Source organism: Homo sapiens, chromosome 12, assembly GCF_000001405.40.
Source record: "Homo sapiens chromosome 12, GRCh38.p14 Primary Assembly".
NCBI lineage: Eukaryota > Metazoa > Chordata > Mammalia > Primates > Hominidae > Homo > Homo sapiens.
The window spans coordinates 47,337,216-47,409,304 of record NC_000012.12 but is presented as its reverse complement, the minus strand read 5'-3'; the positions used below and the strand labels follow the sequence as shown (position 1 = coordinate 47,409,304).

The window sequence follows — 72,089 nt, the reverse complement described above, 5'->3', positions numbered from 1 at the left end:
AAGAATGACTCTATGCCATTGCCCTATTTTATCTTCTTAATAGCACCCATCATAATCTGGAATTAACTTACCTGTTAATGTGTTTACCTGTTTATTGCCTTTCCCTTCCACCCCGACACCAACAGAATGTAAATTCCTAACGTGACAGTTTTGCCTATCCTATACACCGAAGTGTCTAAAACATTGTAGGTACTAAAAAATCATTTAGAGAAGGAATGAATGAATGTACTTGTTCATTTAGACAGATAAGCCTGAGAGAGGCAGGTGTGGTATATGAGAGGGTGACGAAGTAGAAACTAATAAAATATTTGCTAATATTTTTCTAGTTGTACCTGGGGCCAAAGAGACTGTATGATTTTCTGCACACTCCTCACCCACCCCCATATTACATACAGGTGCAATGTGATTACAGTGAACTTGAAGTCCACCCTGGGGTGTGAGGATATATGTGTATATGTATACACTATATATCACCTCAAACTGTGATGAAATGTGGGGAGGGAAGACATTTGAGGCTGGACAGATCTGGGTCCAAATTCCTCTTCTGGCTTTTGCCTGACATATGATTTTGAGCAAGTTATTTTAAAACCTCAACCCTGACAGCATGACTCTCTCATGTGTGTTTTCTATGAGGCAGTTACTCTGCTCTGTGCTTCTCTTCCCAATGTGAGAAGAAAATGGCCTGCCCTGGTGACTGGGAAGGGTGATATGGCAATTATAGGGATGGGGGGCAGCTGTAAGATGGTGCACTTGTGTTTGGCACCAGCTAAATTGCCCAGCTCTGTCCTACCTGCTGCACCTTGAGCCACTGCACATCCACAAAAGCATCCTAGAGAGGGCACTGCAGAGCCACAGAACCTGTGGGTTTCACTTCCTGAAAAAACAAAACCAGGAAACGATAACAAATACCTTGAGTGCTCACTATGTGCCAGGGATTGTTCTAACCATTACTCATATTGACCAACTCAATTATTTATCCTAAGGACCTACTTTACAGGTGAGGAAACTAGTTACATACAGGGCACATGGGTAATGAGTAGCAGTGCCAGGAGTCGAACCTAAGTAGTTTCATTCCAGAGCCTGAGCTCTTGACACTCCCTGTGGCATGACAGGTGGTTCAAAATGCTGGTAAAATGAGTCTGTATCCATGGCTGTGGTCTCAGTGGTGAAGTAGTGTCCCTTGCACTCCCACAGGGCCCTTTCTTGGACCAGGCTTCTAGCCAATCATACCTGTGTCCTATGGCTTAATGTCGCATGGCCTAGTGGCTGCAGAATGGCCTCAGTCTGTGACACATTGAGTTTATATTCTTCTTTCAGATAAGAGAAAAATCTCATGGCCTCTAGTGACTGGTATGTGTCCCAGTTCTTTTCCCTCCTCCTCTGCATGATGGCAGGGGCACGGTCTTCCTCAGAACACCTGTGCTGACATCATATACCAGCATTTTTTCAGTTGCTGTCTTATTTTATCTCCTATGTAAGCTGCATTCCTGCTGCACACACACAGTGTCTAGCATATAGTGGGTGTGCAATGCACACTAAATGAATAGGAAAAAGGATAATTTCAGATAGTGATGAAGAACCATTATAGAAATCGAACTCCTGCCTTCTGCAAGTCCAGGATCTGTGCCAAGTGAAAGAGCTGACGTTACGCCATTGGCACAAACAGAGAACCATATTAAAGTGCAATGGCAAATTTAAACATTAAAGCATGAGAAGTATTTTTGTTACTGCACCTTGCCAAATGGAACTGAAGCAGATTTTGATATAAAAATTGACAGGAAGCAAAAGTGGAATGGATAAAAATAGAAAAGAAATTACCAAGCCTTGAAAGGAAGTACACAAGATGAAAATGGAATTAAATCCACCTTGACTGGAGGAGATTATATTTTAAAAAATGAATAAATTGACAGCAAATTAACATGTAGTACATCTACAATCTGCCTTTAAGGAATAACAAAAGATATTTTTATTATCTCAATGCAGAAATTTTGGTTGATTTTTTTTTTCCATTACTTCCTGAAATGAGAGGTTTAGTTTTATATAGAACTAAGTGTTATGCTTTGCCCAACTGCTTGGGTGCACACGGAGGAGTCTGTATTGTGTTTCTCTCTGGATGCAAGTATTTTCTTGGATGGAATTTTCTGTGAACTTGAGATTGTGTGATTGCCTAGAGATTGGGGCATGTCTCTCTCTCTCTCTCTCTCTCTCTCTGTGTGTGTGTGTGTGTGTGTGTGTGTGTGTGTGTGTGTGTGTGTTGGGGGGTGGGTATTTGAGGGCATGCAAGATGAAACATTCCAGAGTTGAAATCCTTAGGAGAAGTCCAATATGGCAAAAGCGGAGCCCAACTAGAAAACTGAAGCCCTGAAGACTCTTTCCTGAAGCTTTGTGTCACAGTTACATGACCCTGGGTAAATCACATTTTCTCTGGGTCTCAGTTTCACTATTTATAAAATAGAGATAATAATTTCTACTTTTCCTACCCGTTAATGAGGATCTAATTTGATAATGGACCTGAAAGTACTTTGAAGACATTTGCTATGATCCTAATGCAAGGAATTATTGTTATAATTTTTTTTCTAAGCAATGAGGTTATTGTTGTGTAACTCTAAGATTGCGAGGGGATTTCTTTGAAAAGCAGAGGAGAAGCAGTATATGATAATTCCTTATGTTTATATAGTTGTTCGTCATTTTTAAGATCCACAATCTATATTCACTACCAGATTTGTCCAATAATCCTGCAAGATAGGCAGCTCTTTGGGCAGATGGAGAAAGACTGAAGGAATTGCACAGGGTGTCCCAGCTCTTGCATGGAGGAGCCAGCACTAGAACCCACACAATCCACAGTGGCCCAAAAAGTCACCATGCTGGAGTTGCCTGCATTCTTCACAGGTGTGTGTGTGTGTGTGTGTGTAAATAACATCTGATTAATAAGAACACACAAGAAATTGAAGTCTTTGTCTCAAGCTTTCCTCTCCAAATCTTGCTCTTATGGACATAATATGCCATTTGGTTTGAGCCTTGGAGGCAGTTGTTAATAAATATGTGCTGTACAGATCCCGGTGCTGGCTGCTACAGAGACACTGGTGAAGAGGGCATTGATTTGGTCTTTGGGAAACTTCTGGTCTACAGGATAAGACAGACATGTAAACAGGGAAGGGCATCGTGTGATGAATATTATGCCTGAGGTGAGATGACTCTGTGAGGCATCCAAGAGAGGCCCTGCTACTACTCTTTGTGGGCTCGAGGAGGCCTCCAGAAAGAAGAGGTGTCTAAGGTGAGACATGAGGATGAGCAGGAGTTAAGAGGGTCAAGGAGGAAAATGTATCAGGCAGAGGCAGTGGCAGTTTCGAAAGCCTGGAAGGGAAAAAAGCAGAATATTTGGGAGACAAAGTGTTTCCAAAAGGCTGAGGCACAGAGTGTCTACATACTGTGATGGAAATATTGGGGTGATGGGCCAGGCGCGGTGGCTCACACCTGTAATCCCAGCACTTTGGGAGGCCGAGAAGGGCGGATCACGAGGTCAGGAGATCGAGACCATCCTGGCTAACACGGGGAATCCCCGTCTCTACTAAAAATACCAAAAAAAAAATTAGCCGGGCATGGTGGCGGGCGCCTGTAGTCCCAGCTACTCAGGAGGCTGAGGCAGGAGAATGGCGTGAACCCGGGATGCGGAGCTGAGCTGAGATCGCGCCACTGCACTCCAGCCTGGGGGACAGAGCGAGACTCCGCCTCAAAAAAAAAAAAAAAGAAAAAAGAAAATGGGGTGATGAAAATGTTCTCACACTGGCGTGTGGTGATATGGGCACAACTCTACATTTACTTAAAAACAGCACAACTCTACATTTACCTAAAAAAATCATAGAATGTGGCCGGGTGTGGTGGCTCAAGCCTGTAATCCCAGCACGTTGGGAGGCCGAGGCGTGCGGATCACAAGGTCAGGAAATCGAGACCATCCTGGCTAACACGCTGAAACCCAGTCTCTACTAAAAATCCAAAAAAAAAAAAAAAAAAAAAAAAATATATATATATATATATATATATATATATATATATATATATATATATATATATATATAAAATTAGCCGGGCGTGGTGGTGGGTACCTGTAGTCCCAGCTACTCGGGAGGCTGAGGCAGGAGAACGGCATGAACCTGGGAGGCGGAGCTTGCAGTGAGCCGAGATGGCGCCACTGCACTCCAGCCTGGGCGACAGGGCGAGACTCCGTCTAAAAAAAAAAAAAAATCATAGAATGTGAATTACCTCAATAAAGGTAATCTATGAAGGAGCGGGTAATAGGAGCAGAGTAGCCGCTGGTGAGAAATGAGACCAATGACACAAGCTGGGGTCTTGGGGAACCTCGATCGGTTTTATCAGAAGAGTGGCATGGTCAGATTTATCCTAAAGAAGGAGTACTCTGGAAGTGCATGGAGAAAGAAGAGAAGAAATTCAGTTAGCAGATAAGGAGGCCAGTGGTCCATGCAAAAAAGAATGATGGGTCTGGACTTGGGTGATGGCAGTGGAATGGGGAGGTGAAGGAGAGTGAGAAGCAAAGGATGGCACCAGGACCTTCCATCCATGCATGTGGAACAGTTGCATATTTGAAAACACCTCAACAATTGATTGACTTTTTTCATCAAACATGATAATTACATGAAGCTACATTTCCCTGGAGGCTGCTTTATTTTTCTCCCATCTAAACCAGGGAGCAGAGACACATGGATGGGGCTGTGACTGCCTTTGTTTCCTCTCTTTGCCCCTTGAGGAGATGAATTTACTCCTATGTTCCTTTTTCCACCTTTCGGCCACTGTATTTCTCCTCTCTTACAGTCCTCCAGTTCTTAAGCTGTAGTAACTTAAGTCAAAGCATTATTGATTAATTATGTTCCCACTTTAAATATGATTTGTGCTAAAAAAAAAAACTGAAAAGGAATGAAAACACATGTCCATGCAAAGACTTGTCCATGAATGTTCATGGAGCAGTATTATTCAGAACTAGAAACTACCCAAATGTCCATCGACAAGTGAATGGATAAATAAAATATGGTATGTTCATTCAATAAAAAGGAAAAACTCCCAATACATGCTATGACATAGACACATCTTCAAAACAGTATGTTAAGTGAAAGACATCAGATGTAAAATACCACACATTGCATGATTCTATGTACATGAAATGTCCAGAAAAGCGAAGTCTATAAAGACAGAAAGTAAGTCAGTGGTTGCCTGGGGTTGGAGGTGAGAATGGCACTAGACTACAAATGGACATGAGGGGTGTATTGGGGTGATGAAATTGTTTGAACACTGGCATGTGGTGATATATACATAGCTCTAAATTTACTAAAAATAAAGTCATGGAATGGAAATTACTTTAATAAAGCTGTGAAAGAAGGAAAGAAAGAAAAGAAAGAAGGAAAGAAAAAGAAAGAAAAAAAGAAAGAAAGAAAGAGAAAGAAAGGAAGGAAGGAAGAAAGGGGAGAGAGAAGAAAAGAGAGAGAGAGAAGAATTCTGAAGGAAAGGATGATAGTATAGACGTGCATTTGAAAGGGCCAGTTATTGCTGGGCAGTGTCAGAGAGGAGGGGCTGGAGCCTACAATATCACTTTCTCATAGGCATGAAGAAGCCAGGGGTCTAGGCTAGCTTCAAAGCACTTTGAGGAACAAGGTCAGTTTCTCAGGGTATGTCAAGTTCTGAGCCAGACTTGAAGTTGGAGGGCCATGGGATAGATGGCTTGTCCTATCGACTGTGGTCAGTGGATGTCTCTGAAATAGCAGGCAGGCAAGCTAGGGGTCCAACTGTGTATCACAAGGTGCCCCACTCTGGACTGGACTCAGGAGGATTGTCTAGTCCTCAGGGATGGATACTGTCAAAAACAAGGCACAGCTCTGGCCTCAGGTTTCCTTTAAAGAGAAGACCAGACTCTGAGCTGAAGAAGAGTTACCAAGACAGAAACCCAGCTATAAGAATTGGAACCTCAGGGAGCACTGAACTCAGAGAGGTCATCAGAACAGGCTTCTAGAATCAGGGCATCCATGAATCCTCATCAGCCCTGGGCCTAGGTAGAGGGGTGTGTCTGGGCATGGAGATGGCAGGTGGCAATGATTAGAATCAGGATGCAAAGGTTGAGTCTTATATTAGTAATCACACTGGGCCCAGACTGAGGCTGGTGCACTTCATGCTCTGCCTGGGTTCTGGACAAAATTAGGAGTTCTAAATGCCCACATTTCTCCCACACCTGCCATGTGTAATTCAAAATATAAACAACATGAAGCTCTATAATAACTGTATGAAAGACCAACAAAAATCTTATTTGTTCTCATGATGACCTCATCAGAGCTTTAAAAAATATATATCGGGAAAGTTCTAACTTCCCCTTAACCCACGTTCTTTATCTCCTTCCCTGTTATGTGTTATCACCTTCTTACATACCATATAAGGTGTTTTAAATTTTGTTTATTGTCTGTCTTCCCTTATTAAAATCTAAGGGTATAAATTCTCTGCTGTGTCTCTAGCAACTAGAACCATGCCTGACAGTAATGCTCCAAATGAATCAAGCATAAATTCTTTCCCTCCTTTATTTCTCTGCTCTGTAGATGTTCTAAGTGTCACTAGGCTGCTGGTTGGGTGATCTAGCACAGCCTCAGCCTCAGGTCTCAGTGGGTTCCAGGGACAGGTGGTAGGTCCCACATTTGCCAGGAATGGAGATCTGATGGGTACTGATTGGGGATTTGAGGGATGCTGTGTGGGCAAGGACCAAGACTGAGTCTGACAAAACTCATGGTGGGATTTCCATATCTGAGACAGGATGGTAGTGGACACTTTAAATTGGGCCTTTTCTAATTGTACCCTGAAGTCAACTGCTTCTGTCCTTTTCAAGTTGTACCCTGAAGTCAACTGCTTAGTGTGCCTGCTAGCATCAGGGCCAGCAAACCTGGTTTCATTTTTTTTTATTAATTTCAACTTTTATTTTAGATTCAAGGGGGAAATGTGCAGATTTGTTACATGGGTATATTGCACAATGCTAAGGTTTGGGGTATGATTGATCCTGTCACACAGGTACTGAGCATAGTACCAATAGTTATTGAATCCTTGCCCCACTCCCTTCCTCCTCACTCTAGTAGTCCCCAGTATCTATTGCTGTCATATTTACGTCCCTGAGTACCCAATGCTTATTTAGCTCACACTTGTGGGAATTTGTGATATTTGTTGTTTTTATTCCTGTGTTAATTTGCTTAGGATAATGGCCTCCAGCTATGTCTATGTTGCTGCAAAGGACATTCAGTCTTTTTATGGCTGTATAGTATACCATGGTGTATGTGTACCACATTTTTATTATCCAGTACACCATTGCTGGGCACCTAGGTTGATTCCATGTCTTTACTATTGTGAATAATGCTGTGATGAACATATGAATGCATGTGTCTTTTTGGTAGAATGATTTATTTTTCTTTGGGGATATACCCAATAATGGGATTGCTAGGTCAAATGGTAATTCACTTTTAAGTTCTTTGAAAGACCACCAAACTGCTTTCCACCGTGGCTGAATTAATTTACATTCCTACCAACAGAGTGTGAGCATTCCCTTATTTTCTCAGCCTCGCTGACATTTGTTGTTTTTGACTTTTTACTAACAGCCACTCTGACTGGTGTGAGATGGTATCGTATTATGGCTTTAATTCGCATTTATCTAATGATTAGTGATGTTGTATCAGTCCATTTTCATACTGCTATAAACAACTGCCTAAGACTGGGTAATTTATAAAGGAAAGAGGTTTAATTGACTCACAGTTCAGCATGGCTGGGGATGCCCCAGGAAACTTACAATCATGATGGAAGGCAAAGGGGAAGCAAGGCATCTTCTTCAAAAGGCAGTAGAAAGGAGAAGTGCTGAGTGAAGGGGGAGGAGCCCTTTATAAAGCCATCAGATTTCATGAGAACTCACTGTCACGAGAACAGCATGGGGGAAACCACCCCCATGATTCAATTATCTCCACGTGTTCTCTCCCTTGACGTGTGGGGATTATAGGGATTACAATTCAAGATGAGATTTGGGTAGGGACACAAAGCCCAACCATATCAGATGTGGACCATTTTTTCATGCTTGTTGGCCACTTGTATGTCTTCCTTTGAGAAGTGTCTGTTCATGTCTTTCTGAATGGGGTTATTTGGTTTTTGTTTGTTCAATTGTTTAAGTTCCTTATAGATTCTGGATATTAGACCTTTGTCAAATGCATAGTTTGCAAATATTTTCTCCCATCCTGTAGGTTGTCTGTTTACTCTGTTGATAGTTTCTTTTGCTCTGCAGAAGGTCTTTAGTTTAATTGGGTTCCACTTGTCAATTTTTGTTTTTGTTGCAATTGGTTTTGAGGACATAGTCATAAATTCTTTCCAAGGCCAATGTTCAGAATGATATTTCCTAGGTCTTTTTCTAGAATCCTTATAGTTTGAAGTCTTATATTTAAATCTTTAATCAATCTTGAGTTAATTTTTGTATATGGTGAGAGGTAGGAGTCCAGTTTCATTCTTCTGCATATGGCTAGCCAGCTATCCAAGCACCATTTACTGAATAGGAAGTCTTTTACCCGTTGCTTATTTTTGTCAGCTTTGTCAAAGAACAGATGGCTGTAGATGGTGGCTTTATTTCTGAGTTCCCTAATCTTTTTCATTGATTTATGCATCTGTTTTTGTACCAATACCATGCTGTTTTAGTTACTGTTGCCTAACCTTGTAGTATAGTTTGAAATCAGGTAATATGATATCTCTGGCTTTATTAGTTTTGCTTTGCTTTGGCCAGTCAGGCTTTTTGGGGATTCCATATGAATTTTAGAACAGCTTTTTTCTACTTCTGTGAGTAATGACCTTGGTAGTTTGATAGAAATAGCATTGAATCTGTAGATTGCTTTGGGCAGTGTGGCTACTTTAATAGCCACGAGCAAGGAATGAGTAAGAAATGTTTCTCATTTGTTTGTGTCAACTATGATTTATTTTAGTAGCATTTTGTACTTCTCCTTGTAGAACTCTTTCACTTCTTTGGTTAGATGTATTCCTAGGTATTTTAGGGTTTTTTTTTTGGCTACTGTAAATGAAATTACATTCTCAATTTGTCTCTCAGTTTGAATATTATTGGTGTATAGAAATGCTACCAATTTTGTACATTGATTTTGTATCCTGAAACTTTACTGAAGTTGTTTATAAGTTCCAGAGCCCTTTTGGCAGAATCTTTAGGGTTTTCTAGGTGTAGAATCATATCATCAGCAAAGAGAGATAGCTTGACTTCTTCTTTTACTATTTGGATGTCTTTTTTTTTTTTATCTTACCTGATTGTTCTGGCTAGCACTTCTGGTGCTATTTTGAATAGCAGTGAGGAGAGTAGGCATCTTTGTCATGTTCTTTTTCTCAAGGGAAATGCTTCCAGTTTTTTCCCATTCAGTATGATATTGACTGTGGGTTTGTGATAGATGGCTCTTATTATTTTGAGGCATGTTCCTTCAATGCCTAGTTTGTTAAGGGCTTTTACGATTAAAGGATGTTAGCTTTTATCAAAAGCTTTCTCCATGTCTATTGAGATGATCATACGGCTTTTGTTTTTAATTCTGTTTATATGGTGAATCACATTTATTGATTTGCACAGCTGAACCAACCTTGCATCCCACGAATGAAGCCTACTTGATCATTGTGAATTAGTTTTTTGATGTGCTGTTAGATTTGGTTTTGTTGGATTTGGTTAAAGTTATTTTTGTCTATGTTCATCAGGGACATTGGCCTGTAGTTTTCTTTTTTTCATTGTGTCTTTGCCAGGTTTTGGTATCAGGGTGATGACGGCTTCACAGAATGAGTTAGGGAGGCATCCTCCTCCTTGTTTTCTTGGAATAGTTTCAGTAGAATTGGTACCACCTCTTCTTTGTACATCTGGCAGAATTCACCCAACTGTGAATCCATCTGGTCTGGGGCTTTTTTTGTGACTGATTCAATTTTGGAACTTCACATTGATCTGTCCAGTGTTTCAACTTCTTCCTGATTCAATCTTGGGGCCTTGTGTGTTTCCAGAAATTAATCCATTTCCTCTAAATTTTCTAGTTTGTGTGCACAGAGGTGTTCATAATAGTCTCTGAGAGTCTTTTGTATTTCTCTGCGAAATACAATTTCTTGTCTTTTAGAATGCTGAAAATAGGCCACCAGCCTATCTTGGTTGGTAAGGTTTATACTGAGAAGTCTGCTGTTAGCATGATAGGGTTCCCTTTGTATGTGATCTGATCTCTGTCTTTAGCTGCCTTTAACATTTTTTTTTCTTTAATATTGACCTTGGACAGTGTAGTGACTTAATTTCTTTGTTATGTTCATTTTGAATAGTTTGTCACAGATGTTCTCTGGATTTCTTATATCCAGATGTCTACCTCTCTAGCAAGATTAGGAAAATTTTCTTGAATTATTTCCTCAAATATGTTTTCCAGGTTGTTTACTTTTTCTCTTGTCTCTCAGGAATGCCAACAATGCATAGGTTTGGTCACTTGACATAATTCTATATTTCTCAAAGACTATCTTTAAAAAATTCTTTTTAACAAAATTTTTGTGTAAGTGGGTTAGTTCAAAAGACCAGTCTTCAAACTCTGAAATTCTTTCTTCTGCTTGGTGCAGTCTATTGATAAAACTTTCAGTTGTATTTTGAAATTCCCTAAGTGAGTTTTTCAATTCCAGAAGCTCTGACTGATTTATTTTTAGGATGTTTTATCTCTTCTTTCATTTCCCAGATTACTTTAGAAGTTTCCTTGTGCTGATTTTTTTTTTTTTTTTTTTAGATGGAGTCTTTCTTTGTCACCCAGGCTGGAGTACAGTGGTGTGATCTTGGCTCACTGGTACCTCCGCTTCCCAGCTCAAGTGATTCTCCTGCCACAGCCTCCCAAGTAGCTGGGACTACACACGTGCGCCACCACACCCAGCTAATTTTTTGTATTTTTAGTAGAAACAGGGTTTCACCATGTTGGCCAGACTGGTCTTGAACTCCTGACCTCAAGTGATCCTGCTGCCTTGGCCTCTCAAAGTCTTGGGATTACAGGCATGAGCCACTGCACCTGGCCTGTGTTGATTTTCAACCTTGTCTTGGATCTTATTGAGCTTCCTTGCAATTCATGCTTTGAATTCTTTATCTGTAATTTCTGGGTTTCCATCTGGGTTAGGGACCATTGCTGGAGAGCTACTGTGATCTTTTGATGTTGTCACATTCAGATTTTTCATGGTTCCAGAATTCTTGCTCTGATTCCTTCTCATCTGGAAGTGCTGGCACTTCTAATTTTTGTAATTATTTTTGTGTGGGTAGGATTTTTGTTTTTATTTCTTTCCCTATAAAATTATTGCCTTTTCTTCTTTTTCTTTCCCTTCCCCTCTTCCTACACTCTCTAGATATTACACGGGGCTGTGCAGTTAAACAGACAAGCCAGTAGATGTCACTTATGTGTAAGAGCTGGTTGTGGCCAACATGGCTGGGTATATACCCGATCCTTGTTTACTGAGAGGAGCTCTTTGTTGCCTCAGGCAATGGGCTCATTTATGGAATGCACAGTGGTCTGAGCTCTCTTCTCAGCTCCAGGGAATGGAGGGGTGGGGCAAGATGGGTGGAGCCGAACTTGGAAGGCCCAGTTACACGTCCCCTGATGGCAAGCATAAGCACCAGTGCCAAAGGAGAATCCAGTGGGCTGCCACCAAGTTTCTAGAGGTGTGCCTAGGCATGGAGCTAGGAAACCTCCTCAGCCCCAAGTTCTCTGGATGGGGATGGGTGTCAGCCTAAACTCCTAATCCAGGAGAGTGGTGCTCCAGGGTCCTGAAGATCTCCCTGGCCATGAAGCAGAGAAAAAGTCCCCTGCACCAAGATCTCTGTACAGGAGGGGTGGGGTGACTTCAGCTGCTGAACCAAGCAAGAAGGTGATTTGAATGTCTGGAGATCTGCTTGCAGTGGAGGGGGCCCTACTGTACCACAGTCTATGCACAGGAAGGGTGGGGGTGGCTCAGGCTGCTGAACCAAGAGAGCAGGTGCTCCAAATGCCTGAAGATATGCCTAGGGGTGAAGCAGGGAGAGCCACCTGCACCAGGATCTCTGCACAGGAAGAAAGGGCCAATTAGACTTCTAGTCCATGCTAACAGGTGCTCCAAATGCCTGCAGAGTTGCCTACATGTGGAGCAGAGAGGGCCCTATGAAACTTGGTTTCATTTTGTCATTGGCAGCTGCTATGGTTTGGGTAGGATTTGTTTGTTCCCAGCAAAACTCATGTTGAAATTTGGTCCTTGTCTTGCGGGGTTGGGAAGTAAGCCTGTGGGAAGTACTTGGTCATGGAGGCAGAGCCCTCATGCATGGCTTGGTACCCTTTTGTTAGTTAGTAAATTCTTTGTCTGGCCAGACTAGGTTCATTGCTGAGAATGGATTTCTTCCCTTGAGAATAGGTTGTGGTAAAGCCAAGATGCCATTGGGCTCTGACTTTTCATAATTCCCCTTTGACCTTCTCTACCATGTTTGGACCTACCATGTGGCTCTCACCAGAGCAGATGCTAATGCTATGCTTCTTGTACTTCCCAGCCTGCAGAACCATGAGCTAAATGAACCCCTTTTCTTTGTAAATTACTGGGTCTCAGATATCCTGTTACAGCAACACAAAACAGACTAAGTGAGCAGCACAGCCACCCTTTGTGATTCAGGGGGCAGATTCTCACCTTCAGCAAATCAGTTTGGGGATGCCTGCAGGAGCTGTCAACAAGGAAGACAAAGAATGTCAACAAGGAAGACAAGGAAGACAAAGACAAAGATATCTCGGGTTCCATCCTTTCCATTTTAGCTAGAAAAAAAAAGAGAGAAGAAGATGTATGGTGAGATACAGTTGCCCCATATGGGTCTTTTAAGAAAGAAGGGAAGTCTGATTCAGTGAAAGTCCCACAGTAATTCTGAAAGGCTAGGCCAAGTGCTGGCTTCTGTCACAAGTGTCCTGACAGCTACCCCAGTCTCTACCCAAGTTTTGGTAACATTTTTCATATTTCAGATGTTTTTACAAATCCCCATTACTCAACAGTGATTGATTCCTAGTTTTATTTTAGTTGAATTAAAAACGAGTCATTGGGCTGGGAGCAGTGGCTCATGCCTGTAATCCCAGCACTTTGGGAGGCCGAGACAGGTGAATCATCTGAGGTCAGGAGTTTGAGACCAGCCTGGCCAATGTGGTGAAACCCCATCTCTACTAAAAAAACAATTAGCCAGGCATGGTGGCAGGCAGCTGCAATCCCAGCTACTCAAGAGACTGAGGCAGGAGAATTGCTTGAACCCGGGAGGCAGAGGTTGCAGTGAGCTGAGATGGCATCATTGCACTCCAGCCTGGGAGACAAGAGCGAGACTTCTTTTAAAAAAAAAAAAGAGTGATTTTGTACTATAGGAGAAAAATTCATTTGTTGTTAAAAGAGGTACATTTTGAATCTCCATGGGCACCAAGAATAAAATCACATATTTTCAAAATGCAGACACTTTGATGTTCTTAATGGTTTACAAACATTTTCAGCCTGAAATAATTACTTAATTTTTTTCAAATTTTAAGTAAATTTTTTATTGAAGTATGACATGCAATCAGAAATGAGCACAACTCATAAATGTATAGCTTGTGAATTTTCATGAAGTGAACACATTTGTGTTTCACTGTCTGATCAAGAAACAGAACATGACCAGCCACTGGAACTCCTTGAAACTCCTTTCAATTGCTCCCCACCCCCCATTATCACCATCACCACCCGACAATGGTAGTAGCTTTGCCTGTTTTTGAAATTTACATGAATAGAGTCATATAATATGTCCTCTTTTGTGTCTGGACTCTTTTGCTCAATAGTATATTTGTGAAGATAAAGTTGTGGACCAAGGGCAAGGGAGGATAGGCATTTAATTCAGAAGACTGCTAGACATGGGGTCCAGACAGGCAATGACCTTGGCCCTGCAGCAGTGCCACCAGGGTGGTGAGAAAGACTGGAGCAGGGAGGATAGGAAGAAGTTGGTTAACTCGCACAAAGTTACAATTAGAGAGGAGGGATAAGTTCTGTTGCACATTCAGATGACTATGGTTAAGAGTAAATTATTGTATATTACAAAATAGCTAGAAGAGACACTTTTGGATGTCCTTACCACTAAGAAAGGATAAATTCACAAGGTAATGGATATGCTAAATGCCAATTTGATCATTATACAACATAGATGTATGGAAATATCAAATTGTATCCCATAACTATGTACAGTTACAATGTATTGATTTAAAAAAAATTAAGAAGAAAGACTAGAGTGAGGCCTACCAGATTTGGACTTTACTAAGTTCCACACTTTGATACTCCTGATATAGAATTCCCACCCCCACTCCCCGGGGTCATTTCGACTGTATTTGGAGGTACACTGACAGCACTCACTGAAGGAGTTATTACAAGTGTAGAGAGAAAAATCAAGGATGACTCTTCAGGTCTTTGTGTTTTTTTTTGAGACAGAGTCTCACTCTGTAGCCCAGACTGGAGTGCAGTGGCTTGATCTCGGCTCACTACAAGCTCCGCCTCCCGGGTTCACGCCATTCTCCTGCCTCAGCTTCCTGAGTAGCTGGGACTACAGGCGCCCACCACCACCCCTAGCTATTTTTTTGTAGTTTTAGTAGAGACGGGGTTTCACCGTGTTAGTCAGGATGGTCTCGATTTCCTGACCTTGTGATCCACCCGCCTCGGCCTCCCAAGGTGCTGGGATTACAGGCGTGAGCCACTGCGCCCTGCCGAGAAACACGTTTTTAAGGGGTGCTAAACAAATGCTTTGTTTTGGACAAGGTAAATTTGAGATGTTTCTTAAACAAAGTCCAAGTGGATCTGGAGCTCTGGAGTATAGTCAAAGCCTGAGTTAAAAATGCTAGGAATTCCTAGCATGAGGTTGGCTTTTAACTCTATGGAGGGGCACGGTGAGACTACAGGGTGAAATGAACATCATGTGGCATCTCAGAGGAAAATCCCCTCTTTTTCCCCATCTCTTCCTCTACAACCTACACTCACCTCGGGATGTGATTCACTCAGACTCTAGGCCCACGTCCTCCCCTTGGTCCCCTGCCTCTTCAGTCTTTCTCCTCCCCTCACCCTTCCCCTCAGTTGGTGTTACAAAAGTTCAAGTAACCGGGGAAGAGAGAATTTTCCTGAGAAAGGAAAAAGGTGGCAAAGGTAGGTAGGGAGGTGGTGGGGCTGGTTCTTGGAAAATTCTCTTTGACTGTAAAAGGGGAAACAAAAGCAGCACACAATCCAGTTAGTACCAGTGCACATACTAATACTTTTTGACCTGTCACACTTTTATTGTGGTTGTTTCTGATGAGCTGCCCCTGGAATTTTCTTGAAAGCAAGAAAAATTCCTATGTTCCTAGGGAATTCCACCATTACGTTAAACCAGAGAGAGCTTAACAAAATATATTTGTTGGATAAATTGCCTTTTCATCAAAAGTACTAAATTACCTGTGTATTTATTCAATATTTAATAATTCAACAGCAGTGGAGTAAATGTTTACTGAGCCAGTACAGTATATTTGTGGATGTGTGCACATGCGTGTGTGTGTGCGTGACTTGAACACTCATAAGTAGACTCCTACATTGTGGAAGCAATGATATTTGGGAGTAGAAGAAGAATCCTGTCTGATTAAACCATCTCTTCATTGTTTAAGTGTTGGCACCCTTTACTGGTAAGTACTTGTTTTTCAATAACAAGGATGGGATGTTGGAATGAAGCTCTGGCAATCCCTGGTAATGAAACTGAAGAGCAAACGTGGCTTCCCCCTCAGATATTTTTGGCAATTAATTCACTTATATCCAACCTCTAACAGATGTAGCACTTGGGGGGAAAGAATAACTTCCTTCGTGCCTAGATTCCTTATCTTCTCATAATTAAATCATAAACAAAATAAAAGATGAAATGAAATATACATCATTGCCTTAAGAAGAAATAGAAATGCAAATGAAACGGCACAATCTGTGGATTGACAGACTCACCAGGAGTTCGCATCTGGGACTTGGCTGGCTTCCAGAGTATTTGCTTGTTCATTTCCTTACCCTCTCCTCCCTCCTCTTTCAGTCTCATTGCTTTGCCCTGACTTGAGTCCCTCTGCTCTTTCTTATCTTGCCCTGGATGGCTATTTCTCTTTCTTTTGTACGATGAGTATTTTCACATTTCCTTAGGACAGTACTGCAAAATAAGGTCAGGTTATAAAAAGAAATTATATATTCTGCTGGCAAAATAACAAATTGACAAGTCAACGAGGGCCTAGGCAAATTGATTTTTGAAAAAAACGATATGGACAATGTAGTACCTTTCTTTTAGGAAACACTACACTGCATGTTCTTCACTTTGGGGACTATTTAGAGACCCAAAGACATATGATAGTTTGAAATAGGATAGGTTTTACTCACAGCTGGGGACCAAGTGCCACAGGCTCTAAAATAAGTTTTCTACTTCCTCTACCTCAGTGACTAAAATTTCTACTTGAGGACAATATTAGTAATGCTGTATACTTCATTGGTGTTGCTGATTCTATTATTATAAATATAGTTTTAAACTACACATTTGTATGTCTTTGTTCGGCTCACTACTGCTCTTTTTTTTTGAGATGGGGTCTTGCTCTGTTGCCCAGGCTGGAGTGCAGTGGTGTGATCTTGGCTCACTGCAACCTCCGCCTCCTGGTTCAAGCAATTCTCCTGTCTCAGCCTCCCGAGTAACTGGGATTACAGGCACGTGCCACCACACTTGATACATTTTTGTATTTTTAGTAGAGATGGGGTTTTGCCATATTGGCCGGTCTGGTTTCGAACTCCTGACCTCAGGTGATCCGACCACCTCTTCCTCCCAAAGTGCTGGGATTACAGGCTTGAGCCACCGCACCCAGCCTCCACTACTGCTTTGAAGTGCCCTCCTTTTGTGCCACACACTGAACTAAAGCACGATGACACTATCTTTCCTGGTTCTCATAAAACCCTGGGAGGAAGGCATTGCTATGCCTGTTTAACAGATGAGGCGTCTGAGTATTGGAGAAAACTCATCTAACTCTTCTTATGTGTAGCAGAGCTAGGAGTTCTGATTGGACCCTCCTGGCATTCTAGCCCAGTTGAGGTCTGACTATTTTAGTGATTTGTTGGGGGATCCTCCTAAGCATAGGTGTATGCTTGCCAAAATAGCCCTCTGTGAGCCTTGGCTTATTCATCCGACTAGCTTTATTAGAGAACCGGATCTCAAGGAGGTGGGTGGGAGGTAGGTGAGAACTCTGGGAGATGGAAAGGGAGAAGGAACAGAAGCAGGCTCTGCAGGGAGGGCCAAATCCGTGCCCTGGCTGGTCACAATGCACCCAGCCCCTCCTAGCATGTAGATGGGAGTGGAAGGAGAGGAAACTGATCCAGCTTCGCTGGACACTGGCCTGGGATGAACAATTAGCCTTCTTCCAAACACGGTGACAGAGACAGACACTGCCAGGGTTCCTCGCCAGACCTCAGAAAACCCACATCCCTTGAACGTCACTGGCTTCAGCCCTCGAGTCTAGTTAGAACAAGGCGATGTTGTCATGGCTGACTTCTGGGCCCCCTGTGCTTTTGCTGGGAAGCACCCACTGCCAGTGTGTGGGTATGTGAGGTGGGGAGTGGCGGCCACAGGGGCAACACATTGGCAAGGCTCACAGCAGGGAGTTGGTTATTGGCTCAGTGCTGGCCTGGTCTGCAGTTGCCTCTCTTTCAGAGACCCCTAAATGTGAGAGGGGATGACCCAGCATCCCTGCTTCTCATCCTTCTTCCTCCTGCAACGCTCCCATGCCCATGAATTCTGATGTTTTTCCTTGTCAGAATTTGCTTGTGGGATCTTCGGACTAAAAAAAACCTTTGAGCTTTATTTTACCCAAAGGTTTTCTCTCCATCCCTTCCTTCTTTCTTTCCTTCCCCACTTCCTTCCTTCCTTCTTTCCTTCCTTCCTATTCTTTCCTTCTTGCTCTCTCTTTCCCATGTTAAATAAATTAACTGGGAGGCCATTAGTCTGAGATAGCCTCAGTACCTCAGGTTCTTACTTAAGAAAACCTTAGCCCAAACTTAATGTAAAACTAAAAGGAAACTTAAGCTTAACGAATCAGAAAATCCACCAACTAACCTCTAACTAGGACTTTCCACTACACCTCATAAAAGTTTCCCCTCTTGCCCCCTAGGTGAAATGTCAAACTGCTTCCTGTCTGGTGCTGACTGAATTACGAATCACTGAATGCTCAAATAAACTCATTAAAGTTTTATTGTACCTAAGTGTGTCTTTTAACATCTGCATATTTTATTATAAGATCTGTCTCCTGGCTGTGTGGTGGCTCACGCCTGTAATCCCAGCACTTTGGGACACCAAGGCAGGAGGATCACTTGAGCTCAGGAGTTTGAGACCAGCCTGGCCAACATGGTGAAACCCTGTTCTACAAAAAAAAAAGTTAGCCGGGCAAGGTGGCTTACGCCTGTAGTCCTAGCTACTTGGGAGGCTGAGGCAGGAGGATTGCTTCAGCCCAGGAGGAGGAAGCTGCAGTGAGCAGAGATCACACCACTGCACTCCAACCTGGGTGACAGAGTCAGACCCTGTCTCAAAAAATAAAAAATCTATATCTATATCTATCTATCTATCTATCTATCTATCTATCTATCTATCTATCTATCTGTCATCTATCATCTGTCTATCTCCCGTGTAAGCCATATGCAAGTATCCTTAAAAAGAAATTTTCTCACAATGACCGTCACCTTAATATAATCTGATATGTAGTAAAATTTGAACTCCCAAAAAAAGGATTTCCCACAATGACTGTATTTCTAGAGGTTTGATTTTGTGGTGTCTGCTACAATATATAGTAATGCATAATTTTATGTCCCAGAGCACATGTGGATTTGCCTGTGACCTATCTAAGGTTGGTAGGACTGCACCCTCTTTACAAGAATAAGCTCTCTCCACCATCAAGTTCCTCATGTTAAATAAGGTGTGACTCGTAGTTAACTGTTTTTCCCATTCACATATTTATATGGTTTCTCCGTGGTAAGAATTCTCTAATGTTCAATAAGGTCAGGGTTCTGCCCAAAGGGTTTTCCATAGTGATTACATTTAAATGGTCACCCCCAGTTTATATTTTTTAAAGGTGAGAACTGAGCTCTTATAAAAGCTTTCCCACCCTGGTCGGGCACAGTGTAATCCCAGCATTTGGAGAGGCTGAGGCGGGCAGATCACTTGAGGTCAAAAGTTCAAGACCAGCCTGGCCAACGTGGCGAAACTCTGTCACTACTAAAAATATAAAAATTAGTTGGGCATGGTGGCACATGCCTGTAGTCCTAGCTGCTTGAGGAGGCTGAGGCACGAGAATCGCTTGAACCCAGGAAGCGGAGGTTGCAGTGAGCAGAGATGGTGCCACTGTGCTCCAGACTGGGCAACAGAGTGAGACTCCATCCCCCTCTCCAAAAAATAAATAAATAAATAAAGCTTTCCCACCCTCATAACTCAAGTAGGTATGTATTTTCATATGCATTTTATGGTGTGTTTTTTTTTTTTTCTGGAATGACTTTCCACACTCATTACACACATACGATTTATTCACCTTCCCAAATTTTGATGCTTTTAGTTGAGGATCTACATTTAAAATTCTTATAGAGTGCTCCTTTCAGAATGCTGAGATTTTTCTCCAACTTTTTGTTTTATATACTCTCCCTCTGGTGAGGATTTTCCTTGCCTGATTTCTACTCAGGTGGAAGCAATGCCCAAGGAAGGGGTCTTTCCTTCTCTTCCCCTTCTGCTGTCTTTCCAAGTACCCTCTATCCTCAAGGGACTCTCTGAAGGTCTTACACCCTTCTGCTGCTGCATAGGCTCACATTCTGAAGCCAATGGCTCCTTGCTGGTCTTGGTGTAGTTATCTGACACAGTGGGTAGAAAATGCTAATAACATCACAGCTTGGTTGGGTCAGTATGAGAAACTCTTCCTAGGTCTTCAGGAAAGCAAGACCCAGAGTTCTCGCAATTTAGAAATCACATTGGGGCAGTTGGAAATGCCAGTGAGACTCAGGTCTTGTGATTCTCCAGCATCTTGTCTCTGGAAAGTTCCTTCTAGGCAGGATTCAAACACAACGTCTCCTCCCAATCCTCAAACTTTAAGTCATCCCCAAACAATTTATCTCCAGTGCAGTGGCCAATTCTTGGATGAGAACCAGGTATCGCCTGGCTGAGAGGACGGCAGTCATTACTGGGAACCGAGGACTTTCTCAGAAGCCTGAGGAGGATCAGGTGCAGCATTCGTCCGAGTCCTGAAATAACTGGCTTCCTGACTACAAGGTGTAGGTGCTGGGATCGGAGGGAGCATGGATGCCCTGGGTATTTGCATTACAAGGACTCAAGCCTTAGCTGTGAGGATCAAGTTCTAACCAGGGCACTGCAGGCTAGATCCAGCAGGGGATGTTGAATTTCTTCTGGTAGCAGCACTGCTAAAATTACCTATTCCGCCTGTGTGTGCATGCCTGCTCCAAGCCACAGGTGCAAAGCTGGAGTCCTCAACTAATCAGGAATGTGAGTCCTTGACTTAGATTTTACTCTTGCTAAGATCTTGGAGATGTCATGTAATCTCATGGGTCCTCTGGGGCTAGACAACTTCTGCCTGTCTCATGGGATTGCTGGAGTGGTAACAAAAGAGGAAAAATCTGTGGAGCTGAATTTTGCAGGGGTGTATGCAGGCAAAGTGGATGCTTTTTGTAACCCTGGCCATATTCTATTTGAACCATTTAGCACTATTATCTGATGCACATTCTAGCTGTTGAGCTTTACAGGAAAATGTAGCCAGGCATGGCTGGAGATGGGAATAGATGGGCTGAAAATAGTGTACATTGTAGCTTTTGGGTAAACTTAATTGCGATAATTTCATGATGTATTTTGGTAACTTCTTAGAACAACACTAAAATGAAAAACAAAAAGTCTCTGTACAGTTGTCTCTCTCATTGGTTCCAGGTGGACATATGGCAGCCAGGAAAGAGATTGATGGAAATGGTCTCCGATGTCTGGGCAGAGCTTTTCTAGTCTTCTCTGAGAAGAACAACATTCTTGGTAGACCACAGGCCTGGCTGTAAAACCCTGTGCATGGAAAGGATGAAGAACCAGATGAGAGGATGTGTCAATAACACCCTGTATTCATTTTCTGTTGCTGCTGTAACAAATTACCACAAACTTTGTGGCTTAAAACTACACAAATTTATTCTCTTACAGTTCTAGAAGTCAGAAGTCCTCTGTCTGCTTCACTGGGCTAAAGTCAAGGGGTGATCAAGACTGGTGGTTCCTTCTAGAGGCCTGAGGGCATAATCCATTACTTTGACTCTTCCAATTGCTGGTGGCAGCCTGTATTCCTTAGCTTGTGGTCTCCTTCTTCATCTTCAAAGAGCACCACTCCAATCTCTACTTCCATGGTTACATCTTCTTTGACTCTGACCCTTCTGGGTCCCTCTTAAAAGGACCTGGTGATGACATTGGGTCCATCTGGATAATCCAAGATAACCTCCCCATCTCGAGGTCTTTACTTTAATCATATATATAAAGACCCATTTGACATATAAGGCAACATTCATAGGTTCCAGGGATTAGGACTTAGACATTTTTGTATTTGGGAAGACTACCACAAAACACACTCTGAATTTTTTTAATAGAATATAAGGATTTAATTGAATTTTACAGAATTATTTCTAAAAACAACATACCCTTTAATCACTAGCAGAAGAGCAAGAGAAAGAGCTGACTATAGATTAAGAGCAAAATGGCATCTTCAAAACATACAGAATGATTTGAGATCAATTAACTGCATTTCAGTTTCTTTTCTTTTCGTTTCTTTTCTTCTTTTTTTTTTTTTTTTTGAGACAGAGTTTCACTGTTGTTGCCCAGGCTAGAATGCAGTGGCACAATCTTGGCTCACCGCAACCTCTGCACCCCAGTTCAAGCGATTCTCCTGCTTCATCCTAACTGAGTAGCTGGGATTACAGGCATGTGCCACCACACCTGGCTAATTTTGTATTTTTAGTAGAGACAGGGTTTCTCCATGTTGGTCAGGCTGGTCTCAAACTCCTGACCTCAGGAGATCTGCCCACTTTGGCCTCCCAAAATGCTGGGATTACCGGCGTGAGCCACTGTGCCCAGCCTGCATTTCAGTTTCTTAATGACCAATTTATTTAACTTTAAATTTTTACTAAATAATATTCAACTTGTTTCATTTAATGATTCAAATGTCATTTTCCTATTTTTCAATCCTTAGTATCATTTTGCAAATTTCTTAAATGGTTTATCAGTCTTAATTTTAAGCTTCTAGCAATTAAAACTTTAAATTAAATTGTATTAAGTCAAATTAGATTAAAATAGTAAAGGCTTAAGATAAAAGGATGAAATTTCAACTGCGTATTTTCAGGTAAGCAACAGCAAATGAGATGTTTTTAAATTAAAGTTTAAAATTTGAACTCAAAACCACCTGAAAAAATTAGTTATATCTCCAAACTATTCTGTAAGAAATTATGGACATTTAAAATTTCTCACAAGAACAAATTTGAGATAAAACAAGCCAAGGAAGCAAAAAGGAAGTAAGGGTGCCCAGAAGATTGTATTATAATTATTTTCATGACCAATGCCTCAAGTTTGATATTCACCAAGTGTAAATCCAAAACTGTCATAAAAGGGTTTTGTTTTAATGGCTTAAAAAATCCTAAAAATACTGAAAAGACTGGTAAACTGATAAACTGGAAGCTACAGGATCAACAACATCACAAGTAAATATGAATTAAGTTGTTAGAAAAGTTAGATTGATAAAGGAAATTCCTAGAATATAGTGCCCCAATTTGAGAAATTGGCAGAATAATAAGAGGTATGCTAAAATGTTGGCAAAACCAAAAAGACATGAAAGAAATCAGTATAAACTGAAAATTTCTTGTAGGAAACAAACACTGATTTTTTGGTTATGGGATGATTTTTGAATTTTGAATACGTTTTGAAAACACTTAAAGACTTCTTTAAATGCTGCTACAAAGACAAAATAAAACCTCGTCAATGAAAACTGTAGAAATTCTCCAAAACTACTAAAACTGTTCCATTGGAGACAAGTCACTATATGTTTATAAATAAGATAAGCAAAGTTTTTTTTTAAATAACATGTTAAATTTGATGAATTGATGACAAATTGTTTTTTGGTAAACTGGTCTTTCAGTTGCTTGTGCTTGGGTAAGCTGCCCTGCTTCTCCTGGTGAGTGGGGTTTATAGTGAAGACGCCAGGCTACCCAGTGGCACTGAAAGAGGTGGCAAAACCAATTGTTTCTCTCTTCTCACTGCCTGGGCCCTGTTGCTGGTGAATTCAAGTTGCCTGGAGACTGTCTCACTGGGGATCTGGTGTTTTCCTACAATAAAACTTCTCACTCCAGGGTCCTCTCCCATCCGAGGCATGCGTCTAGCATATCTCTAACAGTCTGTGCATTTGTGATTTATGTGATTTCAACCAAACCTTAAGGCTCTTGGGCAGCGGCTATGCCTTATCTTTCTCTTTCCAGACCCAAACCTGGTGCCTGGCACATTATACGTGAGTAAAGGATGACTGTTTAATAAATGGATGAATGTGGGAAGGACTTTTTTAAAAATGTGTTATTTTTCCAGGAGTTTATTTCTGACCCCTTCCTTGTGAATCCAGTGCCCCTGTGCTTCCCTCTATGATGAGTGAGACGGGTCTCAATCTATTTAGAGGTTTATTTTGCCAAGGATGAGGACATGCTCGGGAAATAGAGACACAAGCCACAGTAAAATCTGTGCACTTTTTCCAGAGCGAATTTTGAGTGCTTCAATATTCAAAGGAGCAGGAGGGAAGGGAGGAAAGAAAAAAAAAAAGGGAGGGTAGATAAATGAGACAAGTGATTACATTCTTTTGCACATGAAAAGAAGGGGGTAGAAGAATAGTCAATGATGTATTCATCTGGTGCTCAGTGAATCTGCCTTTTACATAAGATAAGTAAACATAAAGGAGAGGCAGAAGTCAAAGATGTATTCCTCTAGGTGTGGGCAGGGGGATGATTTCTAGTCTTCCCTTGTCCTGCGCCCATGAAGATAAGTTGTTAATATACATGCACAGGGTGCTGGGGGCCACCTGGGGAGATATCTATTTAGGAACAAAAGGAAAGGCAGTTGTGTGTGTGTGAGACTCAGTTTCCAAGCTTAACTTTTCCTTTCAGCATAGTGAGTTTGGGGTCCTGAGATTTTATTTTTCTTTCACAATGGCAAAGATCACACCTGTTTCCTTGTTCCCCTCCACCTCACTCAAGCAGGGCAGCCCTGCTTTATGGCCCCAGACCAGCCCCAGCAGTAGCGGGGCCTCAACACACGGTGGTTGAACTAATTGTTTAGTATCTCAAATGAGCTCCTGAAGATCAGACTCAATTCTGATACCTGTTCCTTCTAATGTGACATTTCAAACTCCTTTTTTATGTAAAGATCTTCAAAGGTGACTTATTTCTATTCATCTTAGCTTATTATTTATTATCTTTTGGCTGATGGGCAGCCACTGTATTCAACAGCTTCTTTGGAACCTACGTGGTGTCACTGTCCTAAGCAACAGGAAAAACTCCACTTTGTCAAAAAAGCAGACAAACTCTATTCATGGGCATTATATTTCAGCAATTTCTTTCATTTCTATTTTCCTTCTAAAAATAACATTATTGGCCATAACTGTTCCTATATTTTTCACTTCTACTGTATTTGTACCATAAATGGGATTTCCTGACTATCCTTCATTGCCAAAACAAACACATTTTTTAAAATGTTAGTTGTTTACTTTATCCATGAATATTTAGGCATAACTTATCATTGCTTCACCTCTTTTCTCATTTCTATTTTCACAGAAACAAATTGTGTATTAACATTTTACATTCTGTTTTCTCTCTTCCCTTTTGCATTTTTCATTTAATATTTGAAAACTCTGTATTGGTTCTTGCAGTGATGAAGGGGGCATGATTTTGTCATAATAGAATCTGAAAAAGCTGCTGATGTATAACCTGAGTCACATTTAGGTAAATCAATGTGATGACTTCAGGTTTCTATAAATATTTCCTGGACATTTTCCCAAAGGCCTTTTCTAGAAATCCTTCCTTCCTGTTCCTGTAGACGGTTGTGCATAGCTCTGTTACAGCACTTCACACACAGCTGTTACTCTCTCCTTGCTTTCCTTCTTCACTAGACTTCAAGGATCTTATCACGTTTGCATTCCCAGTGCTTAGTGCACTGTAGATGTAACATCAATGTCGCTGAGGTCACGGAATGATTACAAGGTGTCATTTTCATCTCTCTGTTAGTAATAATACCAACAGCTAATGTTTAGTGTCTACATTCTTTGGACCAGGCATTAAGCTAATCTCACTACATGCACTATTTCATAATCCTCTCTTCATCTCTGTCTGTAGTGCAAATAACCTTATTATCTCTCCTTTTACCAATAAGAAAATGACTGGAGATTTAGAGAGGGGTAACTTAGCTTTCCCAAGGTTAAAAGCAATCATGACAGAGTGGGATGGAAACCCACATTTGACTCACCTGGGAGTCCATATTTTTACATTACTCTATATCATTAAGGCATTTCAGTTCACCATAACTTAAAACGGTTTAAAAAGACTTCCTCAGGCTGGGCACAGTGGCTCACACCTATAATCCCAGCACTTTGGGAGGCCGAGACAAGTGGATGACCTGAGGTCAGGAGTTCAAGACCAGCCTGGCCAACATAGCGAAACCCCATCTGTACTAAAAATACAAAAATTAGCCAGGTGTGGTGGCACGCACCTGTAATGCCTGCTACTCTGGAGACTGAGGCACAAGAATCGCTTGAACCTGGGAGGCAGAAGTTGCAGTGAGCCCAGATCGTGCCATTACACTCCAGCCTGGGTGACAGAGCAAGACTCTGTCTCAAAAAAAAAAAAAAAAAAAAAAGACTTCCTCTACTAGTATTCTTTTTATATAGGACACGGATGGCTACATCCTATGAGCATATCTCACAAGTGGGCTCAAAGCAAAGCCAGTCTAAGTAGGGAAGCATGTATAGGAAACCAGAAACAAAGGAAAATAGACAGGAAAATAAAGGGATGATCTACTTGGTGCTGGATGGGGAAATGAAAGCTAAATTTTTACCTTATCATTGTAATGTTTCTAGGTATCTACCCCTAAATGCCAGCCCTAGTGATTAAGTCCTGAAGATAAATTAAAACTCCCATCATTTTTCTAGGCAAACACTGTCCAAAGATTAAAGTAAGTTAAAGACAGAAAGAAGGCAAGAAGGCATAGAAGCCAAGCAACCATTTAAACCAGAGCATCTCCACCTTGGCACTATTGACTTTTAGGTTGTTTTATGGTTTGAATATGGTTTGATAAGGTCTTTACAGAGGTAATTGGGTTAAAATGAGATCACCAGGGTGGACCCTACTCAAAAATGACTGGTGTCCTCATAAAAAGGGGAAATTTGGACAGAGAAATAAACATAGAGGGAAGATGACTTGAAGAGACACAGGGAGAAAACAGCCACCTACAAGCCAAGAAGAAAGGTCTAGAACAAAGCCTTCCCTAGAACAGAGCCTGCAGAAGGAACCTTGTTTTTGGACTGCTAGCCTTCAGAACTCTGAGACAATAAATTTATGTTACTTAAAGCACCCATTCTGTGGTGCGTTGTTATGGCAGCCTTAACAAATTAATACAACCTAGTTAACTATTTGTGGTGGAGTCTGTCCTGTGCATTGTCAGATAGCAACACCCCCAGCCCCTGCCCACTAGATGGGGTAGCATCCTCCTGTGCCCAGTTTTGACAACTCAAAATGTCTCCACACATCTGCAGATGTCCCTCTGGGGCAACCAGACTAGACTGTCTGGCCTGGACACAGTTGTTAATCTCAGCCATTAGATCCATTGCCAATTTTACAGCACTCTCCAGGGCCTGATGTCCCAAGCAGAGCAATATACATAACTTGAAACATTTAACTCCATCTGAACAGGGACCTCTTACACATCATGATTACAATTCTAATCAACAGAAGATCTACGTAAGACAGTGAAGGGGATCATAATATGCCACCCGAAAATATATTACTTTAGCATAAGAATTATTTTGAGCTGAAGACATTTGAGAGTCAACAAATGTAGAAAGGTAGCTTCTTGGAGCTTCCTTTATCTAACTGCAAGCAGAAACTCCGGAGAAATAAGGGCTGCAATAAATGCCGTGTCCCAGGGAAGTTTTATAGCCATGAAGGAGACAAAAAGTTGGCACTGCAATGAACCTGCACAAACAAACTTACTAAGATAGCCCTTTTCTCCCACTGGTGTCCCCCATCTATTTACCATCCCACAGTTTACCACCCCTGGAAGCTCAAAACCCTTTTCCTTGTCTTGTGACATTGCCACAATTTATCATTCTTTGTTAAAAATGGTATATAAGCTTTCAGGCTATCTGCTTCTTTGGGTCTTTGCTTCTTTTCTGGGAAGATATCACATAAAATTAACATAAAATAGGCTGGGCGTGGTGGCTCACACCTGTAATATCAGCACTTTGGGAGGCTGAGGCCCGGAGATCGAGACCATCCTGGCTAAGACAGTGAAAACTCATCTCTATTGAAAATACAAAAAAAATTAGCCAGGCGCATGGTGGCGGGCACCTGTAGTCCTAGCTACAAAGGAGGCTGAGGCAGGAGAATGGCGTGAACCCGGGAGGCGGAGCTTGCAGTGAGCTGAGATTGCACCACTGCACTACAGCCTGGGCAACAAAGCAAGGCTCTGTCTCAAAAAAAAAAAAAAAAAAAAAAAAAAGAAAAGAAAAAAATTAACATAAAGTAAAGATTATATGCTTTTCTCCAGTTAATTTGTCTTTTGTCAGTCTAATTTGCAGGGCCCCAGGCAATGAAACTAAGAGGGCAGAGACAAAAAATTTTTTCATCTCCTATGATGGGAAATCCCTCAGTCATACCCAAGGAAAACTAGTGGGACTTCATTTTTCTTAAATGTAAACAGTGGCTTACTCTGAAGACAAAAACAATTTGTAAATGTCACCCTTTTGCAAAAGTGCTAGTCTTACCCTTCTACAGGAGCAATTACAGAAGGAAAATAATGTTTCTGTGCTATATGAAAACACCTCATGTAAAAGCTGTGGAAGAAGGATCTAAGGACATATTCAGTTGAGAGGCAATATTCTAATAAACTATCACAAAGGCTTGATTATGTTACCATTTATTTACATGCAGGAAGGTAGTTGTAGTGAGTGGAAACAAACAACCACAGCCATATTAGTAATATAGCTAAATCCTTTTCACATCCTTTAATTCCAGAGGGATTCTAAAAGGTCACATTTTCAGAGCTTCCATAATTTTATTTTTCTCACAGCATGAACTGTTCCTGATGGCAATGCTGTAAGCCACATTCAGGTGATGAATTTTTCCTAATAGGTCAATGCATCATTTTAAACAACAGGAAGCTCTTTATCTTTCACTAATAGTTTCAGCATGTTTACAAAGTCTATATTATAAATAATTACAAATATGTAAGAAATCCTTTAATAGAGCCACCTAATAATTCCGTTCTCTCCAAGATTTACCTGACAGTACTGGGTCATAATCAATCAGGCTTTACTTGTTCTTATTTTTCTCATATTTTAAGTGTTTTTGCTTCCTTCTCTCTTCATGTACACATTTGTATATGTAGGAAAACAGCTGTTGCATGGTAAGAGTGATGCTGTCTTGAAGCAAAAGCACCATGATAACTGATGTTTGACCCCCATAGGCCAGGGTGTTCTGCAGCAAGGCCTTTAAACAATGCCTGTAGTATAAATTACCCTTCATAAAGAAGTGGTCACAAGTATCCACGAGAAAATCTGAAGGTGTGACAAGCAGCAGCACATGCTTTACCCTAAAAGCTTGCTATGTAAAGAATACTTTCTGGAGGGTGGGTGCAGGGATCCACCATCTCATGGCTGCCCAAGACATCACTTCTGTAAATCCCTATTGAATGTTTCTTTCTGTGAACTGGATTTGTCAGCCTCTTCGGTCTCAGTGTTTTTGCTTTGTCATGAGTTAGAACTGAAAATAACTAAAAACATGGAGCCTTCCAATCCCCTCCAACTGTTTGAGTTGGCAGCTCCTGGGCGTGGCCTTGGGTCTTCCAGAGGACCATCCCTTTGTTTTCTAAGAGCAAACTGAGTTTCACAAGAATGTAGGGCGACTTAAAGAAAGATATGTCTCTTTGGGCCCACCAGGATTGGACTTTGCCTCCCGAAGGAGAAGTTTATAGCTCTATCATTCTGAAAGAATTGTTTTCCAAAGCTTCGTCATTTACAGTAGAGGAATTATTAAACACCAAGATAATCTGATTTTATGTTACTCAGGTAGGAATTGCTTTACTTCACACAGTGTGAAACAAAATATGTCTGAGTTTTTATACAGGTGCTCTACAGACAGGACACTCATTCAAGGGGGTCTTGAAATGCGATAGGCATTTTTCAGGCAATGGAAGGGAAGAAGAGTTTTACAGAGAATCCAGACAACCAAACCACAGACAAGAAGGAAAGCCACAATGATGGGAGGGCCAGGTCATGGGACTCGACGGGGGGATGAGGATGGGTACTCATGGAAGAGCAGCTGCAGGCCTCAGGCTTTCTCTGACCCCCTACGTCTCATTAGTCCCATGCAGCATTTTCAATGTGAACCAGCTCTCCCTATCTAATCCTTCCTCCTGTGGAAACATTGGCTCTTCACTGTTTATCCAGCACTCTATCTGGGGGTTTGCAAGGCAGGTGTTCCTTTTTCCTCCATTTTTACAACAAAAACAAAGGAGGAACCAAGAAGTTAAGACACAACACAGAGTTTCTAAGGGAAATTCGTACACCCGTGTTTACAGCAGCATTATTCCTAATAGCCAAAGGGGAAGCAACCCACATGCCCATCAATAGATAAATGGATCAACAAAATGGGATACACAATGGAATACTGTTCAGCATTAAAAAGCAAGCAAATTCAGACATGTGCTACAACATAGATCAACCTTGAAGACATTATGCTAAGTGAAATAGTCACAAAAAGACAAATGCTGTATAATTTCTCTTACATGAGGAATCTGGAGTAGTCAAGTTCATAAAACAGGAAGTAGAATGGTGGCTGCCAGGGGCTAGAGGAGGAGGAAATTGAGGAGTTATTGTTTAATGAGTTCAGAGTATTTGTTTTGGAAAATGAAAAGGTTCTGGAGATTGACTCACAACACTACTGAACTGTACAGTCAAAAATGGTTAAGGTGGTAAGTTTTATGTTATTTGTATTTTACCACAATCAACAACTTTAACTTTTTTAAAAAGTTAAAACATTAGTACAAACACAAGTAGCTACAGTTAAAACTCTTTGAACTCCACTTTTGACTAATTGGTAAAGCTCGCTTGTACTATAAAGAAGTGAAAAAGAAAACAAAAACAACAACAAAAGGAGGAGGACAGTGACTCTCTCTTCTCCCCTTCCTCTTCAAAATATTGAAAATGAAGGTCAGTATCTGGAGACCTTCAGAATAAGACTCCTTTCTAAGAGATGGGATTATAAGATACTTTTTTTCTTCTGTTTGTGTTATTCTGTATTTTCTTAAGTTTCTATAATGATATGGATTACCTTTTTAATTGGAGGAAAAAAGTGCTGAGGCCCTACTAAAACAAAGGTGGTCCATCAACACTGAGATGCTTGGGTTAATCATAACTTAAGAATGTTTTGCAAAGGTAGAGTAGCCCTGCTGTTTCCTATATGCCACTAGCCAACCCCAGGAAGGCTCTGGCCGCATCACATGGCTGCTCTAGTTCTAGGAAGAAAAAGACACCCAAAGTTCCAAACTTGTCATCAAGTTAGAACTAGAAATCAGGCCTTGCAGTCCCCACTCCAGTGCCCTTTGACCTAGTTGACTATTTCTCTGAAAGCTGGGGTGTTTATTGTGCAACTGAAGTTATGTTTATACGCAGCTCAGCTTCATTTGCACCAAAGTTTCTCAGCCTCGACACTATGAACATTTTTGGGTGGGATAATTCTTTGTTGAAAGGGGCCGTCCCATGCATTGAAGGATATTTAGCCACATCTGTGGCCTTTCTCCATTATTTACCAGTAGCGCTCTCCCAACCCTCCAACGAAAATTGTCTCTAGACATTGTCAAATGTCCCCTGGGGGCGCAGTTATCCTAGTAGAGAACCACTGATTTACTGCTGGTGAAAATTCATATAATCAGCAAATTTTCTCTTGGACCTTTGCTTCACCAGTTTAAAGGGCTGGATTTAGAGTCTGAGGAGTTCGTGTGAAAAAGAAATCCTGATAAAAATTTCTGGCTTGTTCCCTGGCTCTCCCTGGAGCTCAGCCTTGCTCATACTGTGCTGCTGCTGAAAGTAATCTGGGTGGTCAGAGAGAGATGCTGCTGTGATCGTTTTGGCTGTTTTGTTGAACTGATCTCAGTCTCATCCTTAGCCAGACTTTCTGGTGACTCACCAGCTTTCCTGCTGCCTGTGCCCTTGCCACGATCCCTTCCAGCCGTGACGCAGTCTTTGCCCATTTCACTCTTCCCAGCTGACAGCCATGTCCTCCCCTCAGATGGCCCTGACGTCAGGAGTGGAGAGGGGCCAACCTGGCGTAGCTGTGAGGAGTGAAGCTGCACTGAACTTGCATCAGAAAACCTGGCCTTGACTCAGCCCTCTCAGTTTGCTTATCTTATTTTCAACATGTCCTACTTTGTAAGATGGTTGTGAGAACAAAATGAGACGACATACTCTGAGTGCTCAGTACCATATCTGATCAAGACACCCTTGTTGTCATTACTGTCACTGTGATTTTGAACAAGGCACTTAACTTTTCAGGGTCTCAATGTCATCATCTGAGAAAATAAGGGATTGAGTTGGGCTAACTTCTAGGGTTTCTTCAATGTCAGATTTCAAAAATTATTCATTTTTTTCCAGCTGTAAATAGAATAGTTAATAATCCCTTACAAGGTTGGGGTGCAAACAAAATATTACGGGAAACACTTTGCAAACTGTATATCATGTCAACATCAGGTGGGTTTGGCCATTTGGACGGAAGGACCTTGGGCAAGTGACACGAATATGGGGCCATGGAGTTTGATGGCCAGAATGATCGCAAAGCACAAGGGCTGCTCAGTCTACTTGTGAACATGAATCCTGGGCCAGCCAGTCAGACTCCTTCTGCCACTTTTTCTGTAAGTCTGCATAAGATGGCAGCCTTCCAGAATCCTTTATACTAGTGGGGAATCACAATTAACTACCAAAATGGGAAGGAACCGAGGAACCATGCCGTTCCTCCACAAAGAAACTAATTTTCTTATTCTCAGAGGGTTCAGGGGACCAAAGTGGAGGGGATAATACTTCTTTTTTCTTTTATTTTTATAATTTTGACTTCTATTTTAGATTCAGGGGGTACATGTGCAGGTTTGGTACCTGGAAATATTGCCTGATGCTGAGGTTTGGGGTATGATTGATCCTGTCACCCAGGTAGTCAGCATAGTACCCAATAGTTTATCAACCCTTGCCCGTCTCCCTTCCTCCCCACTCTAATAGTCCCCAGTGTCTATTGTTGCCACTTTTATGTCCACGATTACCCAACGTTTAGCTCTCACTTATAAATAAGAAAACGTGGCTTTTAGTTTCCAGTTCCTGAGTAAATTTGCTTAGGGTAATGGCCTCCAGCTGCATCCATGTCGCTGCAAAGGATATTATTTCGCTCTTTTTATGGCTGCATAGTATTCTATGATGTATGTGTACCACATTTCCTTTATCCAATGCACCGTTGCTGGGCACCTAGGTTCATTCCATGTCTTTGTTATTGTGAATAGTGCTGTAATGAACATACAAGTGCATGTGCCTTTTTGGCAGAACAATTTATTTTCTTTTGGGTATATACCTAGTAATAGGATTGCTGGGTCAGATGATAGTTCTGTCTTTAGTCCTTTGAGAAATCTCCAAACAGGGGCTGAACTAATTTACATTCCCACCAACACTGTATAAGCATTCCCTTTTTTCTGCAGCCTTGATGACATTTGATATTTTTACTTGTATTAATAGCTTTTTATTAATAGCGTTCTCACTGGTATGAGATGGTAACTCATTGTGGTTTTGATTTCATGTTCCTCTGATGATTAGTGATGTGAACCATTTTTTTCATATATTTCTTGGCCTCTTGTATGTCTTCTTTTGAGAAGTGTCTGTTAATGTCTTTTTTAATGCTGTTGTTTTTTGCTTGTTCAATGGTTTAAGTTCCTTATAGATTCTCTGCATTAGATTAGACCTTTGTTGGATGCATAGTTTGTGAATATTTTCTCCCATTCTGTAGGTTGTCTGTTTACTATGTTGATAGTTTCTTTTGCTGTGCAGAGAAGCTCTTTAGTTTGATTAGGTCTCACCTGTCATTTTTTTGGTTGTTGTTGCAATTGCTTTTGAGGATTTAGTCATAAATTCTTTCCAAAGGCCAATGTCCAGAATAGTGTTTCCTAGGTTTTCTTCTAGAATTCTTACAGTTTGAGGTCCTACATTTTAATCTTTAATCAATCTTCAGTTAATCTTTGTATATGGTGAAAAGTAGGGGTCCAGTTTCATTCTTCTGCACATGGCAGGCCAGGTATCCCAGCACCATTTATTGCATAGACAGTCTTTCCCCTTTGCTTATTTTTGTTAACTTTGCTGAAGATCAGATGGCTTTAGGTTTGTCGCTTTATTTCAGAGTTCTTCTTCTGTTCCATTGGTCTACATGTCTGTTTTTGTACCGGTACCATGCTGTTTTGGTTGCTGTAGGCTTATAGTACAGTTTAAAATTGGATAATGTGATGCCTCTGGCTTTGTTCTTTTTGCTTAGGATTTCCTTGGCTATTTGGGCTATTTTTTGGTTCCATTTAAATTTTAGAATCGTTTTTGTCTAATTCTGTGAAAGACGACATGGTGGTTTGAAAGGAATAGCACTGAATCTGTAGATTGCTTTGAGCAGTACAGTCATTTTAACAATACTGATTCTTCCAATCCATGAGCACGCAATGTTTTTCTATTTGTTTGTGTCACCTATGATTTCTTTCAGCAGTGTTTTGCACTTTGCCTTGCAGAGATCTTTCACCTCTTTGGTTAGATGTATTCCTAGGTTTTTTAGGGTCTCTTTGACTATTGTAAATGGGATTGCATTTTTTTATTAGGCTGTCAGCCTGAATGTTATTGACGTATAGAAATACTACCGGCTTTTGTACATTGATTTTGTATTTTGAAACTTTAGTGAAGTTGTTTCTCAGTTCTAAGAGGGTTTTGGTGAAGTCTTTAGGGTTTTCTAGGTGTAGAGTTATATTGTTAGTGAGAGAGATAGTTTGACTTCTTTTCCCATTTAGATGCCTTTTATTTCCTTCTCTTGCTTGCTCTGGCTAGAACTTCCAGTACTATGCTGAAGAGGAGTGGTGAGAGTGGACATCCTTATTCTCAAGGGGAATGCTTCTAGCTTTTGCCTGTTCAGTATCATATTCGCTTTGGGTTTGTCATAGATGGCTCTTGTTATTTTGAGGTATGTCCTTTCTATGCCTTGTTTATTGATGGTTTTTATTATGAAGGGATGTTGAATTTTACCAAAAGACTTTTCTGCATCTATTGAGATGATCATATGGTTTTTTTTTTAATTCTGTTTATGTGGTAAATCACATTCATTGATTTGTGTATGTTGAACCAAACTTGCATGCCAGTAATAAAGTCTACTTGATTGTGGTATATTAACTTTTTGATGTGCTGCTAGATTCCATTTGCTAGTATTTTGTTGAAGATTTTTGTGTCTCTGCTCATCCGGGGTATTGGCCTGTAGTTTTGCTTTTGTGTGTGCCTTTGCCAGATTTTAGTATCAGGGTGATGCTGGCTTTGTAGAATGAGTTAGGAAGGAGTCTCTCCTCCTTGACTTTTTCTAATAGAATTGGTATCAGCTCTTCTTTGTAAGTCTAGTAGAATTCAACTGTGAATCCATTTGGTCTGGGCTTTTTTTGGTTCATAGATTTTTTTATGACTGATTCAATTATGGAACTCAATATTGTTCTGTTCAGGGTTTTAATTTTCTCCTGATTCAATCTTGGGAGATTGTGTATTTCCAGGAATTGTTCCATTTCCTCCAGATTTTCTACTTTGTTTACATAGAGGTGTTAATAATAGTCTCTGAGGATCTTCTGTATTTCTGTGGGATTGGTTGTTATGTCACCTCTGTCTTTTCTTATTGCTCTTATTTGGACCTTCTCTTTGTCTTTGTTAATCTGACTAGCAGTATATCAATCTTGTTTACGCTGTCAAAGAGGCACCTTTTGTTTTTGTTGATTCTTTGTGTGGATTTTTGGGTCTCAATTTTGTTCAGTTCTGTTCTGCCTCCCTCTCTTTCTCCCTTCTTTACTTTTCCTCCCTCCCTCTCTTTCTCCCTTCTTTACTTTTCCTCCCTCCCTCCCCCTCTCTTTCTCTCTCTTTTTCTTTCTTTCTTCCCTCCCCTTCCCTCCCTTCTCTCTTTTTCTTTCTTCCCTCCTTTCTCTTTTTCTTTTTTCTTTCTTTTCTTTCTTTTTCTTTCTCTTTCTTTTTCTTTCTTCTTTCTTTCTTTCTTTCTTTCTTTCTTTCCTTCTTTCTTTCTTTCCTCTTTCTTTTTTCTTTCAACAGGGTCTTGCTCTGTTATCCAGGCTGGTGGGGAGTAGCATGATCATACCTCACTGCAGCCTTGAACTCCTGGGCTCAAGCAATCCTCCCACCTCAGCCTTGCAAGTAGCTGGGACTACAGGCACACACCATCATGCCTGGCTAATATTTATTTTTGTTTTTACTTTGGTAGAGATGGGGTTTTGCAGTGTTGCCCTGTGGTCTTACCACCTTGCCCAGGCTGGTCTCAAACTCCTGGACTTAATCATTTTTCCACTTTGGCCTCCCAAACTGCTGGGATTATAGGCATGAGCCAACATGCCCAGTCCTAGTTATTTCTTTTCTTGTGCTAGCTTTAGAGTTGTTTCTTCTTGTCTTTCTAGCTCCTCTAAGTGTGATGCTAGATTGTTAATTTGAGACCTCTGTACCTTTTGAGTTAGGCATTTAGGGCTATTAACTGTCTTGTTGACACTACTTTTGTTGCATCCCAGAGATTTTGGTATGTTGTGTCTCTGTTTTCATTTATTTCAAATAATTTTTTTATTCCTGCCTTAAATTCATTGTTTAGAAGCCAATCCAGTGCAAATTGTTTAATTTCCATGTAATTGTGTGGTTTTTGAAAGATCATCTTGGTATTGATTTCTGTTTTTATTCCAGTGTGGTCCAAGAATATGATTGGTATTATTTTGAAATTTTTTGAATTTATTAAGACTTGGTTTATAGTTGAGCATGTAGTTGTTCTTGGAGTGTGTTCATATGCAGATGAGAAGACTATACTCTGTTGTCAGTGGGTGGAGTATTCTATAGATGTCTATTAGGTACAATTTGGTCAAGTGTTGAATTTAAGTCCAGAATTTCTGTGTTCGCTTTCTGCCTCAGTGATCTGTCTAACACTACCAATGAGGTTTGTGGTAGTGGAGGTGATAATTCTTATAAAATAGATGATAAAGGTGATAAAGAGGTTGCCCAAAAAACTCTGAGAAGTCAAATTCTCAGCATAAGAATGAAGAGAACTGAGATAAGCTTAGAAAAATTATAATAGTTTTGATGAATCCTTAGAGTGTATTGTTCTGATTCATGATCTTCCAGCATTAGTGCCCATCAGCCTGGTAGCCCTCAGCAAGTCTGCTACTTCCCGTTAAAGCAGCAGTGGTGTGATTACTACTAACAGTATTACTAGTTTTTATTATGATGACAATGCTAGAACCCATCAGCTGCTGTGTTAAGGGCTTTATATACATCAACATTTCAAATTCTGACAACAATCTTGTGACTATCATCACTCCTATTTAATAGAACACAATGATGAAGCCCAAAGAGGTTAAACAGTGGGCCCACATTTTCCAGTACAGACTAACAGAGCTGATTTGAAGTCTTGGGGGGTGGTTGATCAAGAAAGGAAGCCACCGTATCCTACGTGACACTGGCCTTGTATGGAAGTACCCAACAGTGCTGTGAAGGCCTTCCTCCTCTCCCAGTCTCCTTCTGGACTTGCGCTTTCATCACTTAAAACTCTATTTTTTTACATTGCCAAATGCTCTTCATTCTGTCAGAGGAAGCATATTTAGCTATGATCAATCTGCTTTCATTAAATCTTTAGTGATGCTGAGGGAAACGAAAAACTACTTGAAGCAGACATCAGGGACCTGGGCATCTAAACAGGCTCTATTTCTTACTTGCTTTGTCATCTGAGGCCACATGGTTTCCCCTTCTCCCATTTTGGTTTCCTCATCGGGAAGCAGGAATAAATGTTTTCTTTGCAGTGTAGTTGTGAAGTACCATTGATTCAATGGATCTAAAAGTTCTCTGTAAAAAGTAAATTCTCATAAAAAGACAAAATATTCTTTGTTCTTGGGTTAAAAGATTATTTTTAGTTTGTTATAACCAAGTCAATACTAGTACACATCATTATTATCCTCATACATGAAAATAAGAAAAAAATCCACAGTCTCTTCATGCAGAAATAGCAGTTAACACTTTAGTGTAGATCCTCCCAGAACTTTTATTAAAATGAAAAATACTCGGCCAGGCACAGTGGCTCATGCCTGTAATCCCAGCACTTTGGGAGGCCGAGGCAGGCGGATCACAAGGTCAGGAGATCGAGCCCATCCTGGCTAACACGGTGAAACCCTGTCTCCACTAAAAATACAAAAAAATTAGCCGGGCGTGGTGGCGGTCGCCTGTAGTCCCAGCTACTCGGGAGGCTGAGGCAGGAGAATGGAGTGAACCCAGGAGATGGAGCTTGCAGTGAGCCGAGATCATGCCACCGCACAACAGCCTGGGCGACAGAGCGATACTCCATCTCAAAACAAAAAAAAAAAGAAAAATACTCTTGCTATTGTAATTATAATTTTGCAAAAATCAGTTGTTATTGATGCTGTACTGTTCTATGCTGACAAGATGGAGAAAGGAAAGAGACTGAGGGCAGTAGGTTGACCAGGTAGGAGAAGGGGCTAAAGAGGAACAGGGGTACATTTACTCAGAAGCCACCAGACTGGTAGCTAGTTGGGTAATCAGTTAAAGCAGTTAGTCAGTTAGAGCAAAGAAACATTAAAAATGGAAAACATTTTTAATATTTTACTAAAGTAAAACATATAAATATTCTTTCATTTGACAGTATTTTGAAGGGATAAGGCCTCTTTTAAGACATGTGACATCTAATAGGAGTCATGTGTAGTCATTTAAAAAGTCAGTGGTTTTCAGTCCCAATAGCTTTAAAGTAGAGCCAGAACTGAAGGACAGTTGGGGAACAATCTGAGTTCAGAATTATTCTAGATTTAACAAAATTTTCCAATTATTTTACACTTGCCTCACCTGCATGAAACTCTAAGATTGTTTTGTATTTGCTTTGTTTTCTAAGCAACTTGTCTTTACTGTTTATGGAAAGCATTCAGTTTGGATTTTGGACAACAGCAATTCTTTCCCTCACTCATATTTCATTGCTTTACATAATTACAAAAACAAGTGCAACTGGCAAAACCAGCTCGTGGACAAACATATCTGCCTCTTGGTAAACCTAAACTGTGGAAGCAGAACTACCCCAGGGACCTTAAAACCTGACTCCCGAGGAAGCAGTCACTTTGCTTTAGGCAGTGCGTGTAACGGAGAGGAAGGCAAGCATGGGAAAAGCCAGTTTTGAGGATTTCTCATACATTGCAAAAACAACTGTGTCCATCAGGACCCTTTTGCTGCAAGTAACAGAAACCCTCACAAAAGCTGGGTTTTAAAAAAAGGGGATTTATTCAGAGATAAAGCAGTCTTCATGGTTAGTCAGGCATGGTGCCTCATGCCTTTGTAATCCCAGTGCTTTGGGAGGAAGAGGAAGGTGCATCACTTGAGGCCAAGAGTTCTAGACCAGCCTTGGCAACATAGCAAGACCCTGTCTCTACAAAAAAAATTTAAAAATTAGCCCAGTGTGGTGGCATGAACCTATAGTCCTAGCTACTTGGGAAGCTGAGGAGGAAAGATCATTTGAGCCCAGAAGTGGGAGGCTGCAGTGAGATATAATCTCACCACTGCACTCCAGCCTAGGTGACAGAGCAAGACCCTGTCTCTTAAAAAAAAAAAAAAAGAAAGAAAAAAGAAAAGAAAGAAAAAGAAAAGAAAAAAAGAAAGGCTAGTTGAATCAGTAGTTTAGCAATGTTACTGGACCCCAGATTATTTCCATTGCTCCACTCTTCATCCGCAGCATCAGCTTCCTCTTATGACTGGGGCCAACAGCTGGACATCTCGTTTCCTTTTCCTCACTGGTAGGAGAGAGAACAGGTGTCCATTTGGAATTATGTCCTTCCCTTCTGTCTGACCAGTTCAAGTTGGGTCTCATACCTGCCCCTGGACAAATTAATCATCATCATCAAAGGAATGGCATCTGGTGATTGGTTTAAAATATCAGCATCCACTTCTGGAGCTGGGAATGAGTTCGGCTTCCCATTCCTGTGAATCTCATGATTCGTGTGAACACCTGAACAAAACCGGATCCTGTGAAGGAAGAAGTGGTGAGGAAAGCATGCTCAGAGAGATGGCTACTTCACATTACTGCCTCTTGCCAGGTCTGTTTCCTCAGATGCCAGGATTGTACATTCCCAAGCCATCTTGGTCAACACGGTATCATCCACCTACTTAACTAGTCTTCCTTTAATTCAGGGTCACAAATATTGATGGGTTCTCCCAGGGCCTGGAGCCCCGCCTGCACTTCCCGGGGTTATTCCCTGGCCCATCCTACAAGGAAGCATTTTATAGCTGCTCTCCCTTCAAAGCTCCAACACCTGCTCCCCCTCCCTCATAGTCTAGCTGATGTCTTCCTCTCAAACTTCACAAAGAAGCTTCAAGCTGCAGACTAGACCTTCCCTTCATCAACTGTACCCTGCAGCTGTCTCTGCCCACGTGCTCTTTCCTAGGCCTCAGTGGGGGAGTTGGCTGCTCTCTCAGGCCAACCTTACCATCTGCTAGCTCCTGGACCCCAGCCCCCCTCACCTTCTCAGGACCTTTTCAGGCTGGCTCTGCATCCAGCCCCTCTCTCTCTAACTCCAAAGGCATACAAAGGTGCCGGAATCTTGCATCTTAAAAACCAAGTCAACCAAAGCCAAAAAAAACTCTTCCCTGACCTTCTCCCTCCTGTTACAATCTTGTTTTTTTCCATACAACATGTCTTTAAAGTGCTGTTTAGAGGCACTGTCTCCACTTTCTCAGTTCTCGTTCTCTCAATTCACTGTCATTGAGCTGTTGAACCCATCACTCCCCAAAACGGTTCTAATCAATGTGATTAATGACTTATTTTGCCAAATCTGGTCACTTGTTGCTTTTCTGACCCTATCCTTTAGCACTTTCTTCAACCTCTCACTTTCTCCTCCAGCTTCTATAGCACACCCTCTCCTAGGTGGATTTCCTTCCCCAATCACTTGCTGTTCCTCCATCTCCTCTCTTTGAGGACGGCCAAGATTGATTTGGGACCTTATTCTTTTCCCCTTCCCTCCCCTCCACTTCTCTTTCTTTTCCTCTCCCCATCCTCTTTCAATATTTACGTGGCCCAGCTTATCTGTTCAACTCCCTGTTTAAAGTCATTCCTTGCTGATGATTGGCAGGTTTACAGTTCCACTCCTGATCTGTCCACTAAGCTTCAGGCTTGTAGAGGCAGCGGGTTGCCTCTATACTCTGCTTAAAAGTCTAATAGCATCTCCACCTCATATGCCCTAAACAGAACTTTGGGTTCCTTCCACCTCTGTCCCTCAAGCTCACTTCTCCTCTAGTCTCTTTATCAACTTAGGAAATGACACCACCATCTACTACACTGTGGCTCCAGTCTCACACAGGAATCACTCTTGATTCCTCTTGTCCCGTGCTACTCCCTTCATATACTCCATCAGTGAGTGCTGTCATCTTCCCCAAGACAGCCTCAATTCATCCTCTTTTCTTTATCTCTAGCTCTAAGCTGCAATCATCTCACGGAAATACTGTGAGAACCTGGTACAATTTCTATTCTGCACAGAGACCAGAGTAATCCACAAATATTAAGTCAGATCATCTCACTCCCTTTTGTAAAAACCCTTTTGTGGCTTCCTGTTGTGGGCAGAACTAAATCAAGACAGCTTATCATGGCCTAAGAGGACTTACCGGAGCTGGTCATGACCCCTTCTGACCTCATTTGGTGAAATTGGGCCCTGGGCACACTGACCCTCTGCCTGCGAAAACGCAGGCTCATGCCCACCCAGTGTCTTTCAAGTTTCTCTGCTCCTGATTTTTACAAGATTTTATCTTTCTCATTATTAAGTTCTCAGCCTAAAGGTCACGTCCTCAGAGGCCTTTCCTGACCACCCAGTCTAAATTAGCTCCTTGCCCTCATCACTCCCTACTCTTAATTTTGTTCTACTTTTGTTCTAGAACTTAATGCTATTTTGATTATCTTCCCATCCATTTCTAGACTGTAACCACCGGGGAGGCAGAATACTTTATCTTGTTTACTATTGTTAAATGAAATTTATGGGAGACTATTGTTTTGGACTGGGCTCCTGAACTAGGCCCAGCAGACCAGAATGGAGTCATTCATGTTAAATGCCACATAATCAAACTGAACTCTGAAATAGGCCAGCTTTCTAATAAAAAAAAAAATAGAGAGCGAATGAGATTCACAGCAACTAATCAAAAGGGGAGCAGCTTACCTTAAGATGGTATGACCAGGAAGTCCCTTCTGCTTTAACACTATCAGGGTACTAACCTTGAAACAAAGCATCTGCTTTTTGTTCTCTGTTTCTGTTTTCTTCAGCCCTTTTCTGCCTATAAAGCCAGGCTCGTCTTCTCAGCTCATCGGAAAACCCATTTTATTTTATAGGATGAGATGTTGCCTGATTCTAGAATTATTAATAAAAGCCAATTAGATCTTTATACTAAATTTGTTGTAATTTTGTTTTTTGACACTATGGTGGTCTCAGCACCTAGAACAATAATATAAGCAAATAGCAATAATAATTTAATGAATAATTCTGTTTGCCTGACTTACATCCCACTTTCAGAAAGGAATAACCTCCTGGGAGTAGTCAGCAGAGGTCCCAGGACAAGTAGCCATGGGAGTTGCCTAATCTTCTTTCACTCACCGCTTAAATCATTTAGCAAATATTAATTGTCAGGTTATGGGCTAAATACTGGAGGAACCCAGATAAAGAAATCACAGTTTTTGTCATTTCAAGAACTCACAGACTGGTGGGTGGTGGCAGACTAAGAGGGTAGAAAATTACAGTGTTGCCGTTTGATAAATACAATAGGAGAGGGAAGCACAGGCTCCTATTGCAGCTCACAGAAGGAGCACCTAACTCACATGAAGTCAAGGAAAGCTTCCTGGAAGAAGTGATACTTCAAGCAAGTCTTAAGGGTAAGTAGAAGCAGTGGGTGAAGAAGGGGTGGGAAGTGGGAAGGAACGCTCTAGGGAAGGGAGAAACAGAGGCACAGAGGGTGGGCAGCTGCAGGGGAAGTGGAAGGTGACCAGGAGGTAGCATGGAAACAATGTGGACAGCTCAGTAGAGACCATATCATGAACAGCCTTGTTACAACAACAAAAATAAGAACAGTGTCTAACGTTTACTGAGGACTTACCATGTAACAGGCACTGAGTTAAGCATATCACCTGTGTTTTCTCAGTTAATCCCTGCTACAACCCCAAGTAGGCTTTATTACTATGCACATTTTATTGAAGGGGAATGTGAAGATGTTACTGGAAAGGCATCTCGGTCCAGAACCCAAGAGAGAGTTGTTGGATCTCATGCAAGGAAGAATTCCAGGCGTGTCCACAGAGCAAAGTGAAAGCAAGTTTATTAGGAAAGTAAAGGAGTAAAAGAATGGCTACTCCATAGGCAGAGCAACCCTGAGGGATGCTGGTTGCCTGTTTTTATGGTTATTTCTTGATTATATGCTAAACAAAGGGTGGATTATTCATGAGTTTTCCAGGAAAGAAGTAGGCAGTTCTAGGAACAGAGGGTTGCTCCCTTTTTAGATGCTATAGGGTAACTTCCTGACTTTGCCATGGCATTTGTAAACTGTCATGGCGCTGGTGGCAGTGTAGCAGTGAGGATGACCACAGGTCACTCTCATTGTCATCTTGGTTTGGGTGGGTTTTGTCTGGCTTCTTTACTGCAACCTGTTTTATCAGCAAGGTCTTTACGACCTTGTGTATCTTGTGCCGACCTCCTATCTCTTCCTGTGGCTTAGAATGCCTTAACCTCTTGGTAATGCAGCCCAGCAGGTCTCAGCCTTATTTTACCCAGTCCCTATTCAAGATGGAGTCCTCTGGTTCAAACGCCTCTGGCAGAGCCACTTTACTGAGGACACATAGTAAGGGGTGGAGTCAGCAGTGAAGCATATTACAAGTGCTTTGAAACTCAAGCCCTGAGTCTCTTGTGTGATTTCTTAATTTCACTCTCTGATCCTTAGTTTCCTCGTTGGTAGAATGGGACTGGCCCTGGTGCCCCTGCTACATGGAGTCTGTGGGATTCAATGAGAAGATTCCTGGCCTGGCGTGGCTCATGCCTATAATCCCAGCACTTTGGGAGGCCAAGGTGGGTGGATCACTTGAGGTCAGGAGTTTGAGAGCAGCCTGGCCAACATGGTGAAATGCTGTCTCTACTAAAATACAAAAATTAGCTGGGCGTGGTGGTGCACACCTGTAATCCCAACTACTCGGGAGGCTGAGGTAATAGAATCACTTGAACCCAGGAGGCTGAGGTTGCAGTGAGCCGAGATTATGCCACCGTGCTCCAGCCTGGGCAACAAAGCAAGACTCTGCCAGAAAAAAAAAAGAGAAAAGATGCGTGTAAAAGGGCTGACTGCTGAATCCAACTTAGTCACTACTCAGTAAATGTCAGCTACTACTACTATTATTACTGAATTTCTTTTTGGAATGTTGATAGAGAACCATTACCACTTAAACCTGGGGAATTTTTCCTTGCTGTGGAAACAGGGCTTGACTTTCTAAAGATTGTGCTCCCCTCTCATGATGATTGGTGACTTCGTTTACTCATTTATAACATGTTCTGAACATCCACAACTTTGGTCCGTTTTTTTTGTATATGCAAATTTTTTGAGATATAGATTGAATGGTAGAAATGGAGAATTAATATTTGCATGAAAGGATTAATAGTTTAAAATCTTGTTTTTAACCATAAAGCAACACATTCATAAGCTGTAAAACTTACAAATGGGTATGAAATGTAAACGCCTACCTCCTTACTTACAAATCCATATTTAATGTAATTATAGCTGAAGATAATCATAGCTATTATTTCTTTTTTCTCAGATATTTGTATGTATATACATACATGTATATAAATATATGTATAAACGTGATTCTAGGAATTTTCACTTATAATGATATTGTATTCTACCTTTTTTTCCTACTTAAAACAGTTTAGTTTGGATACTTTTCATATCAAGACATAGAAATGCATTGGTTCTTTGGAACAGCTATGTAATATCCCATTTTACAGAGCCACTATAGTTTATTTAATCCTCTCTTGATGGGCATTTAAATTTTTTTTTTTTTTTTTACTATTACAAATAATAGTATCATGCTACTCCTATACAGTATATATTTGCCGCCTGGTGAAAGCGTTTCCTTGGGAAAAATTCCTGAAAGGAGAATTGCTGAGTTTAAGAGAATGTGCTTGTTAAATTTTAATAGTTATTGCCAAATTGCTTTCCAAAAAGTTGTAGCAATTTACATTTCATTAATAATACATGAGTGGTCCTGTTTCCCACACTCTTGAGTAAGATCAACATTTTACAGTAGTTCTCCTTTATCCATGGGATTATACCATGCTGCACAATTTAAAATGTATAAGTTGTTTGTTTCTGGAATTTTCCATTTAATACTTTGTTTTCTGAAGTTTTAGTTACCCTGGTCATCTGCAGTCTGAAAATACAAAATGGAAAATTCCAGACTGTGGCTGACCAGAGGTAACTGAAACCTCAGAAAGTAAAACCATAGAATGGGGTTGGGTGGGGTGGGTGCAAGCTCCAGTATTTTTGCAAAATATACAAAGTGAAAAACAGTATCTTGTTTTAACTTACATTCCTTGATTTTTTTAGATAGCTAAAAATGTTATGTGTTTATTGGCTGTTTGCTTTGTTTTTGTTGCAAACTTATTTTTCTATTGAATTGTTCAGTTTTCTGTTGCTGATTTTTTAATTGCTTTGTATATAAAAGAAATTAACCCTCTTCCTGTTATATAAATTGCAGACTTTTTTTTTCTATCCTGTGGTTTATCTCTTGACTTTACGGTATTCTAGTCTTGAAAAAGTTTTAACTTTTATATAAGTAAATTTATCAATCTTATCTTTTATGTCTGTCACTTTTCCCCAGTTAAAAATTATGAGAAAAAGATCAATGATTTTTCCAGTATTGTTATGGTTTCATATTTTACATTCAAGTTATTGATCCACATAGAATTTGTTTGGGCATAAGATACTTCTGCACTTTTTCCCCCAATGGCATGTTCATCACAACATTTCTGAATTATTCATATTCTCCCATTAACTTTAAAATACCACCTTATTTATATTTTATTTTATTTTATTTTTTTGAGACAAAGTCTTACTCTGTCACCCAGGCTGGAGTGCAGTGGCACAATCATGGCTTACTGCAGACTTGACCTCCAGGGCTCAAGTAATCCTCCCACCTCAGCCTCCCAAGCAGCTGTGACTACGGGCATGCACCAGCACACCCAGGTAATTTTTATATTTTTTGTAGAGACAGGGTTTTGCAATGTTGCTCAGGCTGGTCTCGAACTCCTGAGCTTAAGTGATACACCCACCTCAGCCTCCCAAAGTGCTGGGATTACAGGCCTGAGCCACTGCACATGGCCTTATATTAATATTAATACTTTAAGTTCTTAAAGGTATTTGGGTCTGTTTCTGGGGTCTTTATTCTCCATTAACAGCTTTCTTATTTCTTATAATTTCTCTACCTATAAAATATCTTAATATTGGATAAAACTATTTCTTCATTATTTCATTTACAGTTGTATTGGCTATTCTCACTCCTCTATTATTCTACAAGACCTTTACAACATTTTGTCAGTCTCCAAAAAAATCCTATTGATATTTTGATTGGAATTACAATTGCTTCAGGGAAAAGAAACTATATTGTTTCATTCACTCCTATCTTTCGGGTTCCCATATTAATCAGGATAGGATGGACTGTTGCAAGAATAATTAAATTTTCAAATCCCAGGGTATTATTTCAACAAAATTTTGTTTCTCACTCATGTAAATTCCTGTGCAATTGGGCCACTCTCCAGGACAGGGGTCCTCACTTTAGGGGCCCCACTGTCCAGGCTGTTTTGATCTTACAGCTCTGCTCTCTCAACATGCTGAGGACGATGGAAGAGATAACTTCCGGTCCTGTCTAGTTAGGTGGAGTGGTAAAACCAATCCTGGTCAATGGACTTTGAGTAGCAGTGATATGTCTCACTTCAGGATCAAAGCTTAGAAAAGCAGGTGTGAATTTTCCCTGTGATCTTTTCCTTTGTTGGTCAATTTCGGAGCCCATGACTTGAGATGACAGAACCAGCGACAGAAATCTTTTCAATAACTGAGCCACTTCATCACACAGGGCAGTTGCCCAGGGAACTCACCTGACTCACATCAGACCCACAGCTTTATTGTATTAAGGCCACTGAGATTCCAGGCGAAAGTTGCTACTGCAATGTGAAAAAACTTATCCTGACTGGAAAAAAAAAAAATGCTGAGGCCAGTAGTGGTAAGCTGTTGAAAAAAAATTAAAATACTGGCTTAGCAGTCAGCTGATGACAGAGAGGAAACTGATATCAGATGCTGGGAAGAAGGCAACACATTTGGTAAAGGTTTTGCTTGTGATTACCTTGCAAGACCATTCACCTATTGTACTGCTGCTATTATATATGTGGTTGCTTCTGGTTGTGTTTGGCAAAGTACTGGGAGGGAAGAGAGAGAGAGAGAGAAGCAACTCCAGAAAGAAATGACCAGTTTATAATGAATAATAAAAGGGAATAAAGATAATCCAAAAATTTGGAGTCTTATAAATTTGAAAAAACCAACTGCTTTTAGATTCAGAATCTGAAGAGTTTAAAGGCTTTGAGTAAAAAGTGCTAGGAAAAAAGAAAAAAAATATATATATATGTATATGTATACACACACACACACATAGATACATACATACATACTTGTGTGTGTATCAGTTGATTAAATGCCTCAGGGCAAAGGTTAGATCAACTTTTACAACTTGTTAAAACTTTAGAGGATTAAAATTACTTAAATCGAGGTCCTGGCCACGAAGGTGCGGGGGAGAGGCAGAGGGAGGATGTTTTGAGGACAAGAAAGCACAAGAATGAAGCAGAAATAAAAGAAGTCCCTCAAACACAATTCTAAATATGGTTATTTGCTCATGGAAATGTCTGGAAGCAGATAGATGGGGCCTCCTGGTTTTTGAGGTAGTCGTTCAGTAGTACAAAGAAACTGTAAGCCTGGTCTAAAAAGCCTGAGGCACCACCCTAATTCAGGGCAGGACGTGGAAAGCTGTGTAGCTCAATACTTCAAGTATGACCAAGGCAGATAATAGAACAGAAAGGACTTCCCAGAGGGTGGAGCCAATGAGCTCTGAGAACTGCCCTACACCCTGGGGGAATGGGCCCTGGAAGTCAAGTTTGTACCTGTGGCCGTGTCCCCGAGCAGAGTTGTTTGAACCCACATTGGGCAGTTGTCCTAAGTTTGACTAATCAGATTCTCTCAGAACTTTGTAACTGAGACTGAGATGTTCTTGTTTCTTTGAGAAGTTTGCTTGTTCTGAGGTAATAAGAACGGAGGACTTTATGGGAGTGGCCATCTTTTACCTATCAAGTGTGCTGAGAATGCTGTAGAGAAAACTGGTCTTTTCTGTAGAGAAGAGAAAAGAATACTTCTTGTGGAGAAGACATGAGAAACCATATTTATGGGGGCAAGGTGCAGGCAGTGGGGCAGGGAAGAGGGAGAGGGACACAGAGATTTGAAACATGATTCTGCCTGTTCCTGAGAGCTTTCTAGTCTCCTGGCTCCCCCAGGGTCAAGCTCCTATAAGGACCAGCTGTACTCCTATAAGTTCCAGGAGGCACCCATGTATCATTACAGTCCATCTCCTTTTCTTGTTTAAGTTTGTTTGGGTTGGTTTCTCTTTCTTAAAATCAAAAGACCCTTGACTGAGGAAGTGCCCGTATCTTATCACTGCAAAACATCTCCAGGAAGGAACCTCCCCTTCCTTCCTGCTGTGTACGTTGTGGTCACAGCACGACAGTGAGATTTCTCAGTAATCCCTGATTTCAAAGTAATTACAGGGGAAAAGGAGTAGCTGAAAAATTGGCTCATGCCTCCATCTCCATCTAGAATGCCCAGTGTTAAGGATGACCTCTTTAATAACAACACTGAGAACAGCAGCAATAATATGAAAAGAAAACATAATGATTCCTATTGTCCTTAATTTCATACTCAGGTTAAGGAGGAGGAGGAATATTTACTCTTTATTTCCTTTATCAATTCACTCTCCTGCTCTCTGGAAAGGTTTTCTACCTTCTCATTCTCCTACTTAGAGCGTCCCTTCTCTTTCCTTACTCTCAGCTGATGAACTTATTTTTTATTCCACTGAGAAAAAAAGAATAACTAGGAGATAATTTTATTATCCTTCCAGCACCAAATCTACCAAACTGCCAGCAAGGTACCCATTTACTTGGCCCTCCCTCCTGTTCCTATCAGTGCTTAAAGTTCTATCAAAGCCCAATAGAACTTCCTGAGATGATAGAAATATTCTGTACCTGTCTCTCCTCAAGGCAAAGCCGAGAGCCACACATAACTATTGAGTGATTGGAACATGGCCAGTGAAATTGAGGAACTGAATTTTACATTTTATTTAATTTCAATTAATTTAAATGCATATAGCCATATGTGGCTAGTGGCTGCTGTGTAGGACAGCTGAGGTATACAGAAGTCTTTTGAGGAGTTTTGCTATAAAGGAACAGAAAATGGGGTGGATAGTCACAGAGGGATGGGGGTCAAAGCAACAGCACTTTAAAAAAAAAGGTAAATAACATTTTAGCATGCTGGTAGGAAGGATTCATAGAACAGACAAAAAGATTACACAGGAGAGAAAGAAGGGTCAGTTGCATGTCTCAAAAGAAAGCATACACATAGCCAATAAGTGCACGAAAAATGCTCAACATCACTGATCATTAGAGAAATGAAATCAAAACCACAATGACGTACCATTTCACACCAGTCAGAATGGCTACTATTAAAAAATCAAAAAATAACAGATGCCGGTGTGATTGCAGAGAAAAGGTAATGCCTATATGCTGCTGGTAGGAATGTAAATTAGTTCAGCCACTGTAGAAAACAGATTGGAGGTTTCTCAAAGAACTCAGAACTACCATTCGATCCAGCAGTCCCATTGTTGGGTATATATCCAAAAGGAATATAAATTTTTCTACCGAAAAGACATATGCACCCATATGTTCACTGCAGCACTATTCACAATAGCAAAGACATGGAATCAACCTAGGTGCCCATCAATGATGGACTGTACAAAGAAAATGTCATACATATACACCATGGAATACTATGCAGCCATAAAAAAGAATGAGATCATGTCTTTTGCAGCAACAGGGATGCAGCTGGAGGTCACTATCCTAAGCAAATTAATGCAGGAACAGAAAACCAAATACCACACGTTCTTACTTATAAGTGGGAGCAAAACATTATGTACACATGGACACAAAGAAAAGAACAATAGACGCTGGGACCTAACTGAGTGGGGAGGATGGGAAGAGGGTGAAGGTAAAAAACCAACCTGTCATGTACTGTGCTAACTACCTGGGTGACAAAATCATTTGTACACCAAATCCCAGTGACATGCAATTTACCTGTGTAACAAACCTACACAACTACCACAGAGCCTAAAATAAAAATTGAGAAAGTAAAATAAATAAATAAATAAATAAATAATGCTTAGAAACAAACAAACAAACAAACAAAAACTAGAAGAAGAAAGAAGGCTCAATTATAAAAGGAAAGTTGATTCTAGATAGGAGCAGGCCATTGTATATAGATGCACTGTCTAATATAACAGCCACTAGCCATACGTGGCTATTTAAATGTAAATTGATTTAAATTTAATAAACCTCTAAATTTAATTCCCCACTCACACTAGTCACATTTCAAGGGGCTATCATATTGGATGTAATTTCCATCATTGAAGAAACTTCTTTTGGACAGTGTTGCTGTATACTTTCTGTCTTCATTTTATATCATCATTCCATGTTTTGAAAAAAGTTTTAAACTTTTAAATCAAATTTATATAGGTGCATAGATTAGAGAGCCAAAAAGTGCTGCAATTGACAACTTTTCATTCCTTCTCCCTATTTTTCACTTCCCAAGAAATTGTGATCAAGTCTTTTTTTTTTTTTGAGACGGAGTGTCACTCTGTCACCCAGGCTGGAGTGCAGTGGCGCAATCTCAGTTCACTGCAAGCTCCACCTCCTGGGTTCACGCTGTTCTCCCGCCTCAGCCTCCCAAGTAGCTGGGACTACAGGCGCCCGCCACTACACCCAGCTAATTTTTTTTTGTGTGTATTTTTAGTAGAGACGGGGTTTCACCGTGTTGGCCAAGATGGTCTTCATCTCCTGACCTCATGATCCGCCCGCCTCGGCCTCCCAAAGTGCTAGGATTACAGGCCTGAGCCACGGAGCCCAGCCTCGAGTCTTTTAGCTTTAAAAAAATTATGGCTATAATTCTAAATAATTTTCTTGTATTGCTTCCTCTCTATTATTTTCCAAGTTTTGGACATGATCCTGACTTCTTTAAGGAATGCGTGGATTCAGCACTCCCCACACCCCTTCCTAGTCACATCTGTACACACATGTACACTTCCAGTCCCCCATCTCCCCATAGAGTCAAAGTATTTTTATGGTTAGATCAGTATTCAGTGTTTTCATTATTATGAAAAAGTGACTACTTGCAACCAAGCCATGTGATAAATCATGGTTACTTTTTATTTAAGATCTTTCGATGTTCCCTAAAGTTAATATTCTTTTTTAAAAATTTGCTTAGCTATGTAAGCAGTTATCAGCAATTTGACCCCAGTCCTCTTCAGAAGTGTGGATGTTCTTCCCATATGTTCAAATATATCAATTTCATCTTTTTGGAGCTATGTTTTCTGGAGACTTGCTTCGATCTGCTCAGGTTGCTCTCTGAGGCCGCTGCACGGTTGGCACCCTGGAATCCCCGTCACCTACATCCTGCGATTCCCGTCCCTTCTTTCTTGAGTCGGAGCCACTGTTGGTGGGACATGTCATCCTCTTCCTTGACATACTCCTTCATCGTGCTACTGCTCCAGCAGTAACTATAAAAAGTAAATGTTTGAGGACTAGCATGTCTGAAAATGCCTTTAGCCTATCTTCACACTTAGGACTTTGTGTATATAAATTCTAAGGCAGAAATAGTTTTCTCTCAAATTATAAAAACATTGTTTTACATTAACTTCTAGTTTCCACTGTTGTTAAAAAATCCAAATCTATTCTTACTCTTGATCCTTTGTATATGACCTATTCTTTCATCTCTTTTGGCCTGATATTATGACATTTTATAATGAGACGACTTATTATGGGTCTGCTTTCATTCATTATGCTGGGTTTTTGGTAGCCTTTTTTTTTTTTTTTTTTGAGACGGAGTCTCCTTCTGTCTCCCAGGCTGCAGTGCAATGGTGCGATCTCAGCTCACTGCAACCTCTGTCTCCCGGGTTCAAGTGATTCTCCTGACTCAGCCTCGCAAGTAGCTGGGATTACAAGCACCCGCCACCACACCCAGCTAACTTTTTGTATTTTTAATAGAGACTGAGTTTCACCATGTTGGCCAGACAGGTCTGGAACTCCTGACCTCAGGCTATCCGCCCGCCTCGGCCTCCCAAAGTGCTAGGATTATAGGCATGAGCTGCTGCACCTGGCCGGTGGGCCTTTTTAATCTAGAAATTCCTGTCATTCCACTTTGGAAATTTCCTTGAATTTTTCCTTTGACTGTTTCTTCATGTATGTTCTTTTGTTGTTGTTCCCTCTTTCTGTAATTCCTATCATTGAGATGTTAGACCTCTTGGACTGATCATCTAATTTTCTTTTTTACTTTTCTCTGCTGTTTTCCTTCTCTTTGATTTTTTGCTCTACTTTCCTCAATTTACCTTCTAGTCTTTGTATTGAGATTTTTGTTTCAGCTTTCATATTTTTAACTTCCAAAAGCTTCCTTTCATTGTATTAATGTCCCTCCTGGACATTGGGTATCAAATTGCTGATACCCTGATCTGGGTATCAAATTGCTTTTTAAACAGTTCTCAGGCCCACCTACACCCCTCACTTTTGGTTGAACCTGTATTACAGATTTCTGAGCCTTTGGCGGGTTCTATGGTGACAAATTGCTCCTTGCTTTCCCCAGTGCTGACTAGGAATTCAGCTTTCATAGATCTCAGTCATTTATCCTTCCCTAGATGCTTTCCAGTTTCCAAACTGTACATGTTAGAGTGGGGCAGGGGTGTGAGTAAGTCATTACAAATTCCATTTACTGTCATTTAGTCAGGTTTCAGGGGAAGCAGAAGTAAAATCACATGTTAGATCAGCCATCTGTGACCAGAAGCTTCCCCATTCTCACTCGAATGAACTTCTAATCAAGCTTTCATCCCCTCTCTCAAATCTTCTTTTGCCACGGTGACATATGACCTTCCATTGCCCATTCTCTGGTTAATTCTGTCCTTATCTCACTTGACTTCTTACCAGCATTTGACGTAGTTGATCACTTGTTTCTGGAACCCCACACCATCCTCACTGTTTTCTCCATTTGATTCTCTCTCTCTCTCTCTCTCTTCTATTTTTAGAATGTGCTTTTTAAAATTGAGTCATAATTTACATATTGTGAAATGCATAAATTTTAAGTGTGCAGTTCAATCAGTTTTGATAAATGCATACACCCATATCCTGCTCCCCTAACAAGACAGCATTTCTATTCTTTTTCTCTTCTATTGGGGATCCTCCTCTTCTTTTTCCTGACTTTTAAATGCTGCAGTTTCCAAGGGCTCAGTCCTCGGGTCTCTTGGGCTTCTTCTCTTTTCTATCTATACTGTCTCTCAATATCCAGTCCATTGGCTTTAAACACCATCCAGACCTGTGCTGTCCAACACAGTAGCCACTAGCCACATGGCTATTAAGTCTGAATCAAGATGTGGTACACATGTAAAATTCATACTGAAGTTCAAAGACTTATAAAAAAAAGAATGTAAAACAACACAATAATATTTTCATATTGACTATACAATAAAATGAGATTTTGGATGTATTAAGTTGAATAAAACATTACTAAAATTAATGTTACCTATTTTTTCCACTTTTTAACATATAGCTATTAGAAAACATATGTAACTTGCCTCGTATGTCTACTGGTTAGCACTAGTTTAGATATTGATAACTTACAAATTTCTGTCTCCAGCCCCAAACTCTCCTGAACACCAGACTTCATATCCAAATGCCTACTTGATGCAGCCAGAAAAAAGACCAAAATCATGTTCTTTGCAGGAACATGGACACAGCTGGAGGCCATTACCCTAAGCAAATTAACACAGGAACAGAAAGCCAAATACCGCATGTTCTCACTTATAAGTGGGAGCTAAACATTGGATATTCATGGACATAAAGATGGCAATGGTAGACAGTGGGGACTACTAGAGGGAGGAAGGAAGAAGGGGAGCAAGGGTTGAATAACTATTGGGTACTGTGAACAATACCTGGGTGATGGGATCATTTGTACCCCAAACCTCAGCATCACATAATATACCCACGTAACAAACCCAGACATGTATCCCCGAATCTAAAATAAAAGATGAAATTATAAAAAAAAGTTATATTGAAGTGTCAAATATTGATTACAACTATTTTGAAGCACAGAATATATTTATTATTATCATGGTTAATACTGAGTGTCAACTTGATTGGATTGAAGGATGCAAAGCACTGATCCTGCAGGTGTCTGTGAGGGTGTTGCCAAAGAAGATTAACACTTGAGTCAGTGGGTTGGGAAAGGCAGACCCACCCTTAATCTGGGTGGGCACCATCTAATCAGCTGCCAGCATGGCTATAATATAAAGCAGGCAGAAAAAAAAAAAAACAACAAAAAAACATGAAAAGACTAGACTGGCCTAGCCTCCCAGCCTACATCTTTCTCTCATGCTGGACCCTTCCTGCCCTCAAACATCAGACTCCATGTTCTTCAGCTTTGGGACTCAGACTGGCTTTCCTTGCTCCTCAGCCTGCAGATGGCCTATTGTGGGACCTTGTGATTGTGTGAGTTAATACTTACTAAACTATATCTATATCTATATCTATATATCTATATCTATATATATATATATGACTCAAATGTTAATCTCCTTTGGCAACACCCTCACAGACTCACGCAGGATCAGTGCTTTGCATCCTTCAATCCAATCAAGTTGATACTCAGTAATAACCATGATAATAATCGATATATTTTATGCTTCAAAATTGTAATCAATATTTCACGCTTCAATATAACTTTTTTTATAATTTCATCTTTTATTTTAGATTCAGGGATACATGTGTGGGTTTGTTACATGAGTATATTATGTGATGCTGAGGTTTGGGGTACAATTGATATATATATATATATATCATATATATGTATATATCATATATTATCCCATTAGTTCTGTCCCTCTAGAGAACCCTGACTAATACAATTATAAAAACCAACAAATGCCTACTTGACATACCCACTTGATTATATAATAGATATCTCAAACTTAACAGCTCTCAAATGGAATTTCATATTTCCCCCTGCCCCAGACTGACCCACCTCAGTTTTTCCTATTTCAGTAAAAGTCACCACGGTTTTACTCAATTGCTTGGGCCCAAAACTTTGGAATCTTATTGACCACTCCCTTTCTCTCCCTCTCCATGCCCAATCCATCAAAGAATACATGTAGAATTAGCAACTTTTCACCTTTGTCCCTACCAGGCCCAAGTTGTGGATTGCTTTCACCAGGACAATGACCATAGCTTCCTGTATGTATCCTGGCTTCTCCACTTACTTTGTCCTGTCTATTTCTCTGCACAGCAGCCAAATGGATCCTTTTACAAACATTATACCGGTTAAGTCATTCCTGTACTCAAAAAACCCCACAGCAACTTTTAATCACCATAAAATCCACAATCCTTACCAATGTACAAGGCGCTTCTTGATGTGTCCTCCGGCCACCTCTCCAGATAATTTTCTGTCTTTTTTACCTTGTTCAGTGCATGTCGCCTATTCTGATCTGTTCATCGTTGCAGTTTCCTTTTTCTTTTCTTTTCTTGAGACGGAGTCTCACTCTGTCGCACAGGCTGGAGTGCAGTGGCACACTCATGACTCACTGCAGCCTTGACCTCCTGGGGTCAAGTGATCCTTCCACCTCAACCTCCCAAGTAGCTGGAACTACATTCACAGACTACCATGCCCACCTAATTTTTGTATTTTTTATAGAGGCAGGGTTTCACTGTGTTTTGCAGGCTGGTCTCAAACTCCTGAGCTCAAGAGATCTGCCAGCCTTGGCATCTCAAAGTGCTGGGATTACAGGCGTGTGCCACTGTGCCTGGCCATAAGCTACACATTGTTATATTGAGAAGATCCTCTTGAAAACATATGAGTTACAGCTGGCCCTCTGTATATGAGGATTCTGCATCTGCAAATACAACCAACCATAGACCAAAAATGTCTGAAAAAAATTAAAATGACAACAACAACAAAAAAACAAATAAAAAACCAACACAATGCAACAACTATTTACATAGCATTTACATTATATTAGGCATTATAAGTAATCTAGATATGATTTAAAGTATATGGGGGATGTGCATAGGTTGTATGCAAACACTACACCATCTTATATCAGGGATTTGAGTATCTGCAGATTTTGGTACCCACAGGGGGTCCTGGAACCAATCCCCCGTGAATACCAAGGGACAACTTTATATGTAAAAATTAAGGCTGCTGGATGGATACATTTTACCAGCATATATCTTGGTATATGCATTACTGTCAAACCCACTATTCACAAAACTTCTGCTACTTTATTTCTTTAATCCATCTTTGGTGAGGAAAAAAATGTGTGTACCAAGCTGCTGGTAGACGGCACCAGTCTGCATAAGATAATAGCCAAAACCAGAACCCCAAGTCAACATGCATGACTTGTAGAATATCTGAAGTTAATAATGTTCATGTAACCCAAAAAGAGCTAGTGGATTTTAGGACCAATGATAAGGATATTAAAGATCAAAGAGAATGAAATGTCAAAGAGAATGAAATGAAACCAGGTTTCTTAGTATCTGAAGAGATTTCTATTACAATCTCTCTATCCATAATTTGAAGTCTATTATCTTCTCCTTAAAATTGGACATTTGAAATAAATAAAACTGTACAAAAATTAGGGCAAATTACAATAGCCTGATAATTACAACCCCAAACTATATATTACTTTTTAATTTTTTAACAGATTGGCAGCCAGAAAAGAATATTTTCTTTGTATTTATTTTTTAAACAAGTAACTTTGAACTTACTTCACTTCCTTCCTTCCTTCTTTCCCTCCTTCCTTTCTTCCTTCCTTCCTTCCTTCCTTCCCTCTTTCTTTCTTTTCCTTTCCTTTCCCTTCTTTCTTCAAATAGCATCTGGACTGGATCTAAACTAAACTCACAGCACATTTATTTTGAGTGTCTGCTTTGAGGATCAGTGAGACTCAAGTGAAGTCTTCCCCATATGTAGACATGTTACTACTTTGAGTTACTCTCAGTTATACAGTTAATACTCTGAGAGTAACTGTCAATCAACCTAAGCAGTACAATCTGTCAGCAGGCTAGCAGGCTAAGAGCGGTCTGTCAGTTACTTTTTACTAACTTTGTAGTTCTTCATCCATAGTCATCTTTACGATTTCACTGGAAATAATAAAAATACATTCATTCATCCACTCAATAAGAAAACATTTACTGAGCACCTACTTTGTATTAGGTGCCATGAAGGCCTTAGAGATGTGGGATTTGATGGTTAATTGTTTGTGTCAACTTGACTGGATCCGGATGCCAGGTATTTAGCTAAACATTACTTTGGGGTGTGTCTGTGAGGGTGTTTCCAGATGAGATTAGAATTTGAATTCATGGGTTCAATAAAGCAGATTGTCCTCTATGGTTGTTAGATGTTTCAAAGAATCATATTTCTGACTGGTATTGAATCAGATGAGCACAGATGTCCCTTTTCTACTGATATTCTATTTGTCTCTGAGTCAAAGGATAATTACAGAATCCTACATTTTGCTTTGGTTGTGTAGACCGACCCAGACTTTGGATAACAGATGGGAAAACAGACTTTGAAACTAAAAGCCCAAGAATTATTGCGCCTATTTTTATCAGGTGGTTTTGTATAATCCTCAGATTGTAAAAAAATACCCTAAAGAAAGTTGTTTGTAGAATAAAATTTATCACAGTGAGTATTGTCACAGTGAAATATTTTAATAACAAATATATTGCCAAACAAATGATGAGCCACTATTATGAACACAGTCTTAGCCTGGCTTCTGCTCTATAACAGAATACCTGAGACTAGGTAATTTATTAAAAAACAAAAACAAAAATTTATTTCTTATACATGCTGAGCATCCCAAATCTAAAAATCCAAAATCCAAAATGCTCCAAAATCTGAAACTTTTGAACGCTGACAAGAAATACTCACTGGAGCATTTCAAGTTTCAGATTTGAGATGCTCCACCAGTCAGTATAATGCAAACACTAGCAAGATTCTAGAATGGATGACTGAGTGATTATTTATGTGTATTTACATAGGTGGGAGACAGCCATTAGTAGCCCTCTAGGGCCTACTAATTTGTTGTGTTCCATACCTCTGGAAACCTGATTATTGCAAGGGTCAGATCTTAGCAGCTGAGAAAAGAGCCAATGTGGGATATCTTGAGAATAAATGTCTGAGAAACCTGTCCCAAATCAGAATGGATATTTTAGGCTGGCATATAGCCCCCTATTCCTTTAAAGTTCATGCATATACTTCACTTCCCTGATGGAAAAGGCTATAAATCTGGAAGGATCACAGATATCTCATTTAATTTGCTGAAGACACTTAGGACTCAGAATGGTGCAGATTGCTGTGTCTGGGGTTGCATAGCTGACGGGTTGCGGAACTGGGACTGCAATTCAGATCTTTCAGCCTGCCATCAGGTGAGGGCTTTTCTAAGCATCACTGCCCCAAAGGATGGAATGAATGCCTTCCATGGCTGTGGATCATCTGGGCAGGGGTAATTATTGCCTCTCTTCTCAGGATGGAGGATTGACAGACAATCATCCAAACACTCATTCTCTGGCCACTGTGTGACCAATGGCAAGCATCTGTGAAGCACTGAAAGGCTGGGGAAAGAGGGTAAGGGAGTTAGGGCTCTAAGTAGCGTCGGCGACACCAGAGCTGTGCCAGAGCCTTCTGGTGTCCTTTATCTTCATATTCTCTTTCCAGTTCAAGCTACAAACTGTGTCTTGAAACTGTTGTTTCAGTATAAGGCACGGTATCTTAAATTTGTTAAAGTTTGCCTGAATAAATTTAAGCATGACTACTTTTAAGCATCTAGTTCACCTCTAAGAAAATCCAACTAAATCAAAAAGAAATCTGAAAAGAAAAATAACTAAGCCCACTTCACTGGCATTCACTAAATCACCACTTGTAAAGTGTCTGGCTCTCACTATGCATTTTACATGCATTGTTTAAAATCCTGACCACAATCTTATGACATAGAGATTACTTTTATTTTAAGGATAAGGAAATTGAGGCTCAGAGGGTTATCATACACTAGCAGGAAGTGGAACTTCTGAGAGTTGAACTCTCATGTTCCTCCCACTCTGATACATACTCTCTATTCACCCAACAAATATGTGTTAATTTTTTTTTTTGGAAGCATCATAGAAATTGTACCTCAAGTACTTGGAAAGACATTTGTTAAAGAAATAGAAACTTAGAGTCTGAGATCAGCCTGGCCAACATGGTGAAACCCCATCTCTACTAAAAATACAAAAATCAGCCTGGCATGGTGGTGCACGCAATCCCACCTACTCAGGAGGCTGAGGCAGGATAATCGCTTGAACCTGGGAGGCAGAGATTACAGTGAGCTGAGATCGTGCCACTGCACACCACCCTGGGCCTGGGCCACAGAGCTAGACTCTGTCTCAAAAAAAAAAAAAAGGAACTCATTTTTAAAGGCAGGCCAATACCATGTTCTATAAAATAAAATAGGTTTATAGATGCTTAAAGGGAAGTACTACTTCTGAAAAAAACAATGTGGTTTCCAGAGAAAGGTTATTTAGCCATTGATGAGGTTCTGGGACTTTATTAACCTTAATAAATGTAAGTTTGACTTTTAAAATTAAGCAAGAATAATGCAAAACTGAGGACAACTCCTGGCCCAGAGTAGAGTGTTGCCCATGGCTGGTGGATACATCATTGTAATGACACTGAGCATTCAGAAGGGCTAGTGAATATTTCAGTCTGAAGTTAACAGGAAATCAACTGTAAGGCTAATTTGTTACTGTACTAGGACACTATTTTACTGAATATAAATTACCTCTTTGGGTAGATATTTCTAGGAAAGAGATTACATTTCTCCTTGCCACATTTCTCTGCAAAGTGTTCCAAGTAACTGTCTACAGCAGAGGTTGGCAACCCTTCTGTAGCATAAATGTAGCCTGAGACAATATGTGAAAGAAAGAGAGTGGCTGTGTTCCAATAAAACTTTATTTAGAAAATGACAGAGGTGGGGAAAGGGGGCTGTAGTTTGCCCATCCCCGAACTACAGTATTAGTAAGCATTGGGTAATAAATGTCACTTCTACTTAAATGTCCAAGAGACCTGCAAAGCAAAGAATCCAAGTGCGTGTATTATTTTTTTAAAATCTCATTATGGATATTAGAGCATTCAAAGCCAACATAGAAAGTTACATTTCTTTAATGTGACTATTACCACCCTTGTTTTAAATGATTTGGATGAAACCTTTGGTGTTAACTTACCAGTTTTATTTTTTAGTAGCTCTGTATAAACCTAAAAAAGAATTGCCTTGAACAGTTTGGGCTGCTATAATAGAATACCACAGGCTGTGTGGCTTCAACAACAAACATGTATTTCTCGCAGCTCTGGAAGCTGGTGAATTGCCCTCTTCTTGGTTTGTAGAAGACTGTCTTTTTGTGTATTCTTACATAGTCCAGAGAGATCATCTCTCTTACTTATCTTCTTATAAGGGCACTAATCCCACTCATGAGGGCTCCCCTCTTATGACCTAATCACCTCCCAATGTCCCACCTCCTAATGTCATCACAGAGGGGGCTATAATTTCGACATATGAACTTGGCAGGGACACATTCAGCCTATAACAAGAATCTAGATGCCAGTGGTTGAAAGAGGCTAGGATGACCTTCCAGGTGTCTGCAATCATACAACTGATAGCAGTGCTACATCAGTATGTGGTTAATAGGTGATAAGCATCTTTCCAACTTATATATTATGCCATCTCTGACACTCTTATCGTTTTGCAGATTAGTGGCAGGCTAATTTCATTTGAATGAGTTATTGGAATTTTCTATGGCCAAAGTATATGGTAACTCTTATAAAATATTTCTTATGACTAAGCAATATTTCATGAAGGTTCCTGTTTGTTTTTGTTTGTTTGTTTTGGGGCATGTGTGTGTGTGTGTGACCACTGAATGGAATTATTTTTTAGTTAGCCCATAATAATATATTCAATAATGTTTAGTGAAGTTAATAAATTGAGTCAATTACAACTTCCTTCCCTAGAGATTCTTTTCAGGGTTGTGTTTCTTATTAAAAGTGATGACCAGGGCTGGGCATGGTGGCTCACACCTGTAATCCCAGCACTTTGGAAGGCCGAGGTAGGTGGATCACCTGAGGTCAGGAGTTTGAGACCAGCCTGGCCAACAGGGTGAACCCTCATCTCTACTAAAAATACAAAAATTAGCTGGGCATGGTGGTGGGCTCCTGTAATCCCAGCTACTTGGGAGGCTGAGGCAGGAGAATCACTTGAACCCAGAGGCAGAGGCTGTGGTGAGCCGAGATCATGCCATTGCACTCCAGCCTAGGTGACAGAGTGAAACTCCGTCTCAAAAAGAAAAAAAAAAAAAAATATGACCAAGCCTGGTGTCTCATGCCTGTAATCCTAGCACTTTAGGAGGCCAAGGTGGGAGGATCACTTAGGACCAGGAGTTTGAGACCTGCCTGGGCAACATGGTAAAACCCTGTCTCTACAAAAAAATACAAAATTTAGGTGGGTGTGGTAGCAAACAACTGTAGTCCCAGCTACTTGGGAGGCTGAGGTAAGAGAATCACTTGAACCTGGGAGATGGAGGCTGCAGTGAGCCATGATCACACCACTGTACTCCAGCCTGGGCAATAGAGTGAGACCCTGTCTCAAAAAAAAAGAAAAATTAGCTGGACTAGAGTATCACTTGGTCCCAGGAGTTCAAGGTTACAGTGAGCTATGAGCACACCACTGCACTCTAATCTGGCTGACAGAGTGAGAACCTGTCTCCAATAACTAATAATAATAATAATTTTAAAATATAAAATGACACATAGTTTACATATTTTTCTTAAGTTGTGATGGAGAACCTTCATAATAATATGAAAAATCCAATATATTATTCCTTAGGGTCTTAGTTATTAATCTCATTATGATGTCATAACAGATGTTGGCACTCAGCTCTAGGTAGAGAGAAGAGGTGGCATTGACAATTTAAAAATGATTTTAAAATCAGTCATTTTCTAATTCTATTTAGTAGTAACAGTAGCACTGTAGTAATTGCTGCAGTAGTAGCAGTTAACATTTACTGAGTTCTAACACATAAAAAACTGTACTAAACACTACACATATATATCATTTAATCCCCAAAATAGCTAATGTTGGAGGTATAATTTTACAGATGAGGAAATGAAATGGCAAGAGGTTACAAAATGTATCCAAAGTTAGAGGACTCAAACCAAATCAGTCTGATAGCAAAGTCACTGCTTTTAACTACAATGTCAGTGATCTCAAAGTGTGGTCCCCAGACCAGCAGCATCAACATCACCTGAGAATGTGTTAGGAATGCAGATTCTCAACCCTCATCCCCATCAGCTGAATCAGCAACTCTGGAGGTGGGGACACATTTGTCACATTCTCTCTAGGTAATTCCAAAGTCCACTGACATTTGACAACCTCTGTACTATGCTAAGCTGCATTTAGAAGAAGTACCAAACACTGAGTAAACATTAGTTGTGCAATTAAGCAAATGCGATAACAGGAGAGAACTACCCAGCACAGCACAGAGCTCACAGTGAGCAGTAGCTTATAATAGTTTATTTCTGTTATATTAATACCCACCACATCTGTCTATTGTGAAGTTAGATTATTAAAAACTGTTCCTGAACTGCTATCTGCATTCTAAGTTGGGAGGGGAGAAGCCCAGCACACTGTACTTAGAAAGAAATTATCCTTCCGGGCCAACGAAGATCTTGAGCAATTGTTTTTTAGCTAAAAAACTAATTCCACATTTTGTATTCATCAAAATGCCCATTGCTTTATCTGGATTTGAGGGTAGGAGAAATCCACATATTTGACAACATTCCTTTGAATGAAACTAAGAAGTAATGTTGGTAGTGGTGGCCTGAGTGATACATGTGATTGTGGCAGAGATTAATGGTGACCAAAGAAACTTAACAAGTTTTAAAATTATAAAATAGGCCTCTCAGTGCCGCTTAATCACACAGGTCCAGTGTGTGCTTGGTGTCTTTTCTGGGAGGCAGAGGAAGGCTCTCCTAATCACAACAGACCTGCCCAGAAGGGCCTCTCTATTTCTAGGAGTATGATAGCTTTTGGGGGGAAAAAAAAGAAAATAATGGATGCTGCCGGGTGCGGTGGCTAATGCCTGTAATCCCAGCACTTTGGGAGGCTGAGGTGGGCAGATCACGAGGTCAGGAGTTCAAGATCACCATGGCCAACATGGTGAAACCCCGTCTCTACTAAAAATACAAAAATGATTTAGGTGTGGTGGTGGGCGCCTGTAATCCCAGCTACTCAGGAGGCTGAGGCAGGAGAATCGCAATTATCATGTATCAATAAAAATTTTATTAAACTATCATTCATAGCATCCATTCTTTTCTTTCTTTTTTTTTTTTTGAGACAGAGTCTTGCTCTTGTTGCCCAAGCTAGAGTGCAATGGCACAATCTGGGCTCACTGCAACCTCCGCCTCCTGGGTTCAAGTGATTGATAAATGATAATTGTACATATGTATGGGATACGTGTGATATGTATTAAACATGCATACAATGTGTAATGATCAAATCAGGGTAATTGGGAGATTTGTCACTTCAAACATTTTTTTATTTTTTATGTTGGGAACATTCCAAATATTCTCTTTTAGCTATTTTGAAATATACAACAAATTATTGTTAATTATAGTCACCCTACTATGCTATGGAACACTAGAACTTATTCCTTCTAATTGTATTTTTGCACCTTTAACCAGCCTCTCTTTATTTCCCATCCCCAACCTTTCCCAGCCTCTAGTAATTATTATTCTACTCTCTACATCCATGAGCTCAATATTTTTAGCTACCACATATGAGTGAGAACATGCAATATTTCCACTTCTTCTACCCATTATTCTGGGCCTGGTTTATTTCACTTAACATAATATCTTCCAGTTCCATCTATGTTAATGCAAATGACAGAACTTCATTCTTTTGTGGCTGAATAGTATTCCATTGTGTATATGTATACAATTTTTTTTAATCCATTCATTGAGGGACACTTAGGCTGATTCGATATTGTGACTTTTGGGATTGCTGAATTGTATGGCACATCTATCTTTAGTTTTTAGAGGAAGGTCGATACTGTTTTCCACAGTGGCTGTACCAGTTTCCACTCCCCCCGGTAGTGGACTAGTGTTCTCCTTTCTCTGCATCCTAACCAGCATTTGTTGTTGTTTTTTTTGATAATAGCCTATTTTAATGGATGCTATCAATAATATAATTTAGTAGGATAGTTTTAGTGATACCTTTTTGAATTTATATTTTCATAACTTGTGAAATGTCCCTCACACCTCATCTTTTGGCCTCTTCTCTATCTCTAAGATTTTGCAAAACCTTGCACACATGCATGACTCGGAATGCCAGGCATAATGGAAAGTTGCCACACAAGAAAAGAAAGAAAAACTCGGCTAGGCGTGGTGACTCAGGCCTGTAAATCCCAGCACTTTGGGAGGCTGAGGTGGGCAGATCACGAGGTCAGGATATCGAGACCATCCTGGCTAACATGGTGAAACCCCGTCTCTACTAAAAATACAAAAAACTAGCTGGGTGTGGTGGCACGTGCCTGTAGTCCCAGCTACTCGGGAGGCTGAGGCAGGAGAATCGCTTGAACTTGGGAGGCGGAGGTTGCAGTGAGCCAAGATTGCACCACTGCACTCCAGCCTGGGCAACAGAGTGAAACTCCATCTCAAAAAAAAAGAAAAAAAGAAAAACTCATTTCTGTTGAACACTTTTTAACATGAAAAAAAGGTAACTTTTTTTGGTAAGTGATTCTAGTGGTGGTGTATGGAAGACAGGAGGGTGGTCAGTATCAGAAGAGATCACATTCAGCTCAAAGAGTTCAAGAGAAGATAGAGTTGGAAAACATGCTGTTCTACCTTTATGCTACACAATTTTAAACTAAAGGACCTCAAAATGGGTTATTGTTCACATTTTCCATAATTCTCTTAGTGAGACTTGCATTTGTGGTCATCAACAGTGAATCGCAGTAATTACCTTGGAGAGAGTTATTGGAAACAGGCCACACAGTAGAAGATCCAGTGACATGTGTAATGATGTAACCAGCATTAAATAAATGGACCTAGGGAACTGAAGAGACAAGCAGGTCTGTATGGTTCCAATATAAACAGGTTCCCAAGAGTCATGACATTGTGAGTCATGATGGTACCGCTAACTTTTTTTTTGCAGGGAGGCAGTATAATATATAATTGGTAAGATTAAATCTTTTAAGTGTACAACTTTATGAATTTGGACAAATGCATACAGTCATATAACTGCCACCACAATTAAGATTTTCAATGTACATCTTAAACTAATCACAGTCTAGATTCAAGGAGTATTCTACCTCTTCACTGTGTGGTGCCCCAACTGGTGTACTAGGGTTATGGCTGTCATACATTTTGCTTTTACATATGCTACACACCCACAAAACTACTGTACTTTCCCTGTACTCACTCTTTTCCCTGTTTTCACTACTACTATTTTTAAAATTTAGCTAATCAATTATCTTTTACAGCTATTAAAAGTCAGAAAAAGTCTTTTACGTTTATCTTCATTTTAACCATTTCTGGAATCTTCATTTCTTTGTGTAGATCCAACTTTCTCTCTGGTATGTAGAACTTAAGCCTGAAAAACTTCCTCTAATATTTCTTATAGTCCGCTTCTGGGTAATGAATTCTCTGCTTTTGTGTGAAAAGTCTTAATTTCTCCTTCATTTTTGAAAGATATTCACACTGCGTATAGAATTGTGGAGAGTTATTATTTTTCCCTTCTCTCAGCAGTTTAAACATGCCAATTTGTCTCCAGACTTGCATGGTTTCTGAAGCCTGCCATAATTCATTTTTTTCATTTTTTTATTATTATACTTTAAGTTCTAGGGTACACGTGCACAATATGCAGGTTTGTTACATATGTATACATCTGCCATGTTGGTGTGCTGCACCCATTAACTTGTCATTTACATTAGGTATATCTCCTAATGCTATCCCTCCCCCAACCCCCCACCCCATGGCAGGCACCGGTGTGTGATGTTCCCCATCCTGTGTCCAACTGTTCTCATTGTTCAATTCCCACCTATGAGTGAGAACATGTAGTGTTTGGTTTTCTGTCCTTGTGACAGTTTGCTCAGAATGATGGTTTCCAGCTTCATCCATGTCCCTATAAAGGACATGAACTCATCCTTTTTTATGGCTGCATAGTATTCCATGGTGTATATGTGCCACATTTTCTTAATCCAGTCTATCATTGATGGACATTTGGGTTGGTTCCAAGTCTTTGCTATTGTGAATAGTGCCACAATAAACATACGTGTGCATGTGTCTTTATAGCAGCATGATTTATAATCCTTTGGGTATATACCCAGTAATGAGATGGCTGGGTCAAATGGTATTTCTAGTTCTAGATCCTTGAGGAATCACCACACTGTCTTCCACAATGGTTGAACTAGTTTACAGTCCCACCAACAGTATAAAAGGGTTCCTATTTCTCCACATCCTCTCCAGCACCTGTTGTTTCCTGACCTTTTAATGATTGCCATTCTAACTGGTGTGAGATGGTATCTCATTGTGGTTTTGATTTGCATTTCTCTGATGGCCAGAGTGAACGGGCAACCTACAGAATGGGAGAAAGTTTTTGCAATCTACCCATCTGACAAAGTGCTAATATCCAGGATCTACAAAGAACTTAAACAAATTAACAAGAAAAAATCAAACAACCCCATCAAAAAGTGGGCGAAGGATATGAACAGACACTTCTCAAAAGAAAACATTTATGCAGCCAACAGACACATGAAAAAAGGTACCGCTATCTTTTTGTCATGGTGGGAAATGTGAAATTATCCAGGAATGGCATCTGTGACAATAAAGAAGATGAAAAGATGATTCCTAGACCAAAATAGGAAGAGATGATGTCTGGATATTTGCCCTGATTTGACAATAAATAAATATGTAAGCATCTCTTCTACTCCTTTCTACCCATTATTCTGAATTTTTATTGATAAATCACTATACTTTCCAGAGCCCACACAATTTGTAAAGCATTTTCAATAAAACTGTTTAGTTAGGCAAGGCTTCTTAAAATGTATACATATATTTTCCTTGCTTTGCAGATGGATGCCTCCCAGAGCCACCTGCACCCGTCATGGTCAATCCCACTGTGTTCTTTGATGCCATCATCAACTTGGGCTGTGTCTTCTTTGAGCTGTTTGCAGACAAAGTTCCACAGACAGCAGAAAATTTTGTACTTGAGAGCTGGCGAGAGAGGATTTTGTTATATGGGTTCTTACTTTTACAGAATTATTCCAGGCCTTACGTGCTAGGGTGGTGACTTCATGCCATTATGGCGTTGGTGACAAGCTTATCTACAGAGAGAAATTTGATGATGAGAATCTCATCCTGAAGCATACAGGTCCTGGCGTGATGTTCATGGTAAATGCAGGACTCAGCACAAACAATTCCCAGTTTTTCATCTGCACGGCCAAGACTGAGTGGTTACATAGCAAGCCTGTTGTCTTTGGGAAGATAAAAGAGGGCATGAATATTGTGGAAACCATGGAGCACTTTGGATCCAGGAATGGCAAGACCAGCAAGAATATCACCATTGCCAATTGTGGGAAATGCTAGTAAATTTGACTTGTTTTATCTTAACCACCAGACCATTTTTTCTGTAGCTCAGGAAAGCACCCTTCCACCCCATTTACTTGCAATATCCTATAATCTTTGTGCTCTCACTGCAGTTCTTTGGGTTCTATATTTTTCCTATCCCCTTCACATCTAGCTGGATTGCACAGTTAAGTTTATTAATTATGAAATAAAAATTAAATAACAATAAACAATTTTCCAGGGGCCCTATATATCCCACATAGTAGCAGCTCTGCTTGGCTGTGACCCTATGTTTGAGAGTTAACAAGTATTAATTGATGCACTACATACGGTAGTATCATGTTCTGTCAAATGCTGTTATTCCAGCCCCAAAAAACTGTATAAGGCAAACCTTGCCTTAAGAGCCATGGTCTTGCTGGTAATACAGAACTTACCCATATGAAACATATCAGGAGATACATAAAATTAGATATTATATGGTGCCTAATCAATTAGATGTAACTTTAAACATGGTAGACATGGTTAATGCTCAGGATTGAGGGAGGGTCAAGCTCAGTCTGGGCTGGTGTCTCAAGGAAAGCTTGGTGGCACTTGATGTAGCCCTGAGGCACATGCTGAACTTGGACAGGCTCAGAAGTGTGCAGAAAGCTGGCAGGGTGTAGGGGGCAACAGTAGGAATATCTTAGGGAGGAAGCCTCTCTATTGAGAGTCAGACTTGGGGGCATTCTGAACTAAAGAAGGTGCAGCCTCTGCTGTTTCTTGGAACTAGGCTCTTGAGCTATTAACAGCAGAAAAACCACCCTGCGGGGAGAAGTGGCAAGCTATCAGGACACCCTTCACTACCCTGTGAATAGGAGACACTGACGGAATGCATTTTGGGGCGGAAATCTCTCACTGGAAATAATCTTGGTGATTTCTTTAACGTCAGTATCTCGACTCAGACTTAGCCCAACAACTACATTCTTGCCACACTCTCTCCATCTTCTTCAGGTCGTCTTTCTGTCGTGCTGTCTTAGGAACAATTTCTGTTCTTGCCTGTTTGCCATCTAAGCCCTCACCTCATTCTCTAAGCATGAATACCAATTTTCACCTTGCACTTTTGCCAAACCTCAGCTCAGTGTTGACTTGAAGCCAGAAGAACTGTGACTGAGGCTGAATTTGCCACTTATTTTCTCTATAACCTTGGGCAGGGCACTGTGTGCCTCAGAACTTCTATTTCTCTGTTTGTAAATGAAGATAATGATGCCTTGCGACTTACTTCATGGGGGTATTTTGAGGAGAAAATAAACTACTTTAGTTTAAAATAATAATACCTAATAATAATGATAATAATAATAATATCTAATACTTAAATAGAACTTATTCTATGTCAGGCAATCTTCTAAGTGCTTTAGATATATTAATTATTTTAATTCTCACCATAACCCTGTGAAGAAGAAATTATTATCACCATTTACAATGAGAAAGTTTAGGCATAGAGAAATTAAGTAAAAATAACACAATTGTTAAGTGTAAGAGCTGAGATTTAAACCTTGGCAGTCCGGTTCCAGAATCTGTTCCCTCAACAACCACATTATATTGTTTATCTAATAATAAGAAGAACTAACACTTGTGTAAGGCTTACTACATGCCAGATACTATTCCAATGGTCCAATTAACTTACTTAACTGTCACAATAGTCCTTTGAGGTATCTGTGAGGAAGATGCTGTTATTACCTGTATTAAAATGCTCTGTGAAGACTTCCACATGTAGGAAGGCAGAATAGATGTACTTTCCTTATTCCTCCTACTAAGTACAAAAGAAAACCCTGTCCAGCATACATAAATCAAACACAGGGAAACTCTAAAAGGTGAGATAAGAAGGTAGACTGACTAGGGACCTCAGAATCGAAGAAACAATATGTTGGTAAGCTCCCTGGTTTTTTGTTTTCCCCTCATACAACTCAGACTTGGAGTTGAAGAAGGTAGCAACCTGAAAATGCCAATGGGTGTAAACAAACAAAGAAACAAACAAAAAAGCCCCAACAAAAACTTGCTCTCTCTAGCCAAAAGAAAGGACCAGGCTGGGCCGGACAGCTCAACACCTATAATCCCAGCACTTTGGAGGGCCATGGCAGGAGGATTGCTTGAGGCCAGGGATTCAAGACTAGCCTGGACAACACAGCAAGACCCTGTCTAGAGAGAGAGAGAGAGAGAGAGAGAGAGAGAGAGAGAAAGGACCAGGAAAGGAACACCCTAGCAAGACAAAAGACCTTCGAGATAATAGCTGCTCTACACTAGACAAACACCACAGAAAAATCCCTGGTCCCATTCCCACCTATGCCAGCAAAGGCTGAATGAGGAGCCTAGACTTCCACCTTTGCGCAGCTTTAAAAAGGGGCCCAAACTTCCTTATCAGCATGGTATCAGAAAAGGCTGAGTAGAGAGCCTAGACTTTTATTGCATGGAGGTAATGAAGCCTCTCTCATGTAGTGTTGGGGAGATCAGCTGCGGAGCTGGATTCCCATCCTCATCTAATAGTAATAAGGCACCCTTCTCCATCCCCACTGGGATGGAGTCAGAGGAGGCCTAGTGTGGAGAGTCAGGAGTTTCACCACCACCCAATCATAATGAGGTCCTTCTACATCTCCACCATAGTAACAACGGGAGTATATAAGGAGCTGCGGGTACATAAGGAGCAGCACTCTGGTAAGGGTACATAGTGAGGCACCCCTATGCTACCAGCCAGGGAGATCTCAATGGAGGCCTAATGAGGAAACAGAATTCTCACCTATACCCAATGGCAAAGAGGATACACTTATTTCTTTACCCCTCATAAAACTCAGACTTGGAGCTGAAGAAGGTAGCAACCTGAAAATGCCAATGGGTGTAAACAAACAAACAAACAAACAAACAAAAAAGCCCCAACAAAAACTTGCTCTCTCTAGCCAAAAGAAAGGACCTCAGCAGCCACCAAAGTTATTTGGCAAATCTGGATAACCTCACTTGGCAGTAATGAGGTAGTCCCCTTTCCTTCCCCTGCCAGAATAGTGTCAGAGGAAGCCAAAAAAAATGAAGGTTAAATAAGCTCCAGAGTCTTATAGTACCCCCAAATGTCCAGATTTCAATAAAAAAACACTTATCAAGAACAAGGAAGATCTCAAAATAAATTTTTAAAAAGACAATCAATAGACACCAGCAGAGAGATGACAAGGATACTGGAATTATCTGACAAAGATTTTAAAGTACTCATAAAAATGCATCAGCAAACAATTATGAACACACTTGAAACAAATGAAAAGACAGCATCAGTAAAATAAATAAATAAATAAATAAAAAATAAAGAACATTTCAGGAAAGAAAGAAAAGACATAAAAAGGAATCAAATGAAAATTTTAGAACTGAGAAATACAGTAACCAAAACTTTAAAACTCTCTGGTTGGGCCCAATGACAGAATAGATGAAGCAGGGAAAATATTAAGTAAACTGAAGTTAAAAAAATAGAAATTATCCAATCCTAAAAAGAAAGAGAAAATAAACAAATAAACACAGTCTCAGGGACCTGTGAAACTATAACAAAAGATCTCATATTCATGTGATGAGAAAAGACCCTGAAGGAGAGGAGAGGAGAAAGAAGGCAAGGCTGAAAGCATACTCGAAGAAATATTGGCAAAAAGTTCTACAAATTTGACAAAAGATATAAACCTATAGATTCAGTAAGTTAAACAAATTCCAAAAAGGTTAACCTAAAGAAATCCACAACAAGACATACACAAAGTCAAACTTCTGAAGACTAAAAACAACAACAACAAAATACCTTGGAAACAGTAAAAGAGAAATGACATCTTACCTATTAAGTGGAAAATTCAAATGACAGGTGATTTTTCTTCTGAAACCATGGAGGCCAGAAGGAAGTGGCATATTCTTCAGCTACTGAAAGAAAACAACTATTCTCAAGTCCTATAACCAGCAAAAACATCCCTCAGAAATGAAGAAGAAATCAATATATTCTCAGATGAAAAAAGATGAAAAGAATTTGTTGCCAGAAGACCTAAAAAAATACCTGATGTTCCCGAAGCAGAAAGCAAATAATAAAAGAAGAAATCTTGGAATATCAGGAAGAAGGAAAGAACATGGAAAGCAAAAATGTGGGTAAACACAGTAAACTTCCCTTCTCCTCTTGAATTTTCTAACTTATATTTGATGCTGGAAACAAAAATTAAATATTGGCTGGGTGCAGTGGCTCAAACCTGTAATCCCAGCACTTTAGGAGGCCAAGGTGGGTGGATCACTTGAGGTCAGGAGTTTGAGACCAGCTTGGCCAACATGGTGAGACCCCATCTCTACTAAAAACACAAAAATTAGCCAGGCATGCTGGTGCATGCCTGTAATCCCTGCTACTCGTGCGGCTGAGGTTGGAGAATCACTTAAACC

At 40.4% G+C, this 72,089-nt stretch overlaps 1 long non-coding RNA gene, 2 other non-coding genes and 1 pseudogene across 3 annotated transcripts, besides 2 other annotated features; 3 read left to right on the top strand and 1 right to left on the bottom strand.

Annotated features, from left to right (window-relative positions):
• Positions 11,468–11,517: a silencer, noted in NCBI's record as "silent region_4390". NCBI's record gives its function as "represses an Ori minimal core promoter by ATAC-STARR-seq in GM12878 lymphoblastoid cells {active_cell/tissue: GM12878}" and the evidence as "EXISTENCE:reporter gene assay evidence [ECO:0000049][PMID:35858748]".
• LINC02416 (long intergenic non-protein coding RNA 2416) lies at positions 37,465–55,537 on the bottom strand. Its single transcript, NR_183615.1, has 4 exons — positions 55,423–55,537; positions 41,881–42,013; positions 39,495–39,647; positions 37,465–39,415 (listed from the first exon to the last, which is right to left on the bottom strand). It is a non-coding gene; the product is annotated as a long intergenic non-protein coding RNA 2416 (long non-coding RNA).
• On the top strand, positions 45,036–45,119 carry MIR4494 (microRNA 4494). The gene has a single exon (NR_039715.1). It is a non-coding gene; the product is annotated as a microRNA 4494 (primary transcript).
• Positions 47,674–47,723: a silencer, noted in NCBI's record as "silent region_4389". NCBI's record gives its function as "represses an Ori minimal core promoter by ATAC-STARR-seq in GM12878 lymphoblastoid cells {active_cell/tissue: GM12878}" and the evidence as "EXISTENCE:reporter gene assay evidence [ECO:0000049][PMID:35858748]".
• A 7,470-nt stretch (positions 55,538–63,007) lies between the features above and the next one.
• On the top strand, positions 63,008–63,139 carry LOC124900322 (small nucleolar RNA SNORA64/SNORA10 family). Its single transcript, XR_007063625.1, has one exon. It is a non-coding gene; the product is annotated as a small nucleolar RNA SNORA64/SNORA10 family (small nucleolar RNA).
• PPIAP45 (peptidylprolyl isomerase A pseudogene 45) lies at positions 67,216–67,691 on the top strand (annotated as a pseudogene).